At 36.8% G+C, this 72,089-nt stretch overlaps 1 protein-coding gene across 2 annotated transcripts; it reads right to left on the reverse strand.

The window, feature by feature from the left end:
• Nucleotides 1-362: 362 nt before the first annotated feature.
• On the reverse strand, nucleotides 363-55,103 carry LOC131027772 (UDP-D-xylose:L-fucose alpha-1,3-D-xylosyltransferase MGP4). Of its 2 annotated transcripts, XM_057957857.2 has the most exons (6): nucleotides 54,970-55,103; nucleotides 54,667-54,815; nucleotides 54,012-54,576; nucleotides 53,596-53,757; nucleotides 16,071-16,286; nucleotides 363-941 (listed from the first exon to the last, which is right to left on the reverse strand). In XM_057957857.2, the coding sequence occupies exons 3-6, from the start codon at nucleotides 54,507-54,509 to the stop codon at nucleotides 726-728; spliced, it is 1,092 nt and encodes a 363-aa protein (XP_057813840.1). In that variant the 5' UTR covers nucleotides 54,510-54,576; nucleotides 54,667-54,815; nucleotides 54,970-55,103; the 3' UTR covers nucleotides 363-725. The 2 variants fall into 2 exon arrangements, with proteins under 2 accessions (XP_057813840.1, XP_057813841.1); XM_057957858.2 differs by having other exon boundaries at nucleotides 363-901; nucleotides 54,667-54,998.
• Between the last annotated feature and the right edge of the window lie 16,986 nt (nucleotides 55,104-72,089).

The following is a 72,089-nucleotide window of genomic DNA, read 5'->3' on the forward strand; positions in this document are numbered from 1 at the left end:
ATTACCTGTGATTTGGGAAATTAAAAGGGAGTTTTATGCAATTATTCAGAAAAAAATGTGAAAAAGTCATTGTAGGCAACTTTTTGAGAAAATTAAAAAAAAAATGGAAAAAAAAATGGTAAACCTGATGATTCGTGAACAATTGCAATTAATCACAATTCTTTGCCAATTTTTACTTTTATGACATAAATATCAATTATTGTTATTTTTAATAATATAATATTAACAGATATTTTTTGAACTTGGAAAGAAGAATTGCCACACAGGAACTAATAATAGAAAGCTTGAAAGCTTGAAAGCCTCCATCCACAAGCAACGTAGAGAAAAACCCTTCCAAGGTCTACTTTATATTTACACATTAGTGACGCCTGCAAAATAACTTCTTAAGATTACTCTTCCTTGCAATCCAAACAAAAACAGCCCTGTCCAAAGGTTTTGAACACAAACCTTTATGCAAGATGTATTGTCGCTCTTATCACCCTCTTACGAGAAAGATAAACAGCAAACAAAAAGTTTGTAGTCTCACTAAATAAAATATTCCAGTTGCCTTCATTCTGTTAAAACTACAGAAAAAAGCGATTCACCTTTGGAAGAGATCTGGAAAGGAAACCATTGTTTGCTTGTAGCTCCGGATGAAAGGCTGACCAAAGAAATTGATCGATTTCCTATTTCAAGGACATTTGATTTTTTCAATATAATTATTACAACTCTTTCCATGTGGAATGTTACCTTGTAATATCTGACAAAGGTGACTCTCTGGCATGTTCATCCACTAGCCAAAGACCAAAATCATGAAACCGCTTGATTTTCTTATCAAAGCCTACAATGTAATTGTTATGAATAATAACATGTTTTCCTTCTGTTTCTTTCCGCCATGTTTCATTCTTGAAATATAAACCACCTGATGGGAATGCATATTGAGGTAAGAGATAAAGCCTCACCTGTAGCCACAGTAGATACTTTAAGGAATATTCAAAGATTAAATGACATTAAGACAATCTAGAAGGTACACCAAAAAAAATTCTACAATTTGTTAACCTCGACAGAGCCACTGAGCAACTGCTTTCTACTGAAAACTCAAACCTCAAACTTGAAAAATAAAGTTGCAAGAACCAGCTTTATTTATTTGCGATGGCATTCGACTTTATTTTCCTTCAGAATTTGACATATACAGGGAAAATATTTGTTTACTTAATCAGAGATATAGTGTTTCTACAGTCCATGATAATGCTTAAGCACGCTTTTGGATTTATTTGTGTAATATCTTTTTGTATCAACATTTCAGATCACACTCTATTATCAATGTTTTGTATTTTTGTATTCTTTTGTGTTTTCTAGTTAAAAAGTAAACAAAATTTCAGAAAATAAATCATCATACAAGGGAGCTGCCCCTCTCAAACACAGAGGAATGCCAAGTTGTTTCAAATGATAATCCCACATATGCAGTTGAATTTCTCACTATCCATTGGGTGAAGTATTTTGCAAAGGATTGAGGCAAAAAGATTGAGAATTTGAGTTCTCTAGGAAAGGTATTATAGAAAAAAAAATTGAGATTTGTTGTTGTCTTTTTCTTGTCCATGGACCAACTAATATAGCTGCATAGCTTTATAGCTATGTTACCATTTTGGGTTCAGGTTTGGTGGTTTGCTGACACTTTTTGTTCCACAGGTTAGGCATAACTGGGTTTATCATAATAACAATGTAAATATATTAAAAATAAGTGAATCTAAGTATATTAATAATAAACCTAATATGTAAATATAATATTATCAATGAATAAATAATAAATTATTTATAAATAATAAACATGTCTATATTATGAATTTTTAATATTTAACTTAATAAATATATTTGTTAATTAAAATTAATTAATTAAATTTTTTAAGTAAAAACTAAAAACAAAGCAAATGTAGGGAAACTGAGAATTAGACACAGTTGAAGACATGAAGAAATAATGGTTGCAAGTGTGGGTCCAAAGGTTGCACAGTTAAAGATTCAAAAATTTGTAGAGCATTGAGAAATATTGACATTCTTTTTATTTATTTTCTTCTTTGTTTTCACTTCACCTTTTCTTAAAAATAGTAATGCAGATTTAGAAACTCTCAAAAATTTATGAAAAAAAATTATAGAGATAACTGCACTAAAAAAATTTCTTTGTTTTTAATGCATTTATTAATTTCATTCTCTTCACCTAGGTTAACCTGTCACTTGACTTGGTTCAGATGAAAGATCAAAGAGCCTACACTTGGAGTTGGATGTTAGTTTAGCATGGATCTATTGAGGAGAATCAGGAGATTGTGCTTCATTGGTAAAACAATCTCATACCCCACTTATGGTCCACTTGATAGTGAATGATCTAATAGGTATCGTCCAACTGGTTTTCAAATTATTATTTTCTCATGTGCACGATTCTTGAGTTGTGGATGTTAGTTTTGAGGACTTGTTTGATATATTAGAAGCATGGTTATGTTTTTCATTGCCTCCTTATGTTTGAATTTTGAGCTATGGAGTCAATTCTAAGGACTAGTTTGAGGAGTTCATGTGTTCCATGGGGAGGCATCCCTGCCCCTGCAGCACACAAGCTCATCCCCCATGCCGTTTTGGGGACAGCAGAAAGTTTGGGTATGTCCCCTTGCCATCCCCCTCACCTGGAAAATTAGCAGAAATGTAGGAAATGTTTCTGAACCATGTAGGGATGCCTAGCCACCCCTGGGATGGTCAAGCATACCTCACAGCAGTAGTATAACAGCATAATAAACTTCAATAAATGCATTTTTTTTCCATTTCTGCACACCCTCTATCGTTGGGTTTTTCTCACATCTAACACCTTGTGCAACTTATCATTGCCTGCCCCTCAAACCATTAGGGTATCCACTCCCAAACCCCAATTATGGATCTCATGATTAATTTTATTGTTGTTTTATAGTTTATATTTTATACTGCTGTTATACTACTTTATTGAAGTTTATTACATTGCTATAATACTGTTGTTATGATTTGTTTATAAAGTGATAATGTTGTTATTAGTTATTGACATCTCTATCTTTCTCTCTCTCTATAAAAAGGGACCTTGGACTGACATCCCCAAAACACGTCCCCTGTCATGCCCATCCCTATCCCCAAAACGCAGTGGAATGTGAATGATTAGGCCGGGGTAGAATGTTGAGATTAGGCACACTATTCACCTTGCATATTCTACGGTCTAATGTCACTTATTGTTCATATATGGTTAATTATTTATGTATCTCCACTAATCATGGAGTGAGCAAGATGGGCACCCACATGAGGGTGAGGATATATGTAATTATTTGATTTTTTCCAATGACTTGAAAATATTATTCTAATGAAGCATTGATGAGGGGATTACATATTGGACTTTTAAGAGCATCTTCCCTTATTAGTGTGTGTAGGATGTAATTAATGCTTCATGAGGGAGTGCTAAGGAGTTGCATATACCAGTTTGGATGGTGGAAATTGAAGGTGCTTATGTAAAATATTTTTTCTATTTTTTATTCTAAGATGCTTGTGTAGAATATATCATGAAAAACATTTCCATGGCGTAGTGAGTTAATGGAGGCATGGGATATAAGATGTATGGAATGTTTTTTTCCAAGGTTATGTTGTTAGTTATCTTCAAAAGAGGCAAGAATGTTGATTAAAATGAAGCTCACATGGATATCCTATATATGTATTGTACCTATAGTTGTTACTATGTAATACATTGGATGTTATGTAATACGATTAGCTGCAGTTGCTATCCAAACTGATCTTGTTCACCGTGTTTGATTTGTCTCTGCCTGCAAGTCGTTTTAGTCTGATGTGATATGCTGTCTGTCAAACATTGATCTGTTTCTTACTTATAGTATTCTATCAGTGTATGCAGTCCGTTAATCTTTATGGATCAATATCAATTCACTGAGTGTGATATTGATCTTCCTTTTGGTCTGCCACCAGTTGTATATCCAACACGAGTCTAATATCCACGATCTATATATTTATGGATGCTTGTATGTTATTCGCACCTCTGATCTGCCATGTATTATCCAATACTGAGTGTTGTATATATATTCACCTCTTACCTTTATCGCTGTGTTATATTATCTTCACCAACTGCAGAAGATATTATAGAATGTAGTATATTGTATCAATTCCGTGTCGTATTGTCATTCCTTGTTCTTCAAAAATGAAACACACAATATATATGAAGCTCGACGGGTTTTATAGAAGACATGACTATCCTAAGAGACGCCAAGCCTCATATACTATGATGGTTTGTTATAGACCGATTAATATAATCGGTGATATGTTAAATCGAAATCATATTAGACAATCGGTTATAAACAACCGATGATTATAAACCATCCAAGCAACCCGATGACAAGGATGGAATCGGTTATGATTAATAATTAACATAATTAATAATATAACCGATATTAGTCAAATCATAGAGAATTATGTTTTGAACTAATACAATCATAATCAGCCAATAATCGAAATAGGTGGAATATAATAGAGCATAAATATTATAGGAAATACTATATGATTAATAGGTTTAAATATTATTGATTTATTGATCAAATGTGTAAGGCCGATAGGCCACTTACACATTTGATCTGCAGAATTGGGACCTAGGATTCTGACTGAAGCTACATCTTCAACATTTACAATAGGGGACATTACAATAGTATACAAGTTACAACAAAAAGCCCAAAGGTTGCAAGTTTTACTTTCAACTACAATATAAAAATACATAAACAAAAAAAGTTTCATTTTATTTCCTCCACATTTAGGGCGAATGGGGGTGTGGAGGCTGTTGGCATGTGAAGTTGATTTTCTTTATCCAAGATTGGTTGAACAGCATATGAAAAGTATCAATTCGTGCACCAAATAAAATAAAATCAATTGTTTTAAGGCTTTATCAAATGAAAGGGAGGATTTTCAGCATGCTATGAAAATCTAAAAGATTATAATAAATAAATATCTAGTCTTTGATACTTCTTTTTTATTTTATTCCAGGGTTCTATTATGTTGCCTGAACCCAGCAGCTTCAAGCAAGTAAATACATACTAAAGCATGCACTAAATAGTGCAAAAATTGCTCCCCAACATAAGCAAACACATTAACAACTAAATACAGCCATTATTAAAAAGAATAAGAAAATTAAATATTAGATAATCATAACTATAGGGCCATTTCCATGATCAACTAGCTCTTCTAATAAAGAGTCCATCTAATCCACTATACACATCAACACTATTTAAAATTCTTTTTTTGAAAAAGCCAAAACACCTACCATTGGGTGTTACTTGATTAAGGACTGGTATAGGTAGTTAGTAATAGGACAAGTACAAGATAGGTCAAGTCACATCAATCTCCATACTAACCAGGACCTGATTACCTACAGGCTTACAGCTATGATGCTCCTCTCTAAAGTCTAAACACAAACCATTTCAAAATATTGCAGCAAAGGTCAAGGATTTAAATTTTTATCTTAAAAAGAAAATTAAACTATTTATCGGTGGGAGTCAACACCACCACCTGCTTAGCTGATTGCATGCAGACACTATTTTTTAGGGGATGGCCAAACGTCCTCCAAACGGTTGGGGAACATCAAAAATGTCCCCAGCCATTGTGGGGATGGCTGGCCATCCCCTTTTGTATTCTGGGACATCCCCAAGTTTCCAAGATGTCCTCTAAGCATCCCCCCATCCCCAAAATGTTCCAAAAACGAGGACGCTCCAACACTTGCTAGGAACACGCCCTTGGGTTTCCCTGCTAAATGTTGTTTTATATGTCGTTAGGCTGCTGCAATTTCTATGAATTGATTTCTACAATATTTCTCTTTAAGGGTTAATATGGAAATACCTACATGTTTAGTAGTTGAGCTTCATTATAGTTTAATTGCTAAGGGGATCACCAGCACTTTGCCTAACATATGGTATCAAAACAGAAGGTCGTTTCATGATTCGAATGTGGTTGCATGTACTTGCACGTATTTGCTTGTTCTTGCATATGCTTGCATGCCATTGCAAGTAATATGGTGATTTGGTTCTAGGCATTCATCCACTTTTTATTTCTTAGCATGACAAGTTTGAGGTAATCTATTGGAAGGAAATGATTGATTATTAATCCTAGTATGGGTGAAATTTTGAAGTGTATTTGGTTTGATATTTTAGAAAACAGTATGGTGAACATTGGTAGAATGGCAAAGAGGTTCAATGGAATAAACTTTCAGCCTTAGAAGCTCAAGGTGGATGATCTTAGAGTTTGTCATGTGTTTGCATATTGCATGGTTATGACCTAAAGCTCCTATTTGGCAGTATGATTGGCATGGTGTATGTGTTCCTTTATCTTGAGATCATGTGTAGTGGAAGAGTATTAATGTTGGGTGTTTTCTTTTGGCTCCCTAGTCAAATGGAAAAGCATGAGCTCTACTGACTAACATCTAGAGTGCTTATGTTGGGTTCATGGTTATGTGGAAGCACAAGATGATAAGGCCATGGTTGCATGTGAGTTGTGGAGTTGGTCTTCTGATGACCTAGAAGCTCTTGGACAACCTGCTTACTCTATTTGCATGTTGCATGTATTTGATTATGGTTGTGGAACTGGTCATTTGGTGACCTATATTTCTTAGACAACCCCCTAGTCCTTTTAGATATTTGTAGATGCATGTTACAGATTCATGTTTGGATCTTTGGTTTTTGCAGATTTTCTATTTAAAATCTATGGTATGCTTACACATGATACTCCATCATTTCATGTTACAAATTTGTTATTTAGATTTGTGGGTTCCCAAATGTTTAAATGGGTTAAAATTTGCGTCAATGATTTTATAGGCTTTACACATTAATCAAAATCTAAGGTTTTGTAGATCTATGGAGAAACTATGTGACGAGTGTGACGAGGCAACAATCAGCTTGGATTAAATGGCTTTATATGGGAAAGCATTGCTACAACACTACATACCATATGTCCATTGGTATGCCACCTTTTGGAGAAAACTATGGCTATAATGCCCTTTCCTTTGTGGATTTGATTATTGCTTACCAGCAGAGTGCCAAGAGCATGAGACTTGGTTGCACAAAGCCAAGATATATTGAGTGTCTTCAAAGAAATCCTTGAATATGCTCAAAACCAACTAAAAATATATGCGGACCAGTATCATACAAAGAAAAATTTTGAGATGGGTGACATCGTTTTCTTAAGATTACAACCATATAGACAATCTTCTGTCAAGAATAATGGAGCTAAAAAGCCTAAACCCTATTTCTAGGGACCATACAATGTCATGAGGTGGATTAGTGAGGTGGCTTATGAGCTTAAGTTACCAAAACATAGCAAAATACACAATGTGTTTCATGTATCATGACTTAAAAAGGCATTGGTGTAGCATGTTAGTCCTATTGAGTTGCCTCCTTTAGATGATAAGGGCAATCTCATACTAGTTCTCAAAGCTATCCTGGATGTCAGAGAAAAGAATTTAAGGAACAAAACGATTATAAAGTATCTACTATGATGGAAGGGTCTATCCACAAAAGATGCTGCTAGGGAGGGTGCAAAGATTCTTGAGCATCCCAACTTGCAATCGCTTGAGGGCAAGCAATTATGGGAAGGACGGACTTTAATGTCCACTTTTTTGAACTACGTCCAATTAGAAGACCAGAAGCGTATTTTTATTTCCTGTAGGCTAAAGAGGGGGAGATTTGACAAGGGAATAATGTAATAATATTTTATTAAGTTATCCAAAAAGGTAATTTCAGTTATAAGTTTGGAAAAAGAATGCTTAATTTATTATTATTAAATTGGGGTCAAAGGTAAATGTTGGATACATGGCCAAAAAGGCAAATAAAATTTATAAGGTGGAAAAGGGGTGAATATTCAATTAAAAGAAATATTAATTGCCAAAAAGGTAATTAAAAATTATAAGTTGGAAAAAGGTGAATATTCAATTAAAAATAATTTTAATTATTTTTATGGTTGGATAGCAAAAAGAATAAAAAAGCAATTATTGGGTAAAGAAATTCATTTTATTAATTATTAATTTTCAGAAACCCCTTCTGTAGAGCTTTGGTTCAGCTTTTACCTTTGAGGATAAAAACCCTCACAGTTTTTTCAAGAATTGGAAGACGGAAACTTTCAGGTTCTAATTGTTGGCTTCATACAAGGGTCAAATTTGTGGTAATTCAAGAATTTGTGTGGAGATTGGAAAAGATTCTAAAAATATACATTTATTTATATTTTATTGTAGGTATCATTATGATTAAAATAAACTAGAATTTATTATTTTATTGGTTGGAGCAAATAAATGGTAACAGTCATACTATCTTATTAGCTGGGCATCCAAAAATTAAAGCAGAAGTCAGGAATTTGAGAATTCTCAGACCAAATACTAGCCGCCAATAGGGAGGGAGGGAATCAGGGGTCAAAGAAAGTTGTTTGTGGGGTCAAGGAAGTTCGTGGACCCCTTCCATATCCAATCAGCAGCCATCTACACATAGCTGCACCTTGCTAGACTGCCATAATATCCTAGGAAAGGGGGTGGGAATGTTACATTTGGCTAGAGAAGGATTCGTAGGAATAAACTAGTCACAGACCATTTAATATTTGAGAAAGACAAAAAAGAGGTATTTGTGTCTTTCTTGAAGGCAGTGTTTGGGATGCTTAGAGGGAGATCAGCAGCTTAATAAGCCAGAAATGGGGGTCGTGGGACCTGACCAAAGATAGCTTCACTCCTTTTAAAATTCATTCAAACTATTAAAAGGATTTGCAGCACTGTGGAGGTGACAAATTCGGCAATTCACTCATACTAGTTTTTATTATGTTATTTAAATTTCAATAGATATTATTTGAGTAGTGTTTTCTAATAATATTTTGTGAATACTTTATTCAATATGACGAGTATCTTTTGGCTTTAATAATAAACTTAATCAGCATTGTTTATTTTAATTTACAACTAATAAAACAAAAAAATAGAATTGTTGGAAAAATAAAATCTAAAAAATATTTCAGTGGAATTTGCCAGAAACTTTAAAAAGAATATTTTATTCCAAGAAATAGTGCCTAGCCCAATAGACTCTGATAGTGAATCCAAAAGATTTATGTGAGTCGGTTGCTGCTGAGAAGGCTGGAAATGCTGAGAAAGGTAGACATTTTGGGGCCAAAAACATTCACGACAGCTGTTGCACCTGAATAGAACGCTTTCATAGTCAATAAGTTGTTCCCAGTCAACACCATCCAGATCAACGATGATTCAATTAGCAATAGGATTCTTAAGTTCTAAAATGATGCAAATGCAGGCATAATTCAGAACTCTTTAGTGGAGTGTCATTTCACACACTGCCACATATTCCCCTATAGCACATCCCATTTTCTTGAGACAGTATTCATGGCAGCATTCACAAGGAAGGAGTAGCAATCCGACCCAGACAACTTCAATACCCAGAATATCTTTACTGGAGTTGAAAGGAGGAGACCAATTATTCATAAATAAACCAGATTTACCAGGACCCTACCCGAAGACTAGTCTCTTTCTTGCTTGTAAGAAAAGATTGTCATGAACTTTTAGCATCATCAGAATATTAACTGAAGCCATAGGGTTCTAGTTAGACTCAATCCAAGACTTGAGTCTTTTCAGGCATGGAAAGGACCTCATAAATGTGCAGATGTGAGCTTTCTTCAACGTTCAGGGTCTTTGTTCCATTTCATCAACAGTGAGGGAATCTTTGGGTGGCATCTCCATTTTTAATTAGCATCTATTTTCCCTTTTGGTTGAGAGAGAGTTGGTCTAGTTATAGTTTTGAATGCATGTTGTTGCAGGATAATTTTCAGATCAGGTCTATTCTTGGAGGAGTCATTTACCAGCACTTTGCTGTAATTGGGACTGGATGGAGGAGGAGATACAAATGAGAAGGCCATGACCTCTTCATGAACATAATGGAGGGACCAATCTGGAGATCCAGGATTTTATGGATTGAATGTACATTCAACTAAAGATCAACAGTTTTGAGATTTTTACTATCATTAATGTTTTTCCTGTCACTTGATTCATATGTTTGTTTTGGCAGAGGAGACATAAATGTGGAATCCAATCAAGAGTTGGGATACACCATAGATAGATCAATAGTTTGTATGGCCTGTATTTAGGAAGCATCAGAATAATAATAACCACAAGGCAAGGGAATCCACAAAGCACAACAGATAATGCTAAGCAATGTTAGTACTGGAGAAGGGAACGCTAAAATGAAAACATAAGGGTTGTGACGTATTCATACATCGCCCCATTGTAAATGGGGACCCCTGCTTTTTGCTTTCTAGGGTTAGTTTAGTTTGCTTAGTTGCCTGGTCTTGGCTATTAGTCTTTGCATTGAAGGGGTCGCCAAGGGGCTCATTAGGATAGCAGGCTCTGCTTGAGTTGAGGTGGGTCAGTAGGTAGTCCAGGTCGGAGTCTCTCTTCAAAGGGCCTTCTCTAGGTCAGGCCTTTGCTCTTGTTTCTAGGTTAAGTCTTGATTGAGTTTGACGAAGTCCTTATATCCTGCTACGAGTCTTGCCTTTTTGACCTATGTCTTTGAATTAAGGAAGTGAATGAAGGTTTGTGAGTGAGTATGATCAAGGATTTTCCCTTTGAGGTTTTGAGATTGGTCCAGTTGATGAATGATGAAGTTCTAGGCATTGATTGATGTGATACTGACCTATTTTGCCCTTAGAAATGCCTAACCAAGTCTACACTTGAAAATTTGTCAAGAATTTGAACATTTTAGAAAATTTCGCTCCTGACCCTTCCAAAGGGTCCAGAGCGAAATCCTTAGAAAGACCTAATTTGTCATTAAAGGCATTAATTTGACATCACCTTGAAGGCAAATGGACTTGATTAAGATGAAGGAAGAACCCAAAGGCCAAGTCTAAGACCAAAGTTGAGGTGAAAATGAGAAAATTTAGCCTAAAACATGAATTTCACTCCTGACCCTTCCAAAGGGTCCAAAGCGAAATTCCTAGATAGGTCCTATCCTTCCATAGGTACCTAAGCGAAATTGTTAAAATGCAATTTTCATTCAATGTTTTGGCTAGGCACTTCCTTAAGGTGGTTTGTTGGGGTGTCCTAAGGTGGGAACAATGTGAGAGAGGGTAAGGTTTGAGTGTTTGAGTGATATTTAAGGCTAATTCCCCAATTTCACTCCTGACCCTTCCAGAGGGTCCAAAGCGAATTTCCTTGGATCTCTCTTCTTGGTCCTAATTTGCATTATAAACCTTGTCCCTAGGGCGTTATTGAGAGAGTATTGATGTGTGCAATAAAGTCAAGTGATGAGAAGGTCAATAATTTGGGCATAATTGCAAATTTTGCTCCTGACCCTTCCAAAGGGTCCAGAGCGAAATTCCCTAAAAGACCTAGTTCTTCACCAAAGCCATTGAATGGTAGTCATGCATGGTGGAGAAAAGGATCAAAGATCAAGACTAAAGCAAGATGAGTGAAAATGAGGATGAGAATTGAGCCAAAAGGAGAATTTCGCTCCTGACCCTTCCAAAGGGTCTAGAGCGAATTTCTCCATAAAACATTATATCTTGCTCAAACCTTCAAACTAACTCATTCCCAAGTATTTTTTGAAGGCAAAAGACTTGTTTTTGATGATTAAAGGATGAGAAATGGAGTTTTGTGAAGGAAAATCAAGTAAAACATGAATTTCGCTCCTGACCCTTCCAAAGGGTCCAAAGCGAAATCCTTAGGATAGCTTATTTCCTCACCAAAAGCATTAAGTAGACACCACTTTGAGAGCAAGTTGACTTGATGGTGATAAAAGGAGATTTGACAAGTTAAATTCAAGGCAAAGAAGGAGAAAAGAAGTGTGAAATGAGCCTAAGGAAGAATTTTGCTCCTGACCCTTCCAAAGGGTCCAGAGCGAAATTTCTTAAAACACTATTTTCCTCCTTGTTGAGACCAAGAACCTTATCCCTATGGCGTAGTTGAGGGAAGATTGATGCATATTTGCCTTACAAGGTGGATTGGAGCAAAGGAAATGATGGAATTAAGACTAAATTGCAAATTTTGCTCCTGACCCTTCCAAAGGGTTCAGAGCGAAATTCCTAAAACCTCCTTTTGCTCCCAATTTTGTATCAAGCCTAGTGTTGATTGAGGTGGATTGAACTTAGAGGCATCCTTAGGCATGCATTTGAGTAAGTTGTGGTCACAAAATGTGAAGAATTTGTCCTAAAATGCAAATTTCGCTCCTGACCCTTCCAAAGGGTCCAGAGCGAAATTTCCTAAAACCTCTATTTGCTCCTTGTTGAGACCAAGATCTTGATTTCTAAGGCATGGTTGGGAAAGAATTGATATGTACTTGCCCTTGAAAAGTGATTTGAGGCAATGAAATGATAGAATTGAAGCTAAATCACAAATTTCACTCCTAACCCTTCCAAAGGGTCCAAAGCGAAATTCCTAGGAGGTCTAATGTTTCACCTAGGCCCTTTAGCAAAACCTATCTCTAAGCAATTTTGGAGGCAAGTGACTTAATCTTGATAAGGTAAGGGTGAGAGATGAAATTCTATGAAGGAAGATTGAGTAAAATGCAAATTTCGCTCCTGACCCTTCCAAAGGGTCCAGAGCGAATTTTCCTTGAGGCTTGTACCTTGCCCAAGGTCCAAAGCGAAATCCTTCTTTTAGGCCATTTTGGGGGTCAAATAAGTGATGTCTTCATGAGAGAGGGATCGAAAGGTGAAAATCAATGCAAATTGAAGTGAAAGGAAGAAATTCGCTCCTGACCCTTCCAAAGGGTCGAGAGCGAATTTCATTATAGGTCCTATCCCTAGAGAGGGTCCTGAGTGAATTTCATTCTAATGCCTTCTTGTTGATGATTTAAGGTGAGAAATATCATGTTAGAATGAATATATCATGTATAATTAATCATCCTTTGTTTGTTTTGCAAATCAACAAGACCGGGCTAGAAGGAAGAGCAGACAAGGAGGACCTATTCGAGTTTCATCATCACTAAGGACGCCTTGGATGCATGAGAAGGTACTCAAGGTGCTACTAAATTGAAGGACTTCGAATGATCAACAATTGCAAGCAATGTATTAGAACCAAACAAACGGGACTCAGACTCGGCTCGGACTCGGCAAGGCCGAATCGGACTTGGACTCGAGACTCGGAGTCATACTCGGCTAGACTCGGGAAAGTGAAAAACTCAAGAAATTTATAGATTTTAAAAGATTTAAAACTTGTTTCAGGCACCCTTTATTGAATACACCTTAAAAGCACAATAACATCATCAAACTCGGCTCATTTGATTACATACACAAGTATATAAACGCAAATTGTAGCTGAAGGAAATAACAAACATAGATATATAAATATTGTCAAATGTATACAATATTACAAAACTCATGGAATAAAAAATCCATGTCATCATATGATCATCATCAAATGTTTCATACAAATACCAAAGGTAAATACAACTACAAGCCTATGGCTCAGAGGAGCCAGCACGGCTACACCCTCCGGCCCCGGCCCCCTGCGAAGGCGTCTAAGGTAGGTCCTGGATGATTCGACAGCCATAGCCGCTCCCCATGACACCATGCCATGCTCACCAACATCAGGAACATCCGTGTCACTATCTGCCTCTGAATCTCCTATCTGTGCTCGTGCTCTTGGCTCCTCCTCTGCCATGGCTACAATCTTAGGCTCTATATCTACTTGGTCGATCCAATCAGTGTCAGACTCGAAGGTTAAATTTTCCCTACTTCTATCGACGCAGTTTCCCCCCATATTTTTCGACGGGGGTTTGGGGGCAACACCCCCAAGGTAGGGTCAAGGGCCAAAAAACTTATTATTTAATAAAGGCGTTGGGTGTTATTTTTCTATTGGCTGACATGTTGTAACTCTAATTTTTCTCATTCTCAGGCGGAGGTTGTAGTGAACAAAGACAAGACCATTCATTTTAAAAAAACATTTTAAAATGTTTTTTTTTTGTCATTTTACGTAACCCAGCCAGTAGCCGAGTTTCAGGCACTGGACTCGCCGAGTTTGGCGAGTTTTTGCCAAACTCGCCAACTCGGCGAGTCTGGCGAGTTTGCTTGCCAAACTCGGATGAGTCCGAGTCCGAGTTCGAGAGACTCGGCGAGCATGTCTCGAACTCGAACTCGCCGAGTCTAGCGATTTTCGTTTCTTTGGTTAGAACTATCCTCAAAGAAATCACAGGATGACAGAGAAGAAGGATCTTGTAAACATTTCAAAGCGATATAAGCTACCAGAGGAGGAGTGACTTGACCGTGAAGAGGATCGCCGAGTCTGGCGATTTTCGTTTCTCTGGTTAGAACTATCCTCAAAGAAATCACAAGATGACAGAGAAGAAGGATCTTGTAAACATTTCAAAGCGATATAAGCTACCAGAGGAGGAGTGACTTGACCGTGAAGAGGCCTCATCAAACACAAGAGGGTCAAGGAGAGGTACGTCATCCATCAAGAACATCAAGGACAGAGGAGGATCAACCAAGGTCAATGCAAGGGTACGTTGAAGAAGCAAATGTTTTCAGAAGAGTTAATCAAAGTTAGCTTCTCAGCATCACCAAATTGAGTATCAAAAGAGATATGAGCAGGTACCAGACAAGGTGGCATCCCAGTCATTGTTCCTCCAGTCAGATAGCTCCTGATGACACAAACTTCGAGGCACCCACCTCTGACATCTATTAGTCCATTCTCATGAAATGTAATTTTCTCATTGGCTAGAGGAGTTTGTTATAACAAACCCTAATTAGGGATTCTATCTTGTAATCCTAGCCATTCATTATAAATCAATCAGAGCCATCAAATTGTAAAGAGCACCCTATATAAAGCTCTGGCTCTTCATTTGTAAGGGTTAATAGTTAATAGTTGGTTAATAGCTAAGAGTAAGTAGCTAGAATAGTCAATAGAATAGCAAATAGAATAGAAGCTAGAATAGAATAGGAGGAAAAGGCAAGAAATTGTCGCCTAAATTGTAAATGAACTTCATTTTCATTGAAGTTATGGTGAAATGTGTCGTTTCTTTGCAATATGCATGGTCTCTTGTTGAATCTTCATTTTAGATGGTAAATAATTAGATTGAATGAAGGAAGTTATTGAATGCACTTGCGTGGAATCCGCCTAGTCCAAACCACTAGCCTCTTGCTGACTGTAAGTGCGCCCTGCGCGGTCAACTGGCATTGAATGAACTTAATCCCGAGTAGTTACGCATCTATTGTTCATGCATTAACTTGAATGGTGATCAGTGTCAGACGGTGTAACGATTTGAACATATTCGAAGCATCCCTTAGAAGATCGCACTGAGTTGGTGTTGAATTGTTCAGTTTGATGGTGAGACCTAGCCCAGTAGGACTCCACCTAGTCGTTCATCCATCTTCTTGCATTCTAGGTCCTAGAGTAGACTTTCTGAACCCCATGCTTTTGCCATTTCTTTATCTTCTAGCTAGTAGATAGGATTCAAGTTCCAGCAGATTAAACACTCAAGCAGTCGAATGTAAGTCCCCTTGTGATTCCAGCATAATCAGATCAGACCAAATTGAGCTTATCCACACGTAGAGACCCTACATACCAGAACCTTGGAGTCTTCTCAAATGATCTTTAGGCGAAATCTTCAGTATTCGAGGAAATTTTGTTGAAGAGAGGATAAGATACTTAAGGTATTTTATTTTGTGTTCGCATGTGCATAAAAAACACATCAACAGAACCCAAAGGCTGGGAACAATCATTTTACAGTATCTTAATTGTGCACATGAAAAACTAGGACCGGAACATATTTTGACTTGATCGTTATCCATCTTCAATGACTATATAACAGAGGAAAAAGTAACCCAATTTCGGGTTTCTAAAATTATATCAGCATACATCAGTAAAATTTGAAGGATTAAACAAAGTTACCTTATTATAAAATGAACAAATTCCCTACACAGTTGACTACACTATCATTTGGTTTAGGCACAGATTCAAATTTATCAGTTGTAGAAGTATTGTTATTTGGAAATAAGGGAAAATGATCTGTCTCTTGACTTTATGACTGATGCAATCAAGATTTAGTAAATATTCAAGCAATGGTATAGAATAATACCTGGTCAGCAGTTTTATTTAATGCCCAATTAAAAGCAGGCTGGTCATTTGTCTTGGCAGTTCGTGACCAGGGTTGCATTTCAAGTTCTTCTATCCATTTTTTCATAACAAGTTTTGCTCTAGATGTGGGACGCAAAAAGATCATGCAGCTGCATATGTAAGTACGTCCTTTCTTACCCGGAGGTGGCAAACTATTAGAATGGTTGAGCGGTTTCACCTGCAAAATAAGAATTTGAAAAGTTTAATGGTTACATATAAACCTGGAAATTCAGTAATCTCACTCTTCTAGATAAGTTAAAATAAACAATCTTTGTAAGCACCTTTAACTGAATAAATCATGTCAGAATGAAATTCTTGTCAAAGAGATATAACCTACAAATTATGTGCCAGCAAGCAGTAATCTGCAGACTTGTGAGTGTTTGGCCAATTCATCAGACCATTTCTAGATATAATGAAAAAATGAAATATTTTGGGTCCAGCAGAGGTAACTCTAACCTGTAGAGGGTACTTCGTTGTTACTATTTCAGACTAAAGTTACAGTGATACTGTTCTTTAAGGGACTATTGGTTTATAGTCTTATAGTTAGAGCTAGCTTTCACAAATTGTCAAATATTAACTTTTACCCCTGTGGTTGTTTCATGTTAGACGGTTCAAGTTGAGGTGCCATTTCCAGGTCTTCCCCTTCCACTGATTAATTTCACTTTGACATCATTATAAACTACATAATTTTGTCTGTTTAACAGAAAATCAGAGTGAAAGAATATAAGAAATTGCTCCACAAGGACATGTCCCCTACCCTCTAGGACCATCCTGAATGCCCAAGACATTTGGAGAGGCAGAGAGGATGCAACCTTCAGCATCACCTTTTTTGGAACTTTTCCTCACATCCCCGAGACATTTCAGGTTTTATTTGGCATCCCCAGGACATTTCCTCTTTTAGAGGACTATTTGGGACATCTCAACTTCATATGAGGCGAGATATTTTAAACATTTATTTTCATTATCATTGATACTACAAAAGCAGATATTCATATCCATAACATCATATAGGTGGGATATTTTCCAACATTTATTTTAATTAACATTGATAGTAAAACAATCAAATATTCATATAATAAGAAAAAATATGAGGAGATTTCAAAATCCTCTACATCAGACGCCATGGATCAGGCGAAATCCTTTCAAGCTTCTAAATCAGAATCAATGGCAGAAGGGGCAGTCTTGAGCTAAAGGGAAAGTAATGACCTGGTTACGGGTTCAAATCGCATTCCAATGAGCCAGAGGAATCAGAGCTTGATGGGTCCACTTAGAAATGGAAACCCTAATTTTCAGATGGGAGGATGGAAAAGTACGGGTCTGCAGAGAAATAAAGATACTTTTAGAAATGGCCTTAGGGCAAGGTATGATCGTGGTCAAAGCGCAAGATTTCCAAATAATAATAAATTTGGAAATTCGAACAATGGGTATGGAGGCAAAAGATGGATTACGAAGAAGCCAGGGGAGGTTAATATTGGCTCAGCTTCAAATTATATAGAGAGTTATGGAAGCAAGATGATAGTTCTGCCTCCTAATCTCCTGAAAGCAGCTTCAGAAAACCTGAAGGAGAAGGCACTCTTCATTAAATGGTATGGCACGGAGGGATCGCAGGAAGAAGTAATGACTTGGTGGAGTGAATCGTTCCCCGGTAAGTTATGTATCAGACCCCTTCAGAATAAGTTTTTCCTAATAATATGCAATGAAGCCAACTTTAAAATGGAGCTATTGCATGGTGTTCCTATGTTTTTTAAAGGATCTAGTTTCTATAGGAAAGACTGGACAATAGGATTCGATCCTCTCAGTCAAAACATTGTCAGAAAACAAATCTGGATCAGCTTAATGGGACTGCCCGCTGAGTTTTGGTCGATAGAAGCATTGGTTAGGATAGGTGATGCCCTAGAAACTTGCTTAGGCATAGAAGAAAATTTTATCGAAGGGCTAGCAGGTGATATAGTGAATCTGTTGGTAGAGGTAGATGAGAGCTCTACAATTTTCAAAGAAATTAAAATCCTTTCAGAACTGGGCAGATGGAAGCAAAGAATTGAGTTACTGAATAATAAAATCCCAAAAAAGTATCTAAGTAGAGAAGATTTGAAATTAGAAAATCCTCCTTTTTCGTTAGACTGTAATACTTCAAGTAGCAATAAAGTAACTGAGAGAAATCAGGAAGATCTATCAGCAACAAGAATGGATGATAGAATGGTGGCGGAGGACATAGGCTCAATTGTAGAAACAAAAGGCTTGGAAAAAGAGACACTTCAGTATGAGGATAATAGGATTCTTCCAGAGGAACATTTAGTCCAAGGGCAAGATCTCATAAAGGTGTCCCATATAAAAGAAAATGGAGAAAAGTATAAGGAAAACAATCATACAAAAATTTCAAGCAAGGATCAAGGGAAGATAGAGACAAACACACTAAACAAAGTGAGCTTGGGGATAGAAGCGTCTAAAGATCCCGACACAATAGGGCAGGCAGATAAATCTCTTAGAGAACTGGAAATCCTAAAAATTGACAGCGAGAATCTAAACGAAGAGATTTCGGACCAATTAAATCTTCTCAGAAATCAAGGAGTTTCGGAGACATTGATCTCTACAAAAGTAGAGAGGGTCACAGAAACAGAAATAGAAGCTAATGGTTTGCATTTAGATTCTTCTAGGATTGAGGCGGTAAGTGATTTTATGGGACTCTCAGCATCTACAAAAATGGACTCGGGGGATCTTAAACAAGCCAACTTTGAAATAATGCAGAAAATCCTGGAAAATGAAGGTTTAGATGAAATGGAACAGGAGGATTTAGGCGAGGATGAAATTATGGATAATATGATGGAGGAAATGGGAGGAAGGAAATGTTTGGGTTTATGTATGTGCTGCTCTCAGAAAGATAAACTAGATTGTGGCAAATCCAAAAGGAAAAAAAGAGGAAGGAAAGCATTGGCAGAACTCAGAGTAATAGATGGGTATGTTGTAGATCAAACCAAAATAACATCCATGCTATATACAGGGAAGGGGAAGAACCTTCTCAAGGAAACATGAAGCTACTAACATGGAATGTTAGGGGTTTAAATGCACCTAACAAAAGGCGCTTAATTAAGCGCGGAATCAAAAAACATCAACCTGAGGTAGTACTAATCCAAGAAACAAAATTGGGATTGGAAGAAATGGAAAGTTTTAAAAGATCCTTGGGTATATGGACAATTTGGGCAGTTCAAGCGGTGGGAGCAGCAGGAGGTTTGGCAATAATTTGGAATCCCAACAGAGTAGTAGTGGAACCTTTAATTGAGAATGAAAATTGGACGGGAGGTCTTCTGAGAAGTATAAACAGCGATATAATTGTCAGAGTGATCAATGTATATGGTCCAACAATAGCAGATAAAAAGAGAGAACTATGGAGAGAGATAGAAACCTTTTGTAATAGTAATGTCTACCCTTATACTATTATTGGGGGGGATTTTAATGCGATATTGCATCTATCAGAAAAGAAAGGGGGTATCAAAAGAGAGCTACAAGCTCAAATAGATTTTAACGAGTGGGTTCAAAGGAATAACTTAATAGATATCAAATGTGGAAATGGAATTTTCACATGGAATAATAGACGCAAAGAATTCAGCAACATTGTAGAGAAGTTAGATAGATTCTTCTTTAAAGGAGATTTACTTTCCTTTAAAAGAGAGATGGTCACGAATATACTAGCACATGCAGGACCAGATCACTACCCAGTGAGGTTGGATATAGAGGAAGAACAGAAACCCAAACATAGCCCATTTAAATTTGAAAATGTGGTTCAAGGATGCACAATTTTTTGATATTGTTGAAAAGTGGTGGGAGGAGGAAAGAGTGGAAGAGTCAAAACTGTTTTGTTTTGTTCACAAAATGAAAGCAATAAAACAGAAGTTATTAAAATGGAACAGAGAGAAATTTAAGGATATTTTTAAGAGGAAACAAATATTGTAAGATGCAATGAAAGCAATATCTAAAGAAGTGATAAAAAGGGGAATGGGCAATCAGCTTTATGATCAAGAAAAAATTTAGTACGAGAATATCATTAAGTTTTAGCAAAAGAAGAGGTGTTTTGGCGTTAGAAATCCAGAGAAACATGGTTGTAGGCAAGGGACAGCAACTCCAAAAATTTTCATGCCAGCACTAAAATAAGAAGAGAATCCAACAAGATATTGAAGGTTGTCAGGGAGGATGGCTCGGAAGTGGATACCACAAAGGTGATAGTAAGGGAAGGAGTTAATTATTTTAGAGATACCTTTAATAATTGGGAAGGATCAAATCTTAGAGAGCAAGCAGATATATTAGCATACCTCCCAAAAATAATCACTGATAGACAAAATGCTGCCTTGACAGAAAAATTGTCTGAAACAAAGATTCATTCAGCACTATTTCAACTTCATCCAGATAAAGCCCTTGGGTCCAAATGGCTTTCCAGCTAGCGTCTATCAGAAATATTGGCATATAAAAGGCAAAGAGATGACCGTAGCTCTTGAAGCTGCTAGAAATGGTGGTAGATTTTGAAAAGAAGTAAACAATACCTTTTTGGTTTTGATCCCCAAAAAAAGAGAATATCTGAAGTTTTGAGGAATATAGACCAATTTCACTATGCAACACTTTACATAAGATAATGACAAAAGCCTTGGCAAATCGAGTAAAATTAGTTTTATCTCAAATCATATCAAACGAGCAATTAGGTTTTGTTCCAAGACGGTCAATCTTAGATGGAATAATTATAGCTCAAGAAACATTACACTCTATTCAATCAAAGAAGCTCCCCGGCATGTTAATTAAACTTGATATAAAGAAGGCTTATGATAAAGTGGAATGGAGGTTTTTATGTAAATGTTTAGAGGCCTTTGGATTTTGCAAAAAGTGGATCAGCCTGATCTTCTACTGTATCACTACTCCAAGATATTTAGTGATAATCAATGGGTCACCAGAGGGTTTCTTTGAAGCTTCCAGAGGATTAAGACAAGGGGACCCAATTTCACCCTTTTTATTTATAATTATGGCCGAGGCATTGGGTATAAAGATTCAGCAGGCTCAATCTATGGGGATCATTGAAGGCATTAGTATCACCAGTTAGATTAAGAAGGTAACCCATCAGCAGTTCGCAGATGATACACTGCTTATGGGAGTGGGATCCATCCAAGAGGCTACAAACTTTTAAAATATTTTAAATCAATATACCAAGATTTCAGGACAACACATCTGTTGGAATCAAGGAACACTGAGAGGGGGGGGTGAATCAGTGTTCTACCGGTTATCAAATTTTCTACTCTAACTTTAAACCACTGGAAGCATAAGCATGAAATTGAAATGCAAAAACTCAAAACAACCAACCACAAAATCATAAAACCAAGATTTTTACATGGAAACCCAAATGGGAAAAACCATGGTGGGATTTGAACCCACAATATTATTCCACTATGGCCAGTGGTAAAACAATATTACATGAGGGGGAATGCACAAGCATTCAAGCACACTGCCTAGAGCTCACTGCTCAATTACAATAAGGGCTACAACCCTGGAAGGTTCACTGCCTTACTGATCAACGACAGAGATGAAATACAATGAAAGAACTCCAAAATAGCATCTAACAATGCCTGGATGAGTTCCGGTTAAGTGCCAAATCTCTGACTGTATCTGCTCTGCAACTCTGCTCTGTTTCTTGTCTCAGTCAGCTACCGGATCAAGAATGTGCACGTGAAACTGCACTACAAAGGATTCTCGATCACCACTCGCTCACATATCAATCATACCACACACCAAAAAGATCTTCTGCACCGATCTTATATATCCGCAATCACAAAATAATTATTTATCAAGTCGGCTTGATGATGTAACATGTAATCATGAGTCGGCTTGACCGGATCACCAAAGACAAATGCGAATCACCAAATCGAGGATAAAATGATGTCTCTATGTCGGCCCAATCATCCCATGCACGATTCATAACACCGCAATCACCGAAAAGCTTCCGGACCAAAACTGCTCTGCTCAACCTGTAATACCGGTTAACTAGCTACCGGTTGACATCCGCTTCCGGATATTCCACTTCCGGATATCAAGATCCGTGATTACCAGATAGGAATCTCAAGAAGAGTTGTCATCAATGACAACCCTAAACCACTAATTAAGCATTGATATCCATCGGATGAGTGTCAATTGCCAACAATCTCCCCCTTTGGCATTGATGGCAACACTCGTAAAAAATGACTAAGTGTTGAAACCTATACACCGGATCAAAATTGCTAAGGCTCCCCCTTCGACAAAGAATTCTGAAACCTGTAACATGCTCTTTACATTGCACTCTTCTACTGTACATTTTTCACCTTTACTCTCCCCCTTTGACAGCAATGCCAAAGATGGGGTGATGTCCAAAACTTATATACAGAGATATCTACCGGAGAATTTACAAGAACTTGAAGATATCAGCAAAAATGGTCTTCAAAAATCCTAGGTGAGTATCCCACCCACTCTTCAAGTTATCCAAAACTGTAAGGAATGCACTAAAAACATATGCATGAATCTCCACATCCTTTAGTTCAGATGGAACAGGTTGTCCCAAAGCCTTCATACAATCAACCTTATTGCTCAACATGGTGTCCAGTAGGGGGGCAATCAAATTCCGGAATTCACCAACACTCCTCAAAATTTTGTCCTTATCGGCATTAAGGCTCGAGATCTAATCATTGAGAGTCGTTATCTACCCTTCTACACTACTAGTTAGGGATACATTAGGATCAAAAGACTGTGAAATACCAGCAAGTTTACCTTGGCAAACACTTATTTGCTTGTCTATATCTACTGTGAACTTTGGCAAAATGAGACAAGACATATATTTTACCGCCTTCAACCAATGTATCTGAAATAGACTGCAAGCTTTTATTCAATCTTACTCTATCATCTTCTATCATTTTCCGGAATGTTTGCATTCTTACCTCCTTGAATCTATCCAATACTCGCTTAGTAGTAGACTTCTCTAAAGAATCAAAATTGGCATTTACATTGTTAATCAATTGAAATAATTTACCGGAAGGGCTAGAATTGGGATCTACCTGCTGTTACATCCCACTTGTGCCCTAGTTAATTTTGTGCAGTATTTACGTCCTGATACATGTTAACCCTAGTGCATTTTGATATACTCGTATGATGTATAATGTGCCTAGTTTTATGCTTTAAATGATGGATTTGTTCAAATGATTATGCATATGTGAATAATGATATTTATGTTTTCTATGCAAATTTTATGTACTTTGATTTAGTAAATTGATGAATTTCAGTTAGCAATATGATATCATGTTTCACTTTTATCATGATTTATTAATTGTTAGAACTAGACAAGATTGGATCTAACCGATTTCTGTGGGCCAAGTGTGTGCAGGAGACCATCGTCCTCCAGGAAAGGAGGGAAAGTATCATCAGGTCGGAGGTGAAAGGAAGGAAAGAACTCAATGCCGTTTGAAAACCCTAACCTAAGCCAAGTAAACCTATGTTGATCTTGTCAGACCTTGTTAACCAATGCACTAGGTAACCTAGTAGGTCAGCACGGAGAACCTAAGGTTGTCGCTTCTCGCGATAATTATAATTTTAGTATTAATTGATTATTTTAATAATTATAAATTTGGTCGGCCGAACTAATATTACTTTTATAATATAACTATATGTATATTTATGTATATGTGTATATACCTAACTCATATATCCTATACGAGTACCTGGGTACGGTAGCACATATACCTGCTCGTATACATACTACCGCAGTCAAGTATTTGTAGGGAGTATAGGTCGCATATATATAAATATAAATAAATATGTATTATTAAATTTAATTAAAATTTACTGGCAGGGTGTTATATTAATTTAATAAATTATTTTTATTTGCCGACTTTTATTGGCAACTCAATAATTAAGTAAATGTATTTATTTTTCTTTCATAGTGTTGAAGGAAATAAGACTTAAATAAAAACTTTTTTTTTTTAAATCTTACTAATGTTAGCCCATTACATAATTTTTATTTAATGAGCAAGCTTTAATATTTTATCAGGCTAGTTGTAAGTTAATAAGAAAAAAATAATGTAATGTTAAAACATGTATATCGCCATCCTTCATTCTGGAGTTATCGGTCATTGAAGGAAATATAGAAAAATTTATTGAAGACATAAGATATCATTCTTTATTGACATGAAAAGATATTTTCATATGGCGTGAGCATTTTTGACGGGAAGCTTCTGGAGGAAGCCAAGGAAATGCTGAGTGCATGAGGGCTGCAGTCACGGGAATCATGAGGCAGATTTTTTAATTCCGCCTGGTATTAGGGCGTGGTAAGCAGTAAAACATTTTGGGAGATATACATAAACAAATGAAGAGGGAAAAAGGACCATTCTCTTCTTACTATCTGGACGGCAGAGAAAGGGTTTGCTCGACATTTTCTTGTCTGTTGGCTGCGTTTTTCCTTACATTTCTGGGAATCTCCACCATTGGCCTGCGTTTTAAAGAAATAAAGGTTTCAGCAGAGACATTTTGGAAAAAGATTTCTTCTAAGAAGTCAGGTTATGATACCTTGTCCTAACCCTGCAAATTGGTTCTTATTTCTGCTATTCTTCTTAAATTTCGAGATTATTAAAGGAAAATGCAGTTAAATTTCTATTATATATATGCAAATACTTATGGTTATGTGTATTACTTGGATTTCATGTGGGGATTAAAACTCTTCTGCATTATTATTGTAATAACTACGTTTTTATTTTCTGCTAGAGTAAATAATCACCAGCGGGATGAAATACCCTAAAAATTGTGTAGGGTTTGAGTAGTTGTGCATGAAATTCGGAAGAAGGTATGATTACATATATGTTTGCATATATATATATATATATATATATATATACACAAACATGTATGTGAAGATATCTGCAGGTCTGGAAATTCTATTAAATTACTTTCAACTGGTGGTAAAGAAAGAAAAGAGATTAAGAACATATACATCTATTGATGAGGGTTAAATGGGTGTTTAGAAAAAAAAGAAAATACATATCTATTAAACAGTTTATTATCTGTTTGGGAATACTAAAGATGGTACGAGTGATTGACATACTCCTTACCGTATAATGATAGAATGCACACTTAATTGTAGAGGTATAACCTTATGAGGGCAACTTAATTGGAAAAGCCAAGACATCTCTGTATGTCAGTACTGCTATTATCTTTTCAAACAAGGGGGTTTATGCTCCAGCAGATTTGTTAGTAAATCTGAAACCAATCAGCAAACTGCAGGTCTATTAAATAGATTCACTTGCTTACTGCAGTTAAACCTCAGTCTGAAATAAACTTACCCATAGAATCTATATTCATCTTTAAATTCAAGACAGTATAACACAAAGGATAAGGCCATTGTTAATTTATAACTAAAGTAAACTAAGCCGTAAATCTTAGACACCTAGAATACTCCTTGTGTCTGCAAAGGTGCGGATACAGGTGCACGTATGTACCATACTTGGGCATATACAGCAAGTATGTACCAGGGTGTTAATAACTGGTAATGCTTGCTATATACGCAAAGGTAATTGTACTCACGTGTCCGTGTATACATGTCTTGGCAAACACTGGTAAGTACATTCCAACATAGTGATACAGAATTGTATCATTCCAAGGAAGAGAGTTCTTATCCGAGTCAACCTTGAAAAGAATTGACCTCTCAACCAAGCTTCCTGAACTTCTTAAACTAAGATGATAAGACAACACTTAGATAAACTTGTTTTATTAAGATCAACCTCTCTAGTGTTAGGAAATTTATCCGTACCCTAGCCTAGGAAGGCAGTGGGTGGAAGAGCGCGATTGTACATGATGCAGTAGCATCATCATCAGGAGGTTACTCCCAAGTAGCCAAACAGCAGAGACATGTCAGGCAAGTTTAAATCCATACTTAGGATTTGAACGTACAATTGATGACTCCTATACCCCTATTTCCTAAGCCAGGGATTCAGTTGAAACATGTTGAAAACATAGTAGTTGTGCGAGGAAGAAATGGTTGATAGCTCTTGAAATACTTATACTATAACTATTGAACGCTAACCCCAAGATGGTCCTTAGATTTACTTTTGAGTTCAGCTGAACTCCTTAACCTAGACTTTGTCAAGAAGGGTGAGATCATTGACAGCGCGAAAACTCGTGCTTACAGTGTAAAACCTTGGCCAATGTGGTGCTGCGTAATGCATGCACTAGTCTGATCTTTAGCACCAGATACACCCTTAGTCAGAGCGTCATACTAGTAGGGAGTTACCCTTAGTGTATGACTGACTGAGTGTGTAGGTCGTAACACCAAGTCTCAGATGGCATTGAGTTCTCGTATTCCTTTACCTCCCTGCGAAAGGTTGGGCCAGTCCAGAAGGATATGGCACGAGGGACTAGATAGTCCATGGTTGGGCGGAAAAGCGCCCTAATGATACTTTCCCTCCCCACCAGTATCATGATAGAGTTGAAGTTCAGAGGTTAGCATCAGTTGAAAAGTACTCTCTAAACCCTATCCCTCTTTCATTTCATGCAAGTTAATTACTTCTTAAATATTACATGTATGCTTAATTTTTAGTTCAATGTACTTAATCTTTCAATTATCGTTATTCATGTTCCTGCTCTGAATTTAAAAATAAAAATAAAAATAAAAAAATATATATATCCATCTTGCTATGCTCATGTTAACGGCTATTTTTGCAACGGTTAGATTATATGAATGGATATCTCTTTTTTTTTAAAATTGCATTTTACAGCTGCACACCCGAAACCACCTTCTGCCACACATCAACAGACATCAAAATTAAGCTTTTTGTCTTCAAATTCTGATTTGACCAGATCCTAACTGGCCTACGCTTGTACAACTGCTGCAAGCATCAGCTTTTCAGTAAGAGACATTTGTCCAAGATCTAGAAGACCATCAAGATTGATAGAGACTTGGGGTGGGTCCTTGTGACTAGAGGAGTGTCAATTGCTGAATCAACAACTCCCTTCCCTTTATCTACCTCTGCATCTCGCACCTATGACTTCTCAGACTCATTCACCTCAACATCATCCCTTTTATCCTGTGCACCAGTGTTGCCACTTGGTGCAGTATCATCCTTTTGAATCTCAGGAATATCTCCAACATTATCTACCACCGAAGGATTTGCACTAATCTCAGCACCAAGTGATACATTGTCTTAGCCTTTTGGATGCTCCTTGGTCTGTGTTTCATCCTTTAGATCACCGGAGACACCTTCCTCTACTTCCGAATGGGAAGTCTAAATTGCATCACTGTACAAGGGATTGTCCTTCATGATTTTTCTCCAGATATCCTCAGTGTCCTTCCTCACCTCTTCAACCCTGCCAATCATCAACCTGTTCACCCTGTTTTTGCTTCTGAATTCCTTCTTATTTGCTTCCTCAATGAACCTTTTGGCTTATCTTGGGAGATACAGGTGCAAACATTAATCAATTCTCTTTCTTTCATTTCCTTATCTGCTTTGCTAGCAGTCAGTCTCCTCGCATCAATAATGTTGTATAGATCTTTAGGGATGCTTCATTCCAACTCAATCAATGTTTTGCTAAAGTTATGTAAATATAAAACAACTGCTTCCTCAACTTTTCTCTGATCTACCTCATCTAGATTTTCATAATATGCTCCAATATTTTTCAAATTTCCATCAATCAATTAATATGTTGTTAATGGAGGAACAAATGTATATTTACCTTGTTGGTCACCGAATTCAACATCTTTATCAAGCTGAATTCTAGTCTTCCTTCCCCTCTTCGGCCTTCCAGTAAGGATATTAGCTTTCTTCCTCTACTCCGCACCACCGAATTGAGGTTTCCTCACAACTCTGACAAACTCTCCCTTCTTCTTAGCCTTTCCTGCTTCTTCATCAGATTCAGTCTCAGATGCTACTAGAGATACAGCAACATGGGTTTGTTTAGGCTTCTCCTTTTGCTTCAAAATTCCCTTTCCGGATGAGCTTTATCCTGATGATGGTACTACCGGAGTAGGGACTCTTTTGGCTTGGCTTTAGAGGGAACCGGTTCGGCCTTAGGCTTCTTGGTTTCCTCCTTAGCTTTCATCTGAGCATGTTTCTCCCTTGCTTGCTTCACCTCCTCTCGGGTAAATCCCATTTGCACTAACACTTCCTCAACCATCTTAGATACTTTCCTCTTCCTAGCTGGTGCAGTGAACTGCTTGTGCAACTCTATGTCCTTTTCCTTGAAAGTGTCAAATCTTCCTTCTTTCTTATCAACCGGCTGACTCAACATATGTTGAGCATAGGCATCAAGGGTAGCAGCATCAACTTCATAACCCATTGGAAGAATCCACACAATCCTTGGCTCAACGGCTTCCATTAGGCATTGATCTTTATCAACCATGAAGCAAATTGTTTTCTCATACTTCTCCACTATCTCTTTTGGGATTCTTTCTCTGCTCTTCATTGTGGCTTGAAAAGTTTTGAAATAACCCCATGGAGTGGATATCCTCATTGTGCCATCACCAATCCCCATAATCCCTTCCTTGATTTGCATAGCAACTGGCTTGTCATAGGCCCATTGGACCTTTCTTTGAACACTGGAGATTTCATTCATGAAATATAAAGCCAAATAGATAATAAGGGTGCCAAACTTAAAGGTGTGCTTCTTGTCTTGTTTAATTTTCTTCAAACTGCTCAGTAACTCATTCAAGAGAATCATACATAAGTCATACCTCTTATCTTCCTTCAACATCTGGTAGGCAGAGTATATTATTGTACCGGAGACAGAGTTTTGTCTACTTGACTGGTATACTTTATATCCAACCACCATTGATGCAAACTTGACATTATGCTCCAGAATGTCATTGATTGTCATAGCTCTGTTGTCAAATTGAGAACCAGTGGCAGCAATTACAGTGTTGTTTGATATTTTCCTTGAGCTAGGAACTTCACCGGATGCGCTCAGACAAGTCACGGCCTAGATTGCTTGCTTAGTGATCTTGTAAGGCTTATCCAACCACATAAATTTATCGTGAATTGTGCTAAGTATGAACCGGATCCATTCTTTCTCATCAAATGTCAGAAAGTGAACGAACTGAGAAAAACCCTTGACCTGCAAATGCTGATATTCCGGCTTGAGATTTCCCAAGTTGTCCGCCTGATGATGATGATTGTTGTACAGGGTCAACATGTTAGCGTTGCCGAGTTCATCAAGATCATAGTGGATATATGACCTAATGTCCTCATTATGAATAATGTTGTAGGGTACAGAGGAAAACGCTCCTTCCGAGTCATCCTCGACTGATTTGAAAGGATGTTTCTTGAAAACGAGTCGATCCCTATCCTTGATTTCCACAACTAGCGAGGTAGCAATTCCTGATACTGATGCCATTGAGAACTTAGGGTTTTCAAAAATTGATAGTTTGAAATGGATAAATACCTCAATTCGCAATCAGGAACAGAAATTTGCTTTAGGTTCGATGTAATCGTTGTTTAGATCGCCAAATTACTACGCACTACTGCTCTGCACTTTCTCTTGATCGCATTGTGAAAGATAAAGCTTTAAAATGCCCTTTTAACCTTCGAAAACCTAATTCTACATTATAATAAATGTTGCAACTGATTACCTTGATTTTTCATGGAGTCGCGTTGCAACCGATTACCTTGATTTTTCATGGAGTTGCTTACGGGAGCATCAAATCTTCACTAAATCTTCCGGATAACATCTGCATATATGATTTAAGCCTTCTGCAACCTTTCGGAATTGATTGCAGATCTCCAAAAGAGGGGGTTCTTAGAATCTGCATGAAAATTCCCCCAAAGGCAAAAAGCACTAGTTATCGGATGAAGATCCTACACCGGATTCGGATGCAGATCCATTGTCTGCATTGGATTCATCTTTTCTGACCCACATCTTCTCATGTTTGTCTCTCGTCGCCTCTACTTTTTCCTTGCCTTTCTTATCTGCTTTGTTATTGTCTACCGGAGCAATCTTGTTCACATTTTTGCTTCTGCAATATTTTGCAATAAGATGGAGGAAGAAGACATGGTGGTCATCACTCTAAAAAGTCTACCAAAATATTATGAGCATTTTATTGAGACGCTCAACATTACCTCAACTAATGTTGACTTAAAGTTTCCTAATCTTTGCACCAAAATTTTGCAACAAGATCGATGCAGACAACAATTCGGTAGTGATGCTAGTTTGTCCTCCATGAAACAAGCCTTCTCAACTAAATCCTCTGCTAAGGACAAAGGGAAAAGTCAATCCTCTTAGCAAAAGGGAAAAGTCAATCCTCTTAGCAAAAAGGCCCAGGTCAATCCCAGGACAACACTAAGAAGAAGAATATTCAATGCAACTATTGCCACAAATATGGTCACATGAAGAAAGAGTGCAGGAAATGCTTGGCTTCTAAACAGTCAAAGCAAGGAGGGTCTCAGCCGAAGGCCAATGTTGCGGAGCACACTGAGCAGAAGAAGTTTGCCTTTTACACCTTTATGGCTAAAAGACCAGCAAATCATGTTAAATTCTCTGCCAGGTACATTGATTCGAGTGCTTCTCGACACTTCACTCATCGGAGGGATTGGTTCACAGAATACATGCCTTTCACCAATTCAATGATCTTTGGAGGAAGAGAAGAGCATATTCTTGTCGGAAAGGGAACGTGTAGATTCAATCTAGAGGGAGGAATTTAATTTTCCTCAATGTATACTACGTTCCAAGCATGGAACTCAACCTTCTCTCTGTCAATCAGATTATGAGACACTCTTCTTAGTTCGCACAAATGTAGCATTGCTGATAGGGAAACTCGCACTACAGTTGTTGTGGGTCTTGAGGATCATGGTCTTTATAGACATGTTGATACTAGTGATTCCAAAAGTTCTTCTATCAACAATCTCCAGCATCAGCGGTATGGACATTTGAACATACACTATTTCTCTCAGTTAGTTTGAGAGGGTCTAGTTGGCTTACCTAAGATTTAGACTCAAAATCATGGAGTTTGTGGAGCTTATCAAGCTGGAAAGCAACATCGGACTCCATTTTCGAATGGTGATACTTGGCGAGCTTCCAAGGTATTAAAATTGGTTCATGTTGATATTTGTGGACCAATGAGCACTCCTTCAATTACTGGGTCCGAGTATTTTCTGTTATTTGTTGATGATTTTAGTCACAAAATGTGGGTGTATTTTCTTAAACAAAAATCGAAGGTGTTTAGCATGTTTCAAAAGTTTAAGGCCTTAATTGAAAAAGAGTTCAATCATTAGATAATTACCTACGTTACCTGGGGCGTCCCGAGGATAGGGGACTCCTAGGGGACGTCCCCATAAATTCTCCATAGTGACAGTGAATTTTGACAATGAAATCTATAAGCAATTTGACTTTGACTCTCAATTTAACACAAATTTGGTATAAGAACTTTGCTAGTTCTTATATGTTAAGGTTCTATAATGTATATGTGCATGCTTTATCCATGTTTTCATATGAATAATTTAAATTTCCCTATATATTTTAATTTTCCCTATATTTATATAGTCGTCCCCAAAATTGGCAAAAAAAATCACCGTCCCAAAAACGCGTACCCTCATCCCTTGTCGTCCCTGTCCCGGAAACTCTGGGTAACATAGATAGTTACTCTTAGGTCAGACAATGGGGGGGGGGGATTTTTCTCTTCTAATTTCTCCAACTTTTGTGCACAACATGGCATTAACCATCAGCTTACCACACCTTACACCTCCTCAACAGAATGGTGTTGTTGAGCAGCGAAATTGCACAATCACCGACATGGCCCGATCTCTATTGGAACATAGTAATGTTCCAAAGAAATTTTGGGCAGAAGCAATTTACATTGTTGTCTTTCTTCTGAACTGGTCTCCCACATAGGTCGTAAAGAAGAAGACCCCAGAGGAAGCCTAGTCTAACAGGAAGCCCAAAATCAATCACCTAAAAGTCTTTGGCTCTATGGCTTATGTTTGGATTCTAGATTCTAAGCACACAAAACTGGATTCCAAGAGTTAGAAAGTCATGTTCACAGGATACAGTGAAAACCACAAAGCATATTGGCTGATTCATGCAGACACAAATCGTCTCATATTCAGTCAGGATGTTTTTTATGAAGAACGAGGGGCTTTTCAGCTCTCTTCTCTTGTTTTGTGCCCTTAGGGTCAGCCTCTTAAGGCTAAGGATTTGGGTGTTCATCTTCCCTTAGGTCCACCTGATGGGAGGGATTCAATCGACTCTGACTCTGAAGTTGTGGAGTCTCCCAATTATGTTATTGCACCACCCAACTTTCCTCAGTAAGATGTTGATCTACATCCTGATGAACTTGTTCCAGCCATCCTAGGTCCACTTGCTCCTCTTGAATCAAATGTCAGTACTTCTACTCTCCGGCCTAAATGGTGGGCCAAGACCATAGGTGATCTTCATGATGCTGAGCTCATTGAGGGTAGATTGGCTAGAAACAAGAGCAAGCAGCAGAATACAATTAATTTTGTTCTTATGGCCAACATTCACAGTGTATGAGCCTCAAACATATTCAGAGGCTAAAGGTATACCTGAGTGGGAATAGGTTATGGAAGCTAAACACCATAATCTTTTGAAGAACAACACTTGGGTCCTGTCTGATCTTCCACCTAGGAAGAAGCCCATTGGCTGCAAATGGGTGTATAAAGTTAAGTATAAGGTTGATGGAACTCTTGATAAGTGCAAGGCTCAGCTAGTTGCTAGAGGGTTCTCACAGAAAGAGGGCATTGACTATGAGGAGACTTTTGCTCCTACAGCCAAAATGAGTACTATTTGACTTGTCCTCACCATTTCAACCCACTTTGGATGGAAAGTCCATCAAATGGACGTCAAGAGCGCCTTCCTCAATGGTGAATTGTAGGAAGAAGTCTATATGACGCAACCTCCTAGTTTCAAGGTTGTCGGTAAAGAACACCAGGTAAGCAAATTGGTGAAAGCACTTTATGGCCTGAAACAGGCTCCTCGGGCTTGGTACATAAAAATGATAAGTACCTGTTGTGACGTTTTCACACATCGCCCCATTGCAAATGGGGACCCTTGCTTTTTTGCTTTTTAGGGTTTGTTCTTTAGGTTTTTTAGGGTTTTGTTAGTTAGCCTTTGCGTTTTGAAGTGCTGTCGGGGAGATCAATAGGATAGCAAGTCCGGCTTGAGTGAGGTCCTGATCCTGAAATTTGGCTAAGTCTGGAATGTCCTGATCCTGAAATTTGACTAAGTCTGGAAACTGAAAAACCTCAAAAAACTAGATTTTGCAATATAACTCCTGGAGGTCTGAAACCACTCTCAAACATCCTGAAAGTATATATGGAATATAACTTAAAGTATAAGAACTTATACTTAAATGTTATATTCCATAAAAATTATCCTGATAGAGAGTTCGAAAAGTCAAATTTCGCTCCTGTCCTTCACTGAGGATCCAGAGCGAAAATACTTATTTGAGCCATTCCTGACCTTGTTTGGACGAATTGAGACATCAAAGGCATGGTGAAGGACGAAATGAGCATGATAGAGCATCCAGACTTGATCAAAAACAATGAAATGATGAAGTTTTTGCCTAGAGGGTCAAATTCGCTCCTGTCCCTCACTGAAGGATCAGAGCGAAATTCTTCATAAGGTACGATCTGGGCAAAGATCAAGCAAGTTTTATGTTTGAAGGCAAGAAAGGAGATGAATTGAACCCATTGAAGACAAATTGAAGATTATCAAACGTCAACAAGGGACCCAAATGCCCAAGTTCGCTCCTGTCCCTCTCCAAGGGACCAGAGCGATTTTTGTCTTAGACAAATTTCTTGCCAAGTTACAATGAATTCCAAGGCATGGATGAATGAAAGGGAACATTACGAGACCGTTGAAGATAAATTTGGAAGTTGGCGAAGTGTGATGGAGACTACAAGTACAAATTCGCTCCTGTCCCTCTCCAAGGGACCAGGGCGATATCTTAGTTATGTTGCCTTTTCCTCAAATTCAAACCACTCCAAGTCAAGGAGAGAGGTGGCAAGGACATTTCGAAGCGTCTCAATCAAGCACAAAGTTACAAGGATCGCCAAAATGAAGGATTTGCACTTAAAAACCTAGGTTCGCTCCTGTCCCTCTCCAAGGGACCAGAGCGAAATCCTCATGAGGCTCTAAATTTTGAAAGTTTATCAAACATCAAGTATCCAAGGGGATCAAAGGGACTTCATTCTACGCGATGAAAGTGATGGCAAGTTGATGGAAGCAAGGACAAGCTCAAAAACTTGAAGTTCGCTCCTGTCCCTCAGGAAGGGACCAGAGCGATATTGATTATATTGGCTAAATCTCTCAAAAATCACGTTAAGTCAAGGTTTTGCGGGGTCATACAAGGTCTAAGATGTCTTTTGAAGATGATATACAAAGGTTTTTGACGTCAAAATGTTATCAATTGAGCCAAGGAGCCTATATCGCTCCTGTCCTTTGGACAAGGACCAAAGCGATTTTTATTAAAACACTTATGTTCCGTCAAAACCAAGACAAGGCAAAGATAGGCATGGTCAAGGACGTCCTTTGGAAGACAATGAATGAAGAACAAAGATCAAAAGTTTGCAAATTTGAGCCAGGACACTAGGATCGCTCCTGTCCCTCAGGAAGGGACCAGGGCGATATTTGCCAAAACACTTATAATCCTTCGAAAATTATGTTAAAACAAAGTTGCAAAGGGTTTGAGATGTCTTTTGAAAGGTTGAAGGGTGATGAACGAAGAAGTTAAAATCAAGAATGAAGAGTTGCAAGCTAGAAGACAAGGATCGCTCCTGTCCCTCTCCAAGGGACCAGGGCGATGATCCTCCAAACATTGAATTTGCCTTGTGAAAGTCAAGTAAGACAAGCGTGGAGTAAAGGAACAATGTTATTATTCACCTTATGATGGAGATTTGAGATCGAGAATGCAAGGATCAAGACCAAATTGATGGATCGCTCTTGTCCCTCAGTCAGGGACCAGGGCGATGAGGTACGTATCTTTCATCTTCAAAATTTGGCGTTCAAACAAGTTTTTGAATTTATTTTAAATGCTAAATTCGATAGGTTTTGAAAATTTAATTAAGTGGCATTTAAAAATAACGCATAACATTTATTAATTAATTTTGCCTATTAAAAATCGAAAAAATTAATTATAAAGGCATAAAGTTAATTAATTATAAAAACAAATTGAGCGCTTGGGTTTATTTTACAAAAGTCGGCCTTGGTTTTTATTAAAAAATGGCTTTTAATTATCTTTGTTTTCACCAAGTCGGCCTAAGGTAATGCATGAGGAAAGTGCTTATAAAAGGAGGTGTTTATTTCATTTTTAAATCATTATTCAAGCATCCTCTTTCATATGCAATTTGGAGTATACAAAGGAAGTGCGAAAGTATCATTCAAGAGGAGGAGCAAATTTCAAAGGGAAGGTGCAAGCATTATCAAAGGAGTTCGAGTTTCAAGTTAGGCGAACTTGCCAAAGACATTGAGGAACACATCAAAGATATCCCCAAGGATGGCGAATGGACAAAGAGGACGTTCATTATCCTTCAAGATCACGTTGAAGCCATCAAATTTTGATTTTTGCCTAGGCAAATTCCTTTATTTTGCATTTTAGAATTAAGCTCTCAAGTCAGGTATGGCAAGATCTCTTGTTTTAATTTCGAGTTTTGATCATCATTGCCTTAATTTTGAATTTTGAAAATTTGTTTTCCCTTAGCTCAGTCGTTTTTAGGAAATGATTAATAAAGGACTTATCGTTAAGTTTCCTAAAATTTGCTCTCTAATTTATGTTATGTATTGCAAAATCATGGTACTAATTTTGAAATGTTGTGTAGGCATCAAATGGAGATCTCTTCAAGGAAAATCAAGCCGGATCAAGGACGGTCTTCGCCAGGACGATCAAGCCAGGACAAGGGTGACCTCTTTCAATCCAGCGTTCCAAGGCGAGGTACATCATCATCCTGCACATCAAGGACACATGGAGTTAGAACAAGGGCTCGTTGAAGAAGCAAATAATTCCAGATGAATTAATTAAAGCAAGCTTCTCAACAACATCAAGTTGAATATCTACCAAGTTACAAGTGTCAAATGAGGTGGCATCCTAGTCATCATTTCTCCAATCAGTGAGGTCCACCTCAACATGTCCAGATTCAATGTACTTAACTCATGGAAGGTGGCACAAACTCCGATGTACCTACCCCGGCTATCCATTGGTTGATTTTTCTAGAGGGGACATGTGTCCAAGCAATACAATTTTATCATTGGCCAAGCATTAAATGTTATGTAATGGTTGTAACAAACCCTAATTAGGGTTTTCATTGTAAAATCTTGGCCATTGATCTCGAATTGATCTAAGCCATCGAATTGTATTGTGGGCACTATATAAGCCCTGACATTTCATTTTGTAAAGATAATTAGAGAGAGTTGTAAATAGTTGAAGGCAGTTAGTAGATAGAGAGTAGTTAGAAATTGATAGAATAGCAATTAGAGTAGAATAGGAGGACAAGGCAAGAAATTGTTGCCATTGATTGTAAACAAACTCCATTTTCATTGAAGTAATGGTGAAATATGTCGTTTTCTTGCAATTTGCATGGTTTCTTGTTGAGTCTTCAATCTTAGATGGTAGATAATTAGATGAATGGAGGAAATGTGATTGATTGATGATGGAATTCGTATATCCATACTACTAGCAATTTGTTGATTGCAGACTTGCCTTGTGTAGTCAACTGGAATCGTTCGGCTTAAGCTCAATTTCAATTTGTCGCTTCTTCATTGATATGCATCAACTTGATGGTGTCTATGCCTGCGGTGATAATTTGAACATCATAAAGCTCCCCTTAGAAGATCGCACTAGCCTTGTGTAGATGTTCCATTGATGTCAAAACAAGACCTAGTTAGAGTTTCATCAAAAATCAAATCATTGCTCCTACATTCTTAGTATTAGGATTAGATCCTCTCTTCGCCCTTATCCTTTTTTCATTTTTTTTCAAATCTAAGCTAGTAAGAGCCCGTGTTCCAGCAATAATCAAAGCAGATCAGACGTTCAATGTAAGTCCCCTTGTGATTCCAGCAAATCACATCATACCACTGGAGCTTATCCACACGTAGAGACCCTACATACAAGAACCTTGGAGTCATCCTGATTGATCCTTTTTCGCGATATCTTCAGCAATCAGAGGCTTTATTCAAGAGAGGATAAGGTACCTTTGGGTATTTTATTTTGTGTTAGGCAGTGTACAAAATACACGTCAACAGTACCTCAGTGATCAAGGCTTTCAAAAGAGTCATTCCGATTCCAATCTATAAGTTAAAACTACTGGTGGTGATATTCTTCTACTTGTCATCTATGTTGATGATCTAATTATTACTGGTAGTTCGGCACTTTTGATCAAGCAGACCAAACAGAAGTTGTGCCAATCCATTGACATGACAAACTTGGGACTTCTGCATTACTGCTTAGGTGTTGAGGTTTGGTGGACAAATGGCAGTATCTTTATCTCTCAATCAAAGTATGCTAGGAGTCTGATAGATAAGTTTCAAATGCATGATTGCAAACCTGCATCTACACCAATGGAGAAAGGGCTCAAGCTATTAGCCAAATCGGATTCACCTATGGTGAATGAATTAGCATTCAAGCAACTAGTGGGTAGTCTCATCTACCTCACCGCCACTAGACCTGACCTCAGTTATGTTGTGAGCTACATCTCTCGCTTCATGATAGCCCCAAAAGCTAAACAATGGGTTGCAACGAAGCGTGTGCTGAGATATGTGAAGGGCACTTCTAACTTTGGCAATCTGTACAACAAAAGCAAAGATCCTAGACTCACTGGTTTCACAGACTCGGATTGGGTAGGATATGTTGATGACATGAAGTCAAAATCTGGGTATGTCTTCAGTCTGGGCACTAGTGCAGTCACATGGACTAGCAAGAAGCAACAAGCAGTAGCTCTTTCCTCGACCGAAGCAGAATATCGAGGAATTGTTAAAGCAGCTTGTGAGGCAATTTGGCTTCAAAGGATGCTTTCTGACATGCAAATGTCTCAAGCAACTTCACTCCTCTTCTGTGACAATCAAGGGGTGCTCAAACTTGCCAAAAATTCAGTCTTCCATGAGCGGACCAAACATGTTGAGCTTCATTGTCATTTCATCTGCCAGCTTGTAGAAGATGGATCTGTACAATTGTAGTATGTTCCAACTGAGGATCAGACTGCAGACATTCTCACCAAGTCTCTAAGCCCGGACAAGTTTGCAAGATTTAAGGGGTAAATTGGTGTAGTTGATAGATTGACCATTAAGGGAGGGCATTAGAATAATATTCACATATTTTATTATTAATGGTCAATATTGTATTTTTAGTATAATCTTAGTTAATTTAGATTCTTTCTAATTTCCTCTTTTGTCTACGATTGTTTCTAACGAAAACATCGTCAATATAATTGCTATATGTACATCTTAATTCTTTCAATACATTAATGCAATTACCATTGTAACAAAAACGTCATCAAAACAAAAGCAAGTCATTTTTCGAACAGAACAAGCCCTAAATTGTGAAGAGGAGAGAATATTCACAAGGGAAGATGAAATGATGTGTTGCAAAACATGGGGCAAAAAAAAGGCAAGCTAACCATTTGAGTAGAGAGACATTGAAGAAAACAGGGGAACAAAAGAAAAGAACAGAAGAAGAAAGGTTAACAAAAGATTGTTTTCCCATCTAGTGAAGAACCTCAAAAGAAAAGGAAGAAAAAAAAGACCAATAAAGAGTCAAAGGCATCCAGGAAGTCCAAAAGAAAGAAGAGTTCATCACCTGAGGCTCCCACCCACAAGAAACTAAAGATAAGGCGACCTTCTACTGCAACCACCTCTCAAGAGGACTCTGATGTTGCAGGAGATGCAACTGACATAGAACACCAACCCACTCCTCCCAAGCTGCAAATGGAATCAGTCTTCATCGAGACAACCGACTTAGAGGAGTCGAATTTCCAACAACAAGAGATACGGATTATTGATTTAAAAGATCCTACAAATCAAATTGAGGAAGGGGAAATCCCACCTATAGGGTCATATGACAAAGAGGACACAAATAGAGGTGGAGAACAGCAAGACACTGAGGTTCATCAATAGCCACTAAGTGAAATCGAAGAAAGCTCGACCGGAGGAAAGGAGCAAGATGTTGTTGAGGACCAACCTATATCTATAGGTGGGCAAGAGAAGGTGAATGTTGGGTCAATTGCAGCTTCTGAAGAGCAAGGGAAGGAAGTTGTAGTCACTTCTAGCTAATCCGCACCTTTTGTATGGTTGCAAACCTAGATAGAGAAGAAAACATCAGTGAGGGCACCCCTATGTCTTGAGGACTTATTTGCTAGAATAGGACAACCTCAAGTCTAGGAGAAGAAGCCTAGGACCTACTCAAGGATAACCAAGGATGCACAACAAAATAGGGTTGTACATGTTGTTGTTCCACCATCAGACAAATCCGCTGAAGATGTAACCCCTACTGATTACCATATTTTATCAGTAGAAATGGGGAAAGCCACCAAAGAGTAGGTAGTTGAAGGATTTTGGGACTCCTCCGAGGCAATATTGAGAAGATTGAAGAAAGAAACGAAGGAGAAAGAGATGTATAAAGCTGGAGTTGAACGGGCTGAGAAATACATTGATCACTTACTCAAGCCATTTATTGCAAGCAGAAGAGTCTTATGTCCCTCCCGCGGCATTGGCACAGAAAACAACTGAGTTCAAAAGAATAAGGACCACTGCTAGAATAACGCAAGAATGATTTGGGGATATAACTAAGAAAGGAAACCAAGTGCTCAAGGAAATAATTTCCCTGTAATGTGTTGTGGGCTGGGATATGCAATCGATGGAGCCCCTCAAAAATAGCTTGGAAGAATTGAAAACATTAGTAAAATACCTAATTCCCTTCCTGAATGCCTTGGTGTGGACCTTCCTCAAGATTCCCATGGGCCACAGATTATCGAACCACACGATATCAACACCATCGAGGATTCATATCGGGCCTTGAGATTGAAAGAAAACTAACATACTAAACTCCATTGAGTAAGGGATGGAAGGATTGTGAAAATGTCATTAGTTCGTCAAAGATAGTCGCTCCCTACTTCTAGAGAGTATGATCAGCGATAAGCATCCCAAAATGGAAATTGACACACTTAGGCTTCTCTGGAAAAGTCGGTTGAGGAATGACGAGACCTCGTTTTCTAAAGGTGACATGGTGACTGCTAGCGGGTCGTGTGTTGTGATACGCAAGTACAAAGCCAACAAGGCTGAGTGGAAGCAGGGATTTGAAAAGGGTGGAGAACTATATTATGGATGCCAATTATCAAATTCACAGCACGTCCATGCCTTCCGATCAAGAGATCAAGTCTCTCTCGGTAAAGTTCCAAGAAAATGTTCAAGCAGAGCGAGCAACAGGCTGAGATAGGTGGAAAAGGTATTTAGATGGTGAAAAGGATTTCTTTATGTAAAAGGAAATATCTATTTTGGGCTGAAATAAAAGATAAAGCACAATGCCCAAAGTTGGTTATTTCCTCTACAAGAAAAGTTACCTTTTTCTGTCTTGAGCTCTGCGCACTTTACTTTTTGAAGGGAATTAATGGTTGGTAGTTATAGAATTAGTTGGAATGTGAAAGATATCCTTTACTAGGTATGGGGGGCATGTTTTATGGATGAATCTGGGCCATTTAATGGATTAAATCCTGGCCATTCATCCAGTTTTTGAAAGTCGATAAAAGGGAGCATGTTCTCGCCCATTTTTTGTAAGACTGTCAAAATTAATACAAAAACTATTTGAAGAATAGTCTATGTATGGATTTCATGTGAGTGCATGGTTCTCCTTCTTTCCATTTATTTATTTTTGTTTATGCATTTTAATATGGAATGGTTTCTTTGAGTTAGTATCTGATAGAGTTTTATGTTCATACCATTAGGAGTTAGCTAAGTGTTATTTCCTATGTATGGTTAGACTAAACATGTATGAATCTTAGTTCGATTGTTGGATGTTGTGTTGAAATGCTATGTATCCTTAGAACTCAATGTATGCATCTAGTAATTAGAAAATCTATTTTAATCCTTGAAGATTGCACTGGCCTTTGCTGAGTTGTGTCCAAAAACTAGCAAAGCAAGGCTTGCTTTCTAAGGACCCCGTCTACTAACTTGAAAGTTGTTTCATCTAGGATAGATTAATCTCTTTAACCCTTCCTTTTGTTGTTTATTTTCAAAATCCGTTATGAAGTATATAGGATAGCATAATCAATATTGAATATCTGATGAATGTAAGGCCTGTGAAGTCTTAAAGCTGCCTGTAGAATCTGTCCTAAAAGTTTATCCTTACAGCAGGCGTAAGTCCCCTTGTATTTACCAACAAAACACATCAACGCTTAGTTATCCTTAGCCAATCAAGACCTGACAACATGAGCCTTGAGGTTATCTCCCATGATCAGCCCCAAATAGCACTAGAGATATCCTTATTCAAGAGAGGGTAGGATACGCTCAACATTCTATTTTGCGTTGATCGAAAGCGCAAGATCTTTTTGCCATCAACACCGTCTAATCCTAATTTGACTACCTTTGAGCTTTTATGCATTTCTTGTTCTCATTTCATATGTAATGCTAGATTTTTGTGTAGTAAAGCAAAGAAAAAGGTAGATTGGAAACTATATGATCTTATTGCTTGAAATACTCTCTCCACTCCCCACCAACCTCCCCCTCTCGCTCTCCCTACTTTATCTTTATTAAGACAAGGAAGGTTAATGATATTGCTAGATGTAATGTCCCCAGTTAGTTATGTGTCCGCTCTCTATATTTTGCTAATATTTCTTTAATAAATAAAGTCTAAATAAGACTGTAAGATGCAAATTATAATAAATGAAATTATTATTAATTTTGTATAGGCCGACCTATCTTTTTATAACCATTTTCCTTAAGCCCTTTTTGGAGTGGTTTTACATGGGCTGACATCCTAAATGTTATTTCTTAATTATTTTCAGTTATAAAGTCCTTGGGCCGACATGTGAAGGTGTAGGATATAAATATGGGTTCAAATGAGTAGAGGGGAATGTTGTATTTTTTATTTGAAATTGCTATCAGCGAATTCTTGAACGAAAACTCCAGGATGTTTGATTGAGTGGGCTGACACCCCTGCTCACTTATTGTATCCAATTCCACTGTGCCAGTCCTTCCATTCTGATACCAAATCAAGCAGAAGCAATGTGCAAGTCTAGTGATTGCTGAGTTTCTAGAATCCTACCCTCTCGACTGGGCTATATCTTTGCTATGTGAGGAGAAGTCAGCTACCAGACTGAAAGCATTCCAATAGCTTAAGCCATCCTATATGACTCACTGAATCTGAGACGAAGTGGATATCGTCGTTGTGCTTGTGCTTTGGAATGCAAAACAAATTGACATACCTCAGTGGAAGCACAACACAGGAAAATATCAATATGTGTTCATGAAGCCGTTTCATAGTTATATTCTGTAAGTGAATTTGTCATAAACAAATCAGGATATGTATATTGCTGGTAAAATATATGTGTATCAGACTAGTTCCCTCAATAAAGGAATCTGATCCTAAGTTCTGAGAACAATATTCTAAAGCTATTGTTTGTTTGGATTGTTATATTGAAATGAGGGACATGGTTCAACTTTTAAGAGGAATAAGCCAGCAACTAAGTGCTGATAGGCCCCTTTAGAATGATACTGAAGGCAGCAGTTCGGGTGGAGAAAAAGCTTCAGCTGGTGGTGAAAAAGTTTCAACTAATGGTGGGAGAGTTTCAATTGATACCATGGCCTTTAGGGCTAAATTTCTTGACAAGGAAACAGCTGAAGGTACTGGGGATGAACAACCTGATCTAGAAGAAGACACGACAAGATTTCATGATGCATACTATGCCCTAAACCCTGTTATCCATGCAGATTTGACTTTCAGGGACTATTATGAGATGAAGAAAGCAACTGGGCATGTGAGGAAAGGGTATGAAGAAAGAAAGGGCATTCAACACCGATTGGGGAAGATTACCATCCCAATTTTTTATGGATTTGGAAGCTCATCAGCAAGGGCTTGGTTGAAGAAACTAGATACATATTCTCATTGAATCCAATGCTTGAGGAAGAGGCTTTCAAATTTGTCACCTTGCATCTTGAGGGTGTGGCTCACGAATGATGCTACCATGGCATGGTAACCCAAGGGCATGATTCAATCACCACCTTGGATGACTTTAGCCAAAGATTGATAGAGAGGTTTGATAGGAAGGATCCAAAAATTCATTTTAGAGAGTTGGCACAGCTGAAGCAAGAGCGCAAGGTAGAAGAATAGACAGTAGAATTTCAGAGGCTAGAAATAATGATTTCTGATGTGTTAGAGAAAAGGCTTATAGTCTTCTTTATAGAAGGTTTGGCTGAATGTAATGTCCCCTAAGGTTTAGGCCTGTTTTAACCATAATTAATCTATTTCAATATACTTATGACTTAAACTAAATTGATTAGGAGATAAATCTATCTTAACATGAATCAAATCTGTGATATTCCATAGTTCAATTAATTTATCAATTATTAATAAGTAAATTGTTCATTTAGCATACAAGATAATTAATTCTATCATACTAGATAATTAATTTTATCATCCATAATTCTTAATGCAAGTGTCAACCTTTGTTACTACTTCAGTTCTAAGGAAGAAGAGGATGTCTATGTTACCAAAGCACTTAAAGACCAAAATACAATAAGCTCCCTCAAAGTTTAAGGATACAAGCCCTTACCCTATCTTGGGACCATGCCCTCAAAGTTTACGGGACACTGATCCTTACCCTATCTTGGGAATCATCCTATTGATTGGATTTATTGGAAACAATTCAGTCCCCTCTTCTTAGGTACTGACAGCAATAACAAGAATTAGACTATAAGCATACTAACTTCTCATGTATTATGAATATATATGAAATTAAGTATGACTGTCATACGTATTGCAGTCTATATTAATATTACTACTAAATTCTGCATAAGAACATTATCAAGCTTCATATATTAAACATACATATTAAGCACATCCCCGTGCATATCACCAAGAAGAAAGATGTTACTGCCTGTAACTTAATAACAGTTCTGATCTGATCTGATCGATGGTGATGTCACTGGAGGTTTTTGATTCCTTTCATTTATATCTCTCAATGTGAGGGAGAGGTCACACCTCTTCATCACGTATGCCTTTTGGCAAGAGACACGCCCTTTCACCATTAGCACCCTTTAGAGTGCAACTCTTCATTATTTCTGCCCATTGAAAGGGACACAACCTTCTACAATCAGATCTGCACTTCTCATTTCCAAATTCTCCCCCCTTCGAATGAGGTTCTCTTCTTCCTTTTTATATCTCACGTTTTAGGGAGACAACTTTTCATTTCATGCCTTTTGACCATTCATTAACTTTAATCAAATTTTAATTATATTTAATTATGTTCTTTTATATTTTAATTTAATTTTTATTTTTATTCTTTTGTATTTTAATTTTATTATTATTATTATTTATTAAATTATATTTCAAAGTAGGGACATTACACTGAACCCCTCAAGGGGTTAATAAGGGTATTTAATCCAAGCACCTTACAAGAAGCCATCAATAGGGCTTTGAGTTTTGAAAATTCAGTGACTAAAGATAGATGGAGCTTCAAGCAAACATCTTCTATGCTAACAAAGCAACCCCTCAAAAGAATATGATACCATCTAAGCCAAATACGGTGGAGATGTCTAAAAGCGAGATGCTTAGGAAAAAACTATGTTTTACATGCAGGGAATCATGGCAACCAGGTTATAGGTGTTTGGGAAAGGGTCAGATACATTATATTGAGGTAATCTCCAATGAAGATGCTGAAGAGGCAGCATGGGAAGATGTGGAAACCGAACAACCAAATATGGAGTTGCTTGAGGGCAAGCAACATCTGGGACAGGCAGAATGTGATGTCCCCAATTAGTTATGTGTCAGCTCTCTTTATTTTGCTAATGTTTCTTTAATAAATGAAGTCTAAATAAGACTATAGGATGCAAATTATAATAAATGAAATTATTATTAATTTTGTATAGGCCAACCTATCTTTTTATAACCATTTTCCATTAGCCTTTTTTAAAGTGGTTTTATTTGGGCCAACATCCTAAAGGTTATTTCTTAAATATTTTTGGTTATAAAACCCCTAGGCCGACATGTGAACTTGTGGGTTATAAATATGGGTTAAAATGAGTAGAGGGGCATGTTGTATTTTTTATTTGAAATCGCTATCAGCAAATTCTGGAACAAAAAACTCCAGGATGTTTTAGTGAGTGGGCCAATACCCCTGCTCACTTGTTGAGTTCTATTCCATTGTGCCAGTCCTTTCATTCTGAGTACCGAATCAAGCAGAAGCAATGTGCAAGTGTGGTGATTATTGGGTTTCCAGAAATCGTACCCTCTTGACTGGGCTATACCGTTACTGTGTGAGAAGTAAGGTACCAGATTGAAGGCATTCCAATAGCTTAAGCCATCCTATATGACTCACTAGATCAGAGAGGAAATGGATTATGTTGTTGTGCTTGTGCTTTGGAACGCAAGCCAAATCGACATACCTCAGTGGAAGCACAACATAGGGGGAAATATCAGTATGTATTCATGAGGCTATTTCATAGTTATATTCTATAAGTGAATTTTCATAAACAGGCCAGGACATGTATATTGCTGGTAAAATATGTGTATCAGACTGGTAATAAAGGAATCTGATTGTTGATGTGTTTTTCATGCACAATGCAACACAGAATAAAATACTAAGTATTCTATTCTCTCTTGAATAAAATCTCCTCTTATGCTAAACTTTGTGATCATAGGAGGTGACTCCAAGGTTCCAAATGTCAGGTCTTGACGTGCTCTTGGATAGACTCAATGTATTTGATGTGATATTGCAAGAATCACAAGGTGGACTTGCGTTGAATCTTGAATGCTTGAATGTCGTTGGAAAGTGAGAATTAACTTGAATGAAAAAAAAGGGGAAAAAGGATGAGGGTTGAGAGAGCTAATCTAATCCGAGGAATGTAAGAGCAATGGACAATCTTTGGTGAAACTCAACTAGACTTTGCTTTGCCATGCAAAGGAACAACTCCACAAAGCGTATGATGTTCAAATCACTACCACGAGCATAGACACCATCAAGACGATGCATATCAATGAAGAAGTAGCAACTGAAATTAAGCTTGACTAAGATGGATCCACTTATATACGCAAGACACTTTACAATCAGCAAGGTGTTAGTAGTATGGATGTACGAATTTCAACATTGATCATACACAAAGTTCTTTTATTCATTTAAACAACATGAAAATTAAATGAGAAGTAGAGACCATGCAAATTGTTGAATCAACACATAAAGTTCACCATATCTTCAATGAAATTAATATGTTGCTTACAACAAAGTCTTGGCAACAATCTTTGCCTTCTCCTCCTACTCTACTCTAACTATCCAACATCTATCAACTATTGTCTACTACTAAAGTATTAACCTTTACAAATGAAAGAGTGGAGCCTTATATAGTGCTCTCATTACGATGAAGGGTCGAGATCAAATCCTCATCAATGGCCAAGATTGAAAGATAGAAACCCTAATTAGGGTTTGTTACACCCATTACAAAGCATTTAATGCTTGTCCAATGACAAAACTACAATAAAATGGACAGGTGTCCTCCTTTGATTGATTGACCAATAGATGATGAGGGTGGGTACATCAAACTCTGTGCCCACGTGGTAGTTATCCTCTTTGATGGATGAGTTAGGTACATTGAATCTGGACACTTTAGCTTGAAATAATATGATTGGCTAAGCGATGACTGGGTGCCACCTCAGCTAGCTGATCCTTATAACTTATCATAAGTTGAAGGTGATTGAGACATATCTCTTGATATTCAACATTTCCAAGCTCAATCATGAATGAGAAGAAAGTAGGAGATATTCCCAAATTGCATCATCTTCTAACTTTGATTAACTCTTTTGAAAATATCTTCAGCCTTGATCACCTTTGCATCCTCTTCTTCTTCATGCATTGGAAAATCTCTTAATGTACTGGCATTGATTCTTGGATTTCTGAAGGAAATTCAAGGTTGTGAAAATTTTCTTCCTCTGGCACGTGCATTCCCATGCTTGCTCTTGTATGTGCTTCTTTGATCTCTTCTATGTGGTGAAAACCCTTTCTTCATGAAGCAAGCTGGCATGGAACTTGTTCGTAATCAGACCTAAGGTCTATTCACAAAATTACAAGTTTGTTTTTTGTTATTTCAATTCTGAATTTAAGCTTCCAGTCTGGACTCTCAATGCCTTAAGGTCTGATTTAATTGCTTGAGGTCTGATTTTTGTGCTTTTGGACCTGATTGCGGAGTTCGAAGATCTGAATCATGCTTCAAGGTCAGAATTCTAAGCCTTTAGCCACTTCATGATCTGAGTTTTGATTTGGTTCAGGTTTGATTCCTCATCCTTGCTGGGCGCAAATGAAGTCAAGGCTTGCAAAGTGCATATAAGGGAGGCCTTTGCATAAACTTCAATTCAGTCTTTGGTATTGAATCCCTTTCAATCAGGTCTGTAGGTATGTATAAGTGTTCTGATCCAGCATCTCTCAGGGTCTGATTCATCTTCTTCCTTCTTTCACCTCTGTTCCACTTTGTAAATATACCTGAAAAAAGACAGAAAACATTTAAATCAAAATAATGAATGAGACCCCAAACACAAAATTTTCCTGATAACACCCCCTTCAAAGTCTGGAAATAGCATTAAAGAATTCTGAAAATGCATTCAGGAAATACAAGATCTGAGATCTTTCTTTTTTCCAGAAGTTTGATCCAGCAATTTGCCTCCACATTTACTGATAAGAATCTCCAAAAAAACTGGTATGAATTGTTTCCAGTTCACACCTAGGGTTTCTAGAATCCTCTTAAACTCTGCCTCTTAAGTTTTCTCCAGCCTGCACTTCCACATTTCACTTTAGGCTTTCTCTGCTTGTCTTAATTCACATTAAAATTGAATTGGGTTGATGCAAAACGAATAAATTTATCCATGCTTAAATATGTCTCTTAACACTTGCAATCGTACCCCCTTACTTGGACAACTTACTTTTTTCTTTAAATTTGACATGAAATGTCTCTTTTCTTATGTGGGTCCCTCCTCATATGTTAGTGCTAAAACTTATGTCTCCTCCTTTATAGTGGATGTTGGGTATCAAAAAGAGCGATCGGGCTTTTGGAGCCTCATAGGAAGTTCATGCTTTTACATAGTCATTGACAATGCCTTGGCGTTTGGTCGCAGTTTTGACTAGGCAAAGGAAGAGCTAGGTGGAAGGTCACGATTTTGGGGGGTCAAAGGAAGTTCGGACATTTTGGGGGGCACTTGCTATTACCAAAAAATGATTGGGCTTTTACATAGGCAAAGGAAGTGATATCAGCTTGATTGGGGTTTTGACTAGGCAAAGGAAGTGCTCTCAAGCCTGATTGGGCTTTCAAGGTGGCAAAGGAAATGCCACCAAATGTTCTCTTTTACTCATTCAATTACCTTGCCCTAAGCCGCTTCATGATTGTTTAGGCCTAAACTTATCCTCCTTCCAAGCACTCACTCCCCTTTAACAATTCTCCTTAATCAAACTCAACACTTCATCTCTGATTTTGCAAGCCAATGATGATGATCAAATGGAATGATCATCACATGCCGTTCATTTCCAAGGCGTTGAAAAGCCATACTGACTCAATTCCACCCAAAGGGAGAGAAATAACCTGATCACCTCCTGTCAACCTGAGACACTATACTTTCTTAAGTGAAAGGTTAACAGCCAAAACTACAACTAACCTAGAAAGCAGAAAAAAAAGTGGGGGTCCCCATTTGCAATGGAGCAATGTGTGAAATGGTCACAACACTGATCCTAAGTTCTGAGAACAATATTCTGAAGCTATTGTTTGTTTGAATTGTTATATTAAATTGGAAACTAATTTAGAGCTGCAATAATAGTTACTCTGAAAATTTTGTACATTTCCCTTATCTAGTATATTTCACTAGATTAGACAATGAAAATATAGTTCAGTTGATTGAATCCACTAATAGATATGTTAAGCAAAAGTAGTCCTGACATGAGCACTAATTTCTATCCCTTACATTATAGTTGTCTTGAAATGGTTAAACTAGGTGAAATGATCTCCTCTTGTTAAGTTGTTTGGTGTACGTGAATGTGTGAGTTTATCATGTTTAAGTTGATCATTTGGTTTCTTTCTGTTTACAGTAGTTTGTATCTTTTCAGCTTTAGCCCTTTGCCATCATCTAGCATCTTTGGCTAAGCATTGGTTACCATAGTGGTGACACTCTTTAGGAAGCATGCTCATTGTCATCTTCTCCCTTTCTATCCTTCTCCTTTTGCAGCACCAAGTGTGTTGCATGGGAGAGTGTGCCACCCATCTTCCCTTTGTGTCTATCCTACCACTCATCATGATCGTTCACGAACAAATCTCTTCTACATGTTGTCAATATCAAGTGGCATCACAAATAGCAGTGACACTTGTGTAGCACATCCTCATCTTGTAGCATGCACTGGTTAACAAAAAAATTGATAATTGTGTTTTTGCTAAATTTTCACCATGGTGCTTTCATGGGCATTGCATTGTAGAACTCTTCGGAGTAATCCTTCACATTAAGTTTGCATTGTAGCAAATTCTAGAGCTTTTTCAAAAAATCCAACTAGAAATCTCCTAGCAAGAATTAGCCTCCCCCATCTTGCCCACCATTCAATTCTATTGGGTGGTCTTCTCCTTGTTCTCTGCAGTTGTGATTCATTCTACCACGATGTGACATGTCCTTTGAGCTTAGTTTGAGTGATCCTTACTCTCTGCAGGTCCGTGATCCCCTGAAACTCAAAATACTTTTCTACTTCAGTGATCCAATCAATCAACTCCTCTAGATCTAACAATCAAGAAAAACTTGGCACCTCCATTGACAGGCCCTTGTCAGTCCTCAAGATGGCTTGCAATAGCCTTCCCTCTCCTACATCCAAATCTGGTGCTTCAGCTGACCCTTACTATTCCTCCTCACTTCATTCCTCATCCACTAAGGCATCGCGGTGTTCCCTCTAGAAAAACCCTCTACGTTGATCCACTTCCATCATATCCATCTTCCTTTATATCAGTTGCAATAATTATGTGACTTCATCCAAGCTGCCAGCCACCATGGCAATTCTAGCTCAGTCTCTAGACTCTCTACTAGTCACTCTTCTGAGTGGCATTGTCAGCTACGGGTAAAATAAAATATTGTGTGCAACTACAAGGCACACCACACAGATCAAGCTTCATAAATTCTCATATATCTCATTAGACTTCATACTTTGCAAGTGCAAACCTTGTTCTGAAATCATTTGATGTGGATCTAGTTTTAAGAAACCAATTAATGGCTGTCAAACTAAACAGCACAATACAAATGCAACGCTGCACAATAGAATAAACACAGAGATGGATATGGAGAACAACAGATCTTTTATTGAATTCAGACGTTCAACTCATACAACAAGGCAAAAGGCCAAATTACAACAGATTAGACTCTATTTACAATTTGCAAAAGATAGAAACTTCACAAATAAAGAGATGTCTTACATTAACAAAGCGATGTGTATTTATCCACATCCAAAACCCGTTACCATCCCTTAAAGATCATGACCAGCCTCTAAAATGAGCGCATTAGTAAGATTGCAACTTATATGCTCAATGCGGATTAATGTAATGTCCCCACTTTGAAATATAATTTAATAATAATAAAACTAAAATTCAAAAGAATAAAAATTAAAATTAAATTAAAATACACTTATTTAGTACTGATTAATCATCCATTTATTTCTACCAGTAATATAATATGAATTGAATCAGTTAAGCAATATAATATTAACTCAATTAATTAAGCAATATAATATTAATTGATTTCTCTTCCATAATATAATTGATTAAGTAATATATTTATCTAATGTTAATTGATTGATCATTAATACTAGTTTAAGGCAAAGTATTAATTAATAAGGCTATCGGTATACGATAGCAAAGTAGACAAAGGCACCGTTTGAAATGGAAGGAGTCAAGTCCTTCCCTTTGCAACCCCTCACCACCAACGCGCCAATTTAAGGCCCAGCAAATCATTATAAGAGGGCACGGGGGGATATGGGATAGGGACTCACACGTAGAGCAAGGGAATACAGCAGGAAAAACCCAGCAGTCAAACTGATTATTAGAAACAGCACAGTATGGTCTTTGGGACAGTGATAAGTATACAGGGCAGTGCATTACTAATTTAGTATAAGTATTAACAACCCAACTAACAATAATAATAAAATATGGTCTTATTAATATTGATAAGGTTATGATAATTAAATATGGTTAATATGATACTGTTAATAATGCAATAAGATAAATGTGATAGGGTGCTGTTAATAATAAGAATAATATAATATAATACTATTAATATAATATAAATGTAATATGATATAGTATAATGCTATAAATATATGATATAGTATAAGGCTCTTAATATAATATAATGCTGACAATATCATTGATAATGTAATATGACATAATGACAGTGTAGGTTCCAGACCAAGCTTTATTTGACATAAATGTCCTTCTATTGTTCTTTCTATGTACTAAAATTGTGATTCTAGGACAGAATATAAGAGGGCCCGTTAGGGGACATTACAATTAATTCACAAGCATGATCTTAGGTGCAGCCTATGTTTTGAAGCAGGTAAAATTTGTTCCGTTGGCCCCAAGCTGATTCTACCTTCTGAGTAGTCCAGCAAAGATTCCAAAATCAAACCTATGCCACTGAGGTGATAATACAGCTGTCCAATGGCTCCTAGGTGCAAGGCCTAAAAGTGCAAATCCAATATAGGAAAGATACGAAGATTGAATCTCAGATCAAGGCACATACACAGATTCCTTGGATGACTTTTGAAATCTTTTAAGGGAATTGAATGACTAGTGATTTTTGAATGATACAACAAATAGACCCATCTCTGATAAAGTTCCATCTATGATCTGGGCAGCAAGTATGATCTGGTCATAACTGCACAACTCGGATTGTTCAGATTGGTTAAGAAAATTGGTAGCCTCCACTGACAATAACTGCATCCCTTTGTGTTAACGCATAAGCACCCAAAGATCTTCATAAACATAATGAAGAAAATGTAAACTCAAACCCCTAACACATACACCCAACCTGCAAAACAAAGAAAGAAAGAAAAATCTTTTTGTTGATTTAAGATTTCTGTACACCAAGGATGCTCCCGCATCAGACTTCAATGTGATTTTAGAATATTTTACCTTCAAAATCTTAAAGACTTAATGGACACATTTCACTCATAAAATATTTAGTATAGAAAAGCTTTAGGTTCATGAATCATAATGCTTCTTTTTTATTTCAACTTAACAAAATTCTGAGCAACAAGTTTTCCTTAATAGTTAAAATATAAATGATCACCTGGTATTACCTGCAGACTACAGAAATACGATGAGTTTTCCTTAAAACAAAAAAATGGATATATTATATGCTAAAATTTATATCTAAAAAAGTGAATAAAACAAATTATTCAACAATTATGAAGCACACAAAAAAAGGATGAATAACAGAATCCTAACCAGCAATTCAAAGAATCCTAGTTTGCATGCTCGAGATCCTTGGCAATAAAATTTCACAAAACCTAATTGGCATTTCTTTCATGTAAATAGACTGGAAAACGTTTGTGTTACTCTTAAAAATATCCGGTCCATTCTCATTTTGAACCAACAGATTCAAAATGTTTCCTGATATTTCTAACTGAAGAGAAAATCACTAATAGATAATGTCAGCTCAAGCTGTTTGCTAGGACTCTGATTTGAGGAATCTTGCAATGGTGGCCACTGAGAGAAAAATAAAGGAGAAAATTTAAATAACACAATTGTGATAATCTCCCTTTTACCCTTTTACTTTCTCAACTTTTCTGAATTCTTATCTACCACTGTTACCCATTCATATCTTTCCATTTATCTTCAACCGTGGTTCCATTGTTTCATGAAAAACATTCATGGATTCTGTTCCATCTGTTTTTCTAGAATAAAATATCTGTATTCTATGGCACCTACATTTGTCAATATCCAGATTCTAGAGTAATTCACTCCCTTGAGTACAAATTTTTTTGGAAAGATCTCTTCAATTTCACACAATGTACCTATTATTTTACTTTCCTTGGCATCTACCGTACTATATTGTCTTGCTTGTCAATGCAGTTTTCTAAAAATTATCTACAAGGTAGTCTCTAGCTGAACCGATCAGGATATGCAGTAAAGCAAGATTTAACGCACAGTAGGTTTTTCATTCTTAAAAAATACTAAACCAATTCCTTCTTTAGAAAAATAGAATAGCTTCTTTCTACATGTAATACAAACCAATTGATAGTAATCTTTATCTCCAAGGAAATCACTAAACAATAATATAGAAGAAAGGGAAGAGAAAGTACCGCAGTCATGTCATCGGTGAAATAAATATCATAGTCTCCTTTGAAGAAGGAAAAAGGGTCTGCAAGCCAGACCATGTCAACATCATTATACATGACTTGGTAACCAAGCTCTAGTATTTGCAACAGGTGACGAGGTCTGCGAGATGTGAAATTGAAGAAGCCCTATCAGACAAGAAATCAGACCATTAAAACACTACACAAATTTGTCAAGTCATGTCATTCTACAAGCAAACCTCATTACTCAATGTTTATATGAAATTTGAATGCATTGAGTAAAACGCTAAAATAGTTTAGAGCCTTCAAAGAGTAGTGCTTCTAAATGCATGCTTTATTATGGCCTTGCATACACATAACAACTGTAAAACAAAAATTCAATCCAAGATTCATTCATGACAATGTACTTCTTCACCACAAACCTGGGATCCAAAGCGATGTGCCGTCTGCAGATCAGGGACGGGAGGAATAAGTACAGCATGCCCAGGCCATCTTTTATTCACCTTGTAGAGGGTAGCATAATCCTCAGCAATTATGAGAACTTGGTCTTGATGTTTCTGCTTGGTAATGCTGATCAACCAATTATTGAGAAAGGGCAGGTAAGGCTGGCTAACAGCACAGATTATAACAGTTCCATTTTTTGCCACAGTTTGCACTGCCTGATCCAGAGTATACTCCCTCCATTTTAACTCCGACCACCCAGTACCAGTAAACAAAGATACCGGCAATCCAATCCATGGGGAAAAGACGCCCAATATGACAACCAGTGAAAGCAAAATGATTAAGCCTGTGGGATTAAAAATTGAAATTGATCTATGGGGAATGTTGGATGTAGAGTTGGCTGATGTGGGTATGGAATTATATGGTTGCTGCTGCTGCCTCTGGTGCAGTTGAGCCATGGCCTTTAAGTTCTCTTTCATCCAAAAAATTAAAAAGCCCTAATGCGATATATTGGCATTGAATTGTTGTAGAGTACAATATTTTTTCCTGGAGAAAAGAAGAAACCAATTAACAAAACTCTTCCAATGATTCGTCGTTCATTGCATAACAAAGATTGAAAGCTGAAAGGAATCATACCAGTTCAGATCTCGCCGGTCCATTGACGTAATATCTCTCGTTTAGATTTATGCTATATGGTGTTTTGATCTAAATGCGGATTGCCGGTCCAGTAGATCATGAAACTACCACAAACCATCAAATTGAATGGAAAACGCGTACTTTTAACTCTGAAAACCAAATCGGTGAACCAAAAAAAATCAGAAATCAATACAAAACGTTCGAGAGATTCTAGATATTATCCGCAGTATAGAGTGTAGCAGTTCTGGTTATTAAACTATGAGTTTGTCGCAAATCTGAATGCGGCGAAGTTTATATATATACCTAGTGAGGGTAGTTTTTTGGACTACGAAGATGCATTTTCACTCCTTAGGAGCTCGAAATTGAATTAGAGAATGAGATAAGGGTAAAGTGCATACCTTCATGAATGTTATTCAATTCATTCAGTTGAATTTTAATTTTATTGGCCTTAACAGCAACTTTACTTATTTTTTTGGTTATTATATATTTTAAATGGTTCGTTGTATAATTAGCACCTCTATCAAAGGGGTGTAATGCCGTAATGGTCATGTGGATAGGAAATTATTTATAAGTTAATATGTTATAGAATACAATTCAATTTGTGAATAGAAAATATGAAAATAACATATTTTCTATTCACAAAGATACGTTTATGTCATAATGCTTTTGTATTAAAGTTGGAACTTGTGAATTGTAGTAATATATTAAAAGACAAAGGCAAAAAGAATGAGTGGAATTGTCTCTACAGGGTGAGGTGAACAGTGAGAGAGAAGTTTATCGTCATAATGTCCATGTGTTGCTGAAGAAGGAAGGATGGTCAGGGTTGTCAATTTTGTTTTTGTTTTTTGTTAATGTTTAGAAATATATCTGTGAGTAGTAGGATGGGAAACACAATTTTTTGTAGAAAATATGGTGAATAGGATAGATGTAGACTAAATTTGTATGGATTTGAAGTAGGAGTAGCAAAAACTGTGACAAAATTTGTATGTAGAAGCTATGGTGGATAGGATAGATGTTGTGAATTTGTATGGATTTGAAGCATGAGGAGCTGAAACTATGACAAATCTTATTGTATTTTTTGATAATATTAATAAAATTACCTAAATTTTACCGATAAAAAAAAATATGATAATTAGTATCATCTATAACTACACATGTAATTAACGTCGAAGGCGTTTCCTTATTTGAGAGAGTGACCTATTTTATAAAATCAACGGCTGTGAATACACCAAATGAATGCAAGACAATTGAATGATTTCCAGTCATTCATAAATTCCTGTAACGGGATTTGACTTTTCATTTGCCATATCTGTTTTTCCTCGTTGTCGCCGGTATCGCCTATATTTACGCACGGTTGCATAGATGAAAAAGCAAATTCATCAAACACATAACTAATAATATAAATAAATGATCTTACAAAGGTTTTCCTTGCCATGTGAAATCCACTCTATTCTAGGGACGTTCAAAGCTGCAAAATGACTGACCACTAGAATTAAGGGAATACTTCTTTATTAGATAATTAAAAATAAAAAATTACTAGCCAACTAGCTAACTTTTCTTTCCTACAATAAATGGCTATTTGTATATTTAGATTTTTTCATTTTTAAACTTTTTTAAAATATTTATTTTTATTTATTTTAATAGTTATTATATATTTTATATATAAATAATTGAATATAATATTTAATATATATATATATATTTAAAAATAATATATTTTTAATAAAAAAATTAAAAATAATAATATTAATAATTATTATTATAAAAGTTTCTAATGATCAAGCATAGTTGATTGTTTTTAAAATGAAATTAATTTTTATTTTAAACTCATAGTTTAAAAAGATTACATTTTATATTCTATATACCCTTGTTTTCCCTCTCAATTTCTCTCCCCTAAATTCAATTATTGTATTTTTTTTAAAGGGGATCAAAATTTATTAATCACAAAAAATAGATACAAAGAAACAAGATTGGAGGCCTCAACAGAAGCCAACCATTAAAATGCCCTATCCTTGTCCATTAATTGATTTAACACACCAAAAAGATCTGAAGACAAAGAACTCCTATCAACAATATTTCATCCCTCCAAACGATCAGACGCCCACTTAGCCAAACAATCTACTACGCCATTCCATTCCCAAGGAATATGAAAAAAAGAGAGAGAATCAAAAAACCCACTCAAACTGAGAATTTGTCAAAGAACCTAAGCTATCTACCAATTAACCCCATCCAACCACCTCGAAATCAACCTATTAATCAAATTCACAGATAACCCTTCTCCAACCCTGTGCATAAGCTCTCTAAACCGCATACCAAATAGCAAGCTGAACTTCCATAGAGTTATTGGTGTGAAACCCTATATACACAGAAAAGAAGAAATGAACCTCGCCACAACTATCTCAACCAATACCTCCTATCCCTGTTGGACCAGGATTCCCTGAAGAAGAACAATCACTATTCAATTATGGTTATGCATATATATATTTTATAACTTCCCAACGTCCAGGTGTGGTTGATTATCTTTAAAACCAAATTAATTAATATTTTCAAATCATGTTATAAGAAAATTAATATTATATTTTATATAATTAAAATTAATTAATTATTATTTTAAAATCATAATTTAAAATATTAACATTATAATTTATTTTTTAAATAATATTAAAGCTATACTTATAATTATCAATTATATTCTATAATAGGAATTATTAAATATAAATAATATAACATACAATTAAGGTATAATATTTTACTAAAAATATTTTTAAAATAATTTATTATAGTTATTTTTTATTATAAATTAGATTCTATAATAGATATTATCAAATATAAATATAACATAACATACTATATATTGTAAATTAAATCAATATGTACAAATCTAACAACCCTACCTTTATCTCCCTCTCTATTTCTCTCCTCTTTCTCTATCTCCTTACCTCTCCTTGCATCTCTCTCTCTCTCTCTCTTCCCCTCTATCATTCCCAATATATCTATCTCTCCCTCTTTCTATCCCTCTCTTTATATCTCTCTACTTCTCTATCCTCTCTTTATTTCTCTCTATCCCTCTCCCCTCTTTACTATTTATATAGGTATCTCCCTCTCTATCTCTATCTCTATCTCCATATCTCACTCACTCTCGCACACTCTCACACACAATCCCTATTTATCTCTCATTATATCTATCTATCTTACTCTCTTACACACTCCCTTTCTCTATCTTTATATCTCTATCTCTCTTTATTACTTGTATCTATCACCTCATTTATCTCTCACTCCTGGCCCCTTTATCTATTTCTTCACATATCTCCCTCTCCCTCTTTATCTTATCTCATTATCACTATCTATCTATCTCTTATTCAATTTATCTCTTCTTCCATCTCATCCTAATCTTTATTTATATATTTCTCTCTATACCTCTCTCTATATATCATTTCATATCTATTTCTCTATCTCCCCCTCTATCATTATCTCGTTCTTTCTATCTTTATTTCTCTCTCTCCCTCTTCCTCTATGCTTCCATCTCTCCCTCTCTTTATATTTATCTCTCGCCCCTTCTGTATTTCTTGTGTTACATGTGTCTCTCATTTTCTCTCTCCCTTTCTATCATTCCCAATATATATATCATTTTCTCTCTCCCTTTCTATCATTCCCAATATATATATATATATATATATATATATATATATATATATATATATATATATATATATATATATATATATATATATATATATATATATATATATATATATATATATATATATATATATATCTCCATCGCTCCCTCTTTCTATCCCTATCTATCCCTCTCTTTATATCTCTCTATTTCTCTATCCTCTCTCTATTTCTCTCCATCCCCCACCCTATCTTTACTATTTATATTGGTCTCTCCCTCTCTATCTCTATCTCCATATCTCACTCACTCTCTCTTTCACACACATGTGTACTCCCTATTCCTCTCTCCCTAAATCTATCTCTATCACTCTCTTACACACACACTCCCTATTTCTCCCTCCCTTTCTATGTATTTATCTCTCTATCTCTCTATTACTTGTGTCTATCACCTCATTTATATCTCACTCTTGGCTCCTTTATCTCTTTCTTCCCATATCTCCCTCTCCCTCTTTATCTTATGTCATTATCACTATCTATCTCCCTCTTATTGACTCTATCTCTTCTTCCATCTCTCATAATCTTTCCTTATATATTTATCTCTCTACCTCTCTCTATATATCATTTGAACTATCTATTTCTCTATCTCCCCCTCTATCATTATCTCCTTTTTCTATCTTTATTTCTCCCCCTTCATCTTCCTCTCTCCTTCCATCTCTCCCTCTCTCTATATTTATTTCTCTCACCCCTTCTATATTTCTTGTGTTACACATGTCTCTCATTTTCTCCCTCCCTTTCTCCTCATCACTCCCTCTTTCTATATCTCTATAATTCTTTCTCCTCTCTGAATCTCCATTTTGGTCACTCCATCTCTTGCATTCACATACACACACTCCCTATTTCTCCTTCCCCATCTCTATATATCTATCTTTCCCCCCTCTCTATCTCTCTTCCTCTCTCTCACTCTTACCCCTATATCTGTATCTGCCTATCTCTTCTTTCTCTCTATTTGTATCTCATTATTGACTCCATCTCTCCTACTCTAGATATCTATATTTCTTGATTTCTCTCCCACCTCTTTTTCCTCTCTCTATCTATGTCTCTCTACCTTTATCTTCCTATATCTTTATCTCTCTCCATAAACCACTCTATCTATTGAGCTATCTTCTAATCTCTCCCCCCTTCTCTCTCTCATTTTAATTCTATCTCATCTATTCTATATCTCCAGCTCTCTATTTCTATCTACCTTTCTCTTACTACTCTCTATCCATATCTTTCTCTACCTCCCTATATCACTATATCTCTCCCTCTCTCCCTCTCCCTCTCCTGCTCCATATATATTGAGATATTTCTCCCTCTCTTCCTATCCCATATTTCTCCCTCCCTCTCTTTATATTTCCCTCTCTTCATCTCTATTTGTTAATACCTACCTCATTTTGTTTGTACATCTCTTTATCTCTCTATTGTTATCACTCTCCCTCCCCCCATCTTTATATCTCCTTGTATATCTCTCTATCATTGTATCTCACCATCTATATCTCTCTCCATCTCTCCCTCTTCCTTCATATCTCTATATCTTTTCCTCTCTAGCTCTCCCTCTCTATCTTTATCTCTCTAGATATATCTTCCTCTATTCATCCATCTCTCTCTCTCTCTCCCCCTCTATATCCCTGCCCCATGCCCTCTCTCTCTATTGGTAATGGACAAATAGTTGATTTGAATTTATCACTCCTCAATTGACCTCATGTGTTGTGCAAATGTATGTGCAAATGTATGTAAATAATAAAACAAAAAAATTCCTAATTGTCCTTCCAAAATCTCTTCGACATACCCATTGCACACCAATGTGCAATAGCTAGTAATTAATCTATACAACAACAACAACAACAACAACAATAATAATAATAACAGACATATAATAATAACTTATTCTAATATTAATTATTAATAACATCTATTATTATTCATAGTAATTGTTTCTTAGGGGTAAATTCATCATTTCTAGAATAATCAAATTATTAAGAGCGAATCACAACTCTTATCTAATCAGAAATGCTCCTAAATGACAATCGAATAATGTAAATCAATTGAATTGAAATGAATTCTAATTTAAGACTCCCTCAATCGATTTGACAAAGCTTCCATTGCTCTTCTCCGAATTGTGGATGTAGGATGGCTCTTAGGTGTTGCACTGAAATTCCTACATAAGATAGACAATTGCTTTGAAGATTATAATTATGTGATTCTCGATTGAATTGAGAAAATGATCTTGTTTTTATAGATTTTTACGATGGATTGGGTGAGATATTGAACTGAAGTGATGATTGATAGTTCACTGATTTTGATTGATTAGTTAAGTGAATCGATTGATCTGTTAACATGATAGATTGATTTGTTAACTCATTTGATTGATTAGTGGACTGAATAGATTATCCAGTTGACTAGATTGATTGAAGAGAAGACCGAATTGATTGATTAGTCAAAAAAGATGATTTGGAATAAAATGGGGAGATTGGAGAGTTAACTGGTTAACTGATTTGATCAATCAATTATGATTTTCAACATGTGTTGTAGGATTTTGAATTGAAATTCAATTTCATCTTCATTTGGATTTGAATTTTGATTTTTGAATGATGAAATGCACATGAGATTTACTGAAATTCATTGAAATTCAGATTTGGTGAAATGTGAATTTGGGAGAAATGAAATTAGATGAAACTAATTGAAATTTGAATTTGGGGATTTGGAGGAGTAAGTTAATTAATTAAATAATTTAAATAAAATTATTTAATCTATAGAAATAGGATTAATTAAATAATAAAAAATTATTTAATTAAGGAAATTGATCATAATCAATTAAATAATTAATATTTGAGAAAGGGGTTAATGATGAATTGATTAATTGAATAATTAGTAGTGTTGAAGGGCAATGATTGAGTTAATTCAAAAGAATAATTAGCTTAATTAAATAATTAAAGAATTACTTAATTAATTAGGATGAATAATTAGTGTGTGATCGATGAGACATTTTTAGGTGTCTACATTAATTATTATATTATTTAATATTAATAGCTATATAGTAAGTATTAATTATTCAATTATATTTAATTTATATATAATTAAAGTATTATAATTATAACATATATATATATATATATATATATATTACATTTTTATTTATTAGTTATTATATATTACTATCCAATGATTTTATTTATTATATAATATTATATAAGAAATTATTATATTATCATTATGTAAATGAGTCAATTGAAGTTATAGATTCAAGTGACTTTATCACCCATTGCATTGTCAAAAGAAAGAGGACAAAACTTGTTACTATTGTTAATCTTAGAGGATTTGGTTAATACTTAGAGGGGGGTGAATCAATATTAACAACAATTTCAAACTTAAAACTTGAACTTATTAAACTTCACTCAAATCAATCATAAACCAGTAATAAACTCTTTACCATTACCGGTAATCACTGATAATCAACTGTTAAACTGATTTAACAAAACTGCTCATTAAGTGTTCATCAACATGCATAAACTGAAAGTAAATCAAATCAAAACATCAAAAACATTCACCACATGAACACCATGTTTTTCACATGGAAACCCAAATAGGGAAAAACCACGGCGGGAATTGGTACCCAAAAAAAATGTGCACTCTTTCGAAATGTGCCCTGTTAGGAGCCTAGCCTGATTCGAAGCTTACAAAGATGCCCGGTTAGGAGCAGACCCTGTTAGGAGTCACCCGGTTAAGGGATTTAGATGATGAGCCCCGTTAGGAGCTTTGACCTGTTAGGATCAACCTCACAAGAGGATTTAACACTCAGATGTTGAGCTACCCTATTAGGGGATTTACAATGTAAGGCTTGTTAGGACCTACTCGGTTAAGGGATTTTGACTACTACAACTGTTAGGGAACAACAGTGGATGATTTGGGTATAGCACTTAACTGCTTGCTTGATCAGATCCAATTCTACTCCAAATTTGCTACACTCTGGTTCGGCTTCACACTCTTCTCAAAAACCACCGATAAACCAAACATCAACTAAACTGACATAAATAACCTTAACAACTTAGTTAGTTACAAAACCCTAAGACTTACAACATAGATCATCACAAATCTTTACAACTCATTATAGATCATCATATGGATCATTACAATCAATTACAAATCAATTATCGTCGTTGAATGATCACTGCACCTTGATCTGATACACTTTCAAACCCTTAGCTCATTCCACTAAGCACTTCGCACATTCTCAAGAAATTCACTCTTTGATCGCACCAAAACATCATTCAAACACTTCACGTGGTTTCAGCCATGCCATCACCAACTTATAAACATAATGTGATTCACTGCCAAACTCAAAATCATTACCGGTTATAAGAATTCTTTACCGGTCCTTAACTCCTTAAACCCTACAGAAAATATAACAGAAATCATAACCATGACTTCTGGTAATCAAAACATGATGTGGTTCTGGTTAGATACATATTACAATGATACAACCTCACATTCCAAACTGCAACACTTCAATCATCACCAATCACCAGATCTAATCAAAACATTTCCTTGTTTACTGATTAAGGTCCTAATTCCCAGTTTCTTGTTTCTTTATCGGTAAGCTCTTTATGGTAGACCAAAAAGACTAAGATGACAAAATACAACATAATAAACATCAATTTCCATCAGTGCCAACACAAATAACTGATCAAAGTCATCCAATCATGCAATCTCAATCTCTTCATCACAATGTCATCACTTACAGTCCTTTACCGGTTCAGTCATTATTCTTCATCTGCATTAGTTATGCCAATAATGCCAACATTATCCCCCGTTTGTATTGATGGGAACACCAACATATTCAACTAAAACCATTTTGCTCATTTCTGGAACTTCTCTTCTCCATCTGGAACTTGTTGGCATTTTGATGATGTTGTGATTGTCATTGATGGACACACACTTGTTTTGAGATCACTTTCTTTATGTATGATTTATGCTCAACTGGTATTTGTTCCAACCGGTATTATGTATTATAGTCTTTAGACTATTGGTTTTTTGCAGAAGATGTTTACCAGTCACAAACTGATTGAAGATCCAAAGCGGTATGAAGACCTCAAGCGGTTCAAGGATCTCAAGCGGTACGAAGGAACAAAGCGGTAGTTAACATTTTTCCAGTCCTCATTTTTGACAACCAACAATCGGTAAAATGTATGAACCGGTATTACTCTGTGATGAGTTACCAACCGGTATTTCTGTGATGAGTTATCATCCACTGACACTTTGGCGGTGATTTTGTGTCGTGTTACCAAAAGTGTCTAGATGCACTAAACCAATGAACTTGTAATGTAATCCTATTGGACCGACATAAAATCAGACTCCTTTATAAGGACATCATGTCTAGGGTTTTGAGTTGTTGATGAGGTTTTGTATGTGCGATCATAGAAGAGAAGATTAGGTCTGTGTGAAGAGTAGAAGTGTGGAGATATTGAAAGACTGAAGTAATGCTGAAATGCATTAACAATGAGCTATGATGGATCTAACCAAGCATATTGTGCTAGTATCTAGATCACTCACTTGTTGATTACTCACATCTTCGACAAGTTTGAAACCCTTAACCGGGTAGGCCTAGCAAAGCCTTTGTAAATCCTCTAACAAGGTGGTTCACAACTGTGAATCTGAAATCCTCTCACAAGGTAGTCTTTAACAGGACTTATCTCCAAACAGAGATCTAGATTCCTAACAGGATTTGTTCTGGTGAAGAACATTGTATGACCTTAACCGGTCTGGTTTCTATTTTGTAGATAGTTACTTGTGAGTTTCTGCTCACCATGGTTTTTCCCATTTGGGTTTCCACGTCAAAGCTTCTTGTGTTATGGTGATTGTGCTCTTGTGGGTGAATGCTTTGTTTGCTATTTGGTTTGCATTAATCTTAACCGATTTATTTGTAAATCTGTCATACCGGTTATCTGCTAAATTGTTTAAGTGTTTGAGTTCAGCATTTTTTGGTATACTAATTCATCCCCCCCTCTTTGTATTCATCAATTGGTATCAGAGCCAACCTTTCTATAAGTCTAACCACTTGGAAGGAGATATGGAGGAATACACTGTGAGGGAACTTACTCATCATCTCACTCAAACTGAGAAAGCCTATGATGAACTCAAAGTCAAGTATAAAGCCTCTCTGGCAAAAAGAAGAGAGCATGCTAAGAAACTAATGGAGCTTACTGAAAATAGTTCTTCTGATGAAGCAAACATGGATACCCTAGTTGAAGAAGTTGAAAAAATGAATGAATCCAATGCCAACCTGAGAAGGGAACTGGAAGGACTGACTATCAGAATGTGTCAAGAGCTTGAGAACCGAAGGAAAGCTGAAGATCTGGTAAAAGACAAAGATCATGAGATCTCCAAGCTGAAGCAAGAAATCAGTGCCCTTACCGCTCATCCCCAAGAGAGTAAAGTGGAAAAAGAAGAAATGCAAGGTGAACTAAACATATCTATTTCTGAGAATGCAACCTTGAAGGAATCCAATGCTGTTATTTCCAAGGAACTCACTGAGTCAAAGGAAATAATTGCCAAATTCAATCAGAGTACTATTAAGCTAGAGCAAAAGCTTGAATCAGCAAAACCAGTAAAGAATACCACTGGACTTGGTTTTTTCGGTTATGAGGAAGGTGAGACCTCTGGAACAAAAAATATAGCATCAAAGAAGCAACCAACATCAAAGGATAAAGGTAAGAAAAATTTTAAACCTGTTTGCTTTAATTGTCTCAAGGAAGGACATAATGCTAATGTGTGTAGAAATAAGGCCTACAATAATTTTCCTTATTTTCTAAACAGTAATCCTAGATCCAATAGATTCAATGGAAATTGTTATGCATGCAAAAAGTTTGGTCATAGAGTATTTGAATGCAGGTCTGTTGTGCACAACACTGGGAGACACCCTCCAAGGACTCAAGGAGTTATCCCGGAACCCACTGTGAACTGAAATCCAAACCGGTACAATGCCTATGACCATCAGTCAGGTGGTGGTGGCTATCAAGCGGCAACCAATTGGAGAGCAACCTGTTTGATCTGTCATGGTGGTGGTCACACTGCTACAACATGCATAAGGAAGAATGGTAGAATGAACAATGGACCATGGAGAACACCTAGAATGATATGCTATTATTGCAACAAACTGGGACACCCTGCCAGAACCTGCACAATGAGAAAGAACCTATCAGATGATATACCGATCACTCCAGAATGGAATATTTATGTTGAAACCATTCAAGCAGGAATGAATAAAACATGGAAAAAGAAACCTAAAGAAGTGTCACAAGATGAACCGGTTTCTGCACCTAGTGTGGAAGTCTCTAAACCGACAAACTGAGCTTTAGAAAAGCTTAGGGGGAGCACATCAGTGAAATATTTGAACCCCCAGTTTATATCGGTAAATACCTTAACCGGTATAAATTACCTGTCAATCGGCAGGAGATTTTGAAGCTGTAAAAGGCAAAATTAGGGTTTGTACCCTAGCGATGGAGCATTTATTATGGTAGGTGAAGAATTTGTTTAAAAAGAATTTTACAAAGTCATTTTCACTTATCAGTTTATGAGCGAAGAAATTTTCAAGAGCAGAGCAATAAAAAGCAATTCGACTTGCGATTGAGAGAGAATTCAAATCTTACAGAAGAATCCGGAGATATTTTCAATCTATCAGTGAAGAACACTAAGCAGTAACCGAGCAGCCAAAGTGGTGTGTCGTGAGCTGCATTGGCAAACCCTAAATTTTGAATTTGCGAAAGGTATTTCTCAAAATTCTTGTTAATCATGGCTTCTGCATCGCACTCCAGCTCTAGTGTACCTATGGACTCAACTGAATTTATTCAAAGGAAAATGAAATACAATGCCCTGTCCCAAATACCTGTCGAAGTCATTGTCGAAGAAGATATTTCAGGGTACATTGACTGTAAATTGGAAGACCTAGTATCCCTAGCGATTCACTCCTAGCTAGGTCTATTATGTGGGGATGACAAGAAAATCAAACTAGAATACAACATCCTATAAAGGAAGAAACTACATAATGTTGTCTATTTTCTTGAAGAGTTCACTAAAGAACCCGTCTGCATCATCCCGAGCAAAGTACATGGCGACACAATGTATCTCGAGAGGACACATGGCATAACACCAGAAGCAATTCATGCAGTCACCAGTTTCTGCAACATTGGTGAGGTGTCAACTCTTAGGAAAGTCATCAAGACTGAAATGACTAAGCTCACTGGTTCTCTGAGCAACCAACGGGGAATGACTGTCAATCCCGTCAAAGATGATTTGGTCAAGTATGCTTGCATGGTGATTGGGTACAGAGTATTTTATGCTAGCAGAATAAACTATGTCCCTGCTACTGCGGTGAATGTCGCCCACAGAATGATCAAGGAGGATGCCTCATTTGATCTATGCACCTGTTTGCACAAGCAACTTCTATTAAACTTGAAGTTCATCAAACAGGACAGTGCCTTAAGATTCAGATTTGGATAACTTTTGGTAGGTCTATTTTTGTACTTTCAAGGCTATTTCCCGAGAGTCAGTGATATTCAATGGTCTGTTGACCAACCAGTCACCAAACAAATTAGGGAAAGTCTCCAAGCGGTGGGAACCGGATATCCTAAAATCTCGAATAAGTACTTTGATGAATTCAAGCAGAAGATGAGCTAGAGGATGAGGATATCTGGAGACATTGTTAAGAAATGTGAAGAGGACATCTGCTTTACCATTAAAGTAGATGAGTGCATAATGGAAGCTGGTAGAGCCAAGACAAAAAGAAGTAGAACCTATGGGATATGAGGTGATGTATGACATGTTAGACGGGTATGCCTCTACCCTGCTAGCCTCGCCTCTAGATGCAAAGGCAAAGCGAACCGACACCTACTTAGAGAGGATAACACCGATTGAAAATCCTAAAGAGAAAAAGGGAAAGGCAATACCAGCGATATCGGCACCGGTTACCTCAGCAAGTCCTAAAGTGACCAAGCAGTCACCTACCAAAAAGAAACCTGAAGTTGCTACCGCTAAAGTTTTTGAAAGGAAGCGAAAGACCAAAAGCAACTCACCAGAGTTTGAGGATACATAACCAGAAGTGCAGCCTAAGAAGACCAGGCAAACAAGGAAGAAAGAAAAAACTACCGGTAATGCACCTGCATCGTCAACACTGGTAAATATTGACATCTCTTCTTATAAGTCAATGACACATTGTCAGAGGACTATTAAGAATATTAAAATAAAATTGCTTGGTGATTTGAAGGAGTATTTTGGTGATTTTGCCGATAGTGAGAAAGAAGAAGTAGAGTGGGAAATCATTAATTATTTATGTGTTTATGATCAGTCGCCATCAGAAATTAGATCTGAGCCACTTGATTCTTTATACAGTTCTTTAGATAATAAATGGTGCATTGCTATCGAGAGAGAACATGAGATCAGAGAAAAGATTTTTGTAGAATACTTCCTTGATGCTTCAAACTCTGAATTGTTTGAAATCATGGACTGGTACAAAGGTCTCTTCTTCATGAGAAGAAGAAGACTCTTTCCACTGGAAGGCAAAGCCTCTGAAGTGGTGAAAGACACACACTTCCATACTAAAGCCATTGTGAAAATGCATCAAGTTGCTCAAGCAAATAGAGAAGATGAACAGGAAACGGACTCCGAAAAACTAGATGAGGATAGGTTGACACTATTGATGTTGATGCATTGGATGGTGAAGATGTCACTCCAGACGCAGAGAAGGAAAAGGTTGATAAGGAAAAAGCAGCAAAGGAAAAACTGGACAAAGAAAAGACTGATAAGGAGAAAGCGGAGAAAGAAGTAGAGAAAAAGAAAGCGGAAGAGAAAAAGAAAGAGGAAGAGAAAATGAAAGAGGAAGAGAAAATGAAAGAGGAAGAGAAAAAGAAGGAAGAGGATAAAAAGAAAGAAGAGGAGAAGAGGAAAGAAGAGGAGAAAAAGAAAGAAGAGGAGAAGAGGAAAGAAGAGGAGAAAAAGAAAAAAGAGGAGAAGAGGAAACAAGAAGAGGAGAAGAGGAAACAAGAAGAGGAGAAGTAGAAAGAAGAAGAAAGAAAGAAGGAGGAAGATAAGAAAAAACATGAAGAGGAGCAAAGGGAGAAAGAAGAGGAAACGAAAAGAGCTAAAGAAAAGAAGGCAGCAGAAAAAGCCAAACAGGTGGAGACTCCAAAGGCAACCGGTGGTCAAGCCAAACCGGTTGACATCACCAACCCTATCGACCTCCAATCTGCAGATGAATCGGAGCTGTTGCAAAGCATAAAGCTTGCACAAGAAAGATTGGAAACTTTGAGGAGGAAAAAGGAACATGATGTTATTCAAACTACGGTTGACACTCTCACCAGTTTGATTCCAGGTACTAACCTCCCGAGTACTGATTCCTCTCTGTCCAAACTAAAACTTCTATGTACTATTGTAGAGGACCAAGTTCAATGTCTAGAAGATGTTGCTGAAGAAAATGCCAAGAAGAAGCATGAAAAGGCATTAAACACTGCCTTGGTCAAGACACTGAATGAGCTTCGGTCTCAACTTCAGAAACAATAGAAGGATATAAGAGATGCTATGGATGAGGGTAAACTACTGATGACCAAAATTAGCCAACCCCATCTATTTTGTGATGATGTGCTTGCACAAAAAGATAAACTCCAATCGGAGCTACAGACATACATAAGCAACTTCAAGATGCCATATGATTCTTTCACTACATATGGACAAATAGTTCACTGGTATCAACTTTAGTCTGCCCGGATAGAGTTAGAAATTAGCAACCGATCAAGAGATTTGTAGGAGCTTCAACTGGTCTTATTTCCCAGACTGCAAATTCTTTAGAAGTGCTTTCTCAATCTGGAAGCCCTAACGGTAACTCAAGAGATGAGTACCATTGATGCCATGGAAGAACAAGTATCTCAAATGCAAACAGAAAGTGAGGTTGTTACCTCATTACTTGAGTCATGGTCATTAGACATGAAGACTTTTTTGTAGGATTTTAAATTGATTTTTGACAAGTTTCATTCCTCATTCTCATAAACATTTACTCCATTTTAATATTAATGAGAAACATGGGTTATTTTGTAGTACTTTGTCATTGTTGGTAAAGGGGGAGTAGTATCTAAAATTTTGGTGCATATTATGTATACTTTCATGTTATTTCTTTAAGGGAGTAGTATACATTGTAATTTCTACAAAAGGGTTAGTGTATATGCTTAGGGGGAGTAATTTTGATTATGGCATAGTTTTGTTGTAAAAACACTTAGATGTCAAAATTTTCCTAAGTGTTGCCATCAATTCCAAAGGGGGAGATTGTTGGCATTTTGATGATGTTGTGATTGTCATTGATGGACACACACTTGTTTTGAGATCACTTTCTTTATGTATGAGTTATGCTCAACTGGTATTTGTTCCAATCGGTATTATGTATTATAGTCTTTAAACTATTGGTGTTTTGCAGGAGATGTTTACCGGTCACAAACTGATTGAAGATCCAAAGTGGTATGAAGACCTCAAGCGGTTCAAGGATCTCAAGCAGTATGAAGGAACAAAGCGGTAATTAAATTTTTTCTTTTCCAGTCTTCATTTTTTACAACCGACAATCGGTAAAATGTATGAACCGGTATTACTCTGTGATGAGTTACCAACCGGTATTTCTGTGATGAGTTATCATCCACCAACAATTTGGCGGTGATTTTGTGTCGTGTTACCAAAAGTGTCTAGATGCACTGAACTTAGGAACTTGTAATGTAATCCTATTGGACCGACATGAAATCAAACTCCTTTATAAGGACATCATGTCTAGGGTTTTGGGTTGTTGATGAGGTTTGTATGTACGATCATAGAAGAGAAGATTAGGTCTGTGTGAAGAGTAGAAGTGTGGAGATATTGAAAGATTGAAGTAATGTTGAAATGCATTAACAATGAGCTATCATGGATCTAACCAAGCATACTGTGCTAGTATCTAGATCACTCACTTGTTGATTACTCACATCTTCAACAAGTCTGAAACCCTTAACTGGGTAGGCCTAGCAACGCCTTTGTAAATCCTCTAACAAGGTGGTTCACAACTGTGAATCTGAAATCCTCTCACAAGGTAGTCTTTAATAGGACTTATCTCCTAACAGAAATCTAGATTCCTAACAGGATCTGTTCTGGTGAAGAACATTGTATGACCTTAACCGGTCTGACCTTAACCGGTCTGGTTTCTATTCTACAGATAGTTACTTGTGAGTTTTTTCTCACCGTGGTTTTTCCCATTTGGGTTTCCACATCAAAACTTCTTGTGTTATGGTGATTGTGCTCTTGTGGGTGAAAGCTTTGTTTGCCATTTGGTTTGCATTTATCTTAACCGATTTATTTGTAAATCTATCATACCGGATATCTGCTAAACTATTTAAGTGTTTGAGTTCAATGTTTTTTGGTATACTAATTCACCCCCCCTCTTAGTATTCATCAGAACTAAATCTTAATTTCTTCTCCTCCAATCATATTTCTTATTCTCCCCCTTTAACAACAATGCCAAAGGTGCATATGCATCGTCGGTCATCAAATATGTTGTTGTTGTCTTCAACATCTCTGCAAATCTCATCTAAGTTGCTCCCCCTGCGTAGTAGCCAACATTTTATCAATCCATAGTGAAAAGTTTTCAATAAGCATATTGGGTTGATGCATCTCCTTCATCCTAGTTTTTCTTGTGTAGGGGTCTAACCCCTAATTTACCTCTGAGGTACCCAAAGGTAGTCTTTGGCAATGGTTCTGTAAAAATGTCTACTAGCTGCTCTTTGCTTTTGACATACTCCATTCTGACTTGTTTTTCTTGTACTCTCTGCTTCAGAAAGTGATATTTCAATTCTATGTGTTTAGTTCTTGCATGTAATACAAGATTTTTTGAAATATTAATTGCACTTGTATTGTCACAATAAATAGTTATCGGTTCAGACATATCAAGTTTAAAACCTTCTAACACATGTCTCATCCAAATTGTCTATGTGCAATTCATTGATGCTGCAACATACTCTGCCTCTGTTGTTGACTGTGATACACATATTTGCTTCTTACTTGTCCAAGCAACCAATTGACCTCCAAGAAGAAAAGCTCCACCAATAGTGCTTTTCCAGTCATCAATGTTGCCTGCCCAATCCGCATCAGTAAAAACTTCCAAAGAAAAACCATTTTTATAAGGATACAATATGCCATGATCTATTGTGCCTTTCAAGTACCGGAATATCCTTTTCATCGCTACCAAGTGAGTCTACTTGGGATTTTTCTGAAATCTAGCAACCAAACCAGCATCATGTGCAATATTAGGCCTACTGTGAACAACATAATGCAACTTACCAATCATGGACCTGTATTTTTTTTCATCAACAGAGGGTGAATCATCCTATTTAGACAATTTACAACCTGTCACCATTGGAGTACCAACCGGTTTACAATCCTCCATGCCAAATGTTTTCAACACTTCCTTTACATACTTACTTTGATAGATAATTATTCCACCATCAAATTGTTGGACCTACAACCCAATGAAAAACTTAATCTCAACAATAAGAGACATCTCAAATTCTTTCTTCATATCCTCAGCAAAAGCCATACATAAATCATCATCACCTCCAAAAATTATATCATCTACAAATACTTCAGCTATCAACACTTTATCTCCATCAATCTTAAGATATATGTTATTGTCCTCATTGGTACGCTGGAATCCTATCTTGATCATGTGTGCATGCAATCTTTCATACCATGCTCTTGGTTCCTGCTTCAAT

This window comes from Cryptomeria japonica, chromosome 5 (genome assembly GCF_030272615.1).
Source record: "Cryptomeria japonica chromosome 5, Sugi_1.0, whole genome shotgun sequence".
Lineage (NCBI taxonomy): Eukaryota > Viridiplantae > Streptophyta > Pinopsida > Cupressales > Cupressaceae > Cryptomeria > Cryptomeria japonica.

What these genes read in the sequence shown, in the direction of transcription:
- LOC131027772 (XM_057957857.2), bottom strand. Translation starts at nt 54,509, where the DNA reads ATGAAAGAGAACTTAAAGGCCATGGCTCAACTGCACCAGAGGCAGCAG. An exon ending in CACATCGCTTTGGATCCCAG is followed by an intron (nt 53,758 to 54,011) that starts GTTTGTGGTGAA and finishes CTTGTCTGATAG; the next exon opens with GGCTTCTTCAATTTCACATC. An exon ending in TCACCGATGACATGACTGCG is followed by an intron (nt 16,287 to 53,595) that starts GTACTTTCTCTT and finishes CTTATTTTGCAG; the next exon opens with GTGAAACCGCTCAACCATTC.